Here is a 72,089-nt window from a genome sequence, read left to right as displayed (position 1 = left end):
TATGGAAGGAGCCCAAGTGTCTGTCCATTGACGGATGAATGGAAAAAGATGTGGTATACATATACAATGGAATACTACTCAGCCATAAAAAACAAGGAAATCTTGTCATTTGCCATGGCATAGATGGGGCTAGACTATAATATTAAGCAAAATAAGTCAGAGAAAGACAAATATCATATGATTTCACTCATATGTAGAATTTAAGAAGCAAAATGAACAAACGTAGTTGGGAAGAAAAGGAGAGGCAAACCCAGAAACACTCTTAACTCTAGAGAACTGATGGTTACCGAAGGGAGTTGGGTGGGGGGATGGGTGAATGAGGTGATGAATAGGTGATGGGGGTTAAGGGGTACACATGTCGTGATGAGCACCGGGTGTTGTATGAAAGTGTTGAATCACTAAATTGTACACCTGAAACTAATATTACACTGCACATTCACTAACTGGAATTTGAATAAAAAATTTTAAAAAGAGGACACCTGGGTGGCTCAGTCAAGTGTCTTGATTTCGGTTCAGGTCACAACCTCACGGTTTGTGGGATCAAGCCCTTGTATTGAGGTTGCTTGGGATTCTCTCTTTTCCTCTCTCTCCCTCTCTCTCTGCCCCTCCTATGCTTGCATGGGTGTGCTCTCTCTCTCTCTCTCTCTCTAAATAAATAAACTTAAAAAATTAAAGTTAAAAACTACCTACCTAAGTGATGATAGGTTCGAATACATTAATTTCATACTTTTGAGTAAATTTTGCATAGTTTATTTGTAGGTCTTAATGGTCTCGTTTTTCTGAATGTCATTACCTTTTTACCCTGTCTAGTTTAAAAGGATTATTTACCATTATCTCCTCGTTATTTAAAACGTATATAAATGTGTATTTATTTTAGATAATTTTAAAAATTCAAGTCAAGGGCTAAAGAAGCCCTAAATAAAAAGAGTAGGAAGGTGAGTCCCCTAAACTGAGTCAACTTGGTGACAGCTTAGCTCTGAGCCACATACTCCTTTAACATACATAAAATCCATTTTGATTTGGCAACATAACTATACAGATGACGTCTTTTATATTGTATATGTTAATTCTACCACTTACATTGGTGTGGGTGTATGGTAATAATTTTTTTTAATAAAATGACTTTACTTTCACATTTTAGGAGTAGTACGTTGTTTCTTTTTATAAGTAAAAATTACTAGGTTGAAAAGAAGGTCTACAAATATCCTGTAATATCATAGTTCAAAACAATGACCAATAAATAACATTTTGGCTTATATCATTTTAGCATTAATCATGAAATATATGTATATGCATATATAGTCACAAGAATTTGAAACCAGAATGAATTGCTTTAAATCCCAATTCTGCCATATCATCTCTCTGTAACATTGAATAATTTATGAGTTGCTTAACCTCTTTGAAACTAAGTGTCCTCATCCAAGAAAGGGGAAAGAAGCAGTACCTACATCAAATGTTTATGAGAATGAAAGAAGTTAATATATGTAAATATCTTAGAAATGTGCTTGCCACATTGTGAATACCTAATAATATTAGCCATCATCATCATCATATTTTTCATAAAATTTCATGTTTTTATATTTATCAGTAATTTTCCTTCAGGTTACAAACCCTTAAATGTCTTTTACACATTAAAATAATAGTTCAGAGGGCCTGGGTGGCTCAGTCTGTTAAGCGTCCAACTTCATCTCAGGTCATGATCTCAAGGCTTGTGAGTTTGAGCCCCACGTCAGGCTCTGTGCTGACAGCTCAGAGCTTGGAGCCTGTTCAGATTCTCTCTCTCTCTGTCTCTCTCTCTCTCTCTGCCCCACCCCCACTCATGCTCTGTCTCTCTCTCAAAAATAAATAAGCATGAAAAAATTTTTTTTAAATAAAGTAATAGTTCAATTATATAACAATCGAGCTGATAGATTATTTTCCCCATGTTTGAAGTCATTTGTTTGAGAGCAAATATTAGAACTGTTTACAAATAGTTGGACTTTATATATTACAACTTTTATTTTTATTTTGTTTTACCATTTACTGGTAGCATTTGTATCTGATTGATTTTTGTGACCAACATGAATCCTTTTCAATAAGTTCCACTATTGTTGGTTCATTTGTTTTTTAATTTATTTATACATGAGTTTTCTTTGTGCAAAATTTGAACTCATAAAGCTCTGTCGAGGGCTACTATCTGCTGTCAGGGTACTCAGATTAGTCTCTCAGCCCTTCTGACTTCCACCCTGACCCTTTATGAATTTTCCCTCTTTTCGACAGCTGCTGGATGAGCAAAACCCCTGCATAAATGTCCAGGGATTGGTCTAGTGTGGTTCTGCTGGACTGAAATGACATCGTCCTTCACTGACACCTGACTTGTCGGTTGACAGTGGAGAGAAGGTGTTGGGAATGAAAACCCACAGTTCCCAGGTTGCTAGGACATCAGGACTCTGCCCATCTTCTCCCATTCGAGTGCTCTGGCTTGGAGAGTGGAGCTTTCCAGCTACCCCACAGCAGCCACAGCTCAACAGAGGACCCACAGCTCTTTTCCTCACAGACCTTGCAGTGCTATGAACCGCAGCAGGGAGCATGGAGGATTGGAGGTTGCTCTGTGAGTGGGCAGGCCTGTGAGTGAGGCTCTAACTCCAGATTCATTAATGTGATGGTTGATACGAAATCCTCACAGATTCCGGCAATGCACGAACTGTCAATCTCAGTCTTTAGAAATAGAATGTGTCTTCCTCAGTGTTCATAGACGTTATTTCGGAAATTTCTCACGAGATTTCAGTTTAATCTAGGCACAACTGGCTTTCTTACTCAAATCCTAAGGTATTGTAGTCTTAGGAAAAACGTTTCTAAGAATTCTTCAATGCTCTTAATCTTTTGTGAGTTTGATACTTCTTTTGATACCTTAGAGACCATTCTATGTTTTATTTTATTCTTTTGTACCTTGAAGGGCATTTTAATTGGAAATTGCGAAATCACAAATCAGATGTCAGTTTATTCCAAACCTCGATTCAGTGTCTAGTAAGGACCCATGCAGTAAGAGATTAAACCTGGTAGTTTTAATCCCAGTACGCTCCAGCTGCTTTCCAGGTGAAGATCATGAAGTGACACTTTTAATTTTTTATTAGCGCTTCAGAAACTCCTTCACGTGCATTATCTTATTTGCTCCTTGCAGCCACCATGTAAGATAGGCAGGGCAGGACATATAATTCCCACTGACACATGAGGAAATTGGGGATCAGGGAGGTTAAGTGTCTCATCACCGGCATGTTACTTCTTTGGTGAAAGGCATCAGTTTTGTAGAAAGCAGCATGGAATGGGAGAAAAGACACCAGCTTAGGAAACAGTGTCTTAGAATCCTGTCTTTTCCCATCTTCTGCACTGTCTTGATTGTGCCATTTAAATTCCCTGAAGTCTGTGTCTTGAAATGAGACATCTAAAATGGAACACACTCAATAACAATAACACCCTACATACAAACCCAGAGGAATAATTTGAAGTTTAAAATAATGACTATGATGAACAGAGAGTAGGGAACATAGGCAGGGGTTGGAGCAGGCCAACAGGCAGGGAAAAGCGACAAGATGGGAGAAAGATGCTAAAGAGGGAGTGGAAAGGTGACTTTCAGTATTATTATTTGTATTTATTTTCTTTGTTAGAACTCTTCTTTGGCTGGAGAAATCATCACAGAGCTACAGCATTCTTACTGGCGAGGAATGTGCAGACATCATTGTCCTTGGACACTATTACAATAGAATTCCCATACCACCTGCCGCTTCTTGAAAACAATAGCATGGACAGGTGCCATTTGGGGAGACACACTTTAGAAACAGCCTGAGATGTGTGGCCCCTAGGCTTGAGTCATGTGTCTGTGGATTGTTGTGTACAAGGGTGTGATGAATAAGGCTTTGGCTGGACTAGAAGGTATCTGGGAAGAATCACTGAGGGACGAGAGTGAGGTGGAAGGGTGAATCCAGATCTCAGAGACCCCTGACTGCCTGCTTATGTAATTTAGACTCTACCGACAAATGAGAGACATTGAAAAGTTTTAAGGAAAGTCATGCTGTCCATTCATTGGATGCATTCACTGGTTTCCAACTGGATTTAACAAATTAAGTGACTTTTTGTAATTCCAAATTATTTATACTATATGGTTTGTATATAATTATAATTATGCACGTATTCCTTAATTTATTAGATGCTTTTTCAATAAACATGTAGACATTACACCATGTATAGATAGGCTAATGCCTTGTAGCAATAGCTCATGAAGCTATTCAGTCTCTACATTTTCTACATGTTATGGAGAATAGCACTGGACCTGGAATGAATAGTAGCGTATCAGTACCTATTTCAGAGTCTAATTTTGCTGATAATTTAGTTCTGGCATCAGTAATGTTATCTCTTCAAGTTCTCATACTGTCGATATAATTAGTATGTAGCTTATAAAGTTTTTTTTATTGAATTTCTTTCTATAATGCTTTAAGATGGGTCCCCCAGGGCCAATCTTTATCGCTGTCCAATGCCAAGAGTATATTCTTATCTTTGCAAACTTATTTCCCAATGCCCAAACACCCATTCTTTTCAAATTTATGAGTCCCTTTTTCTCATCCTCTTACTCCCTGAAAGAGTAAGGAAAATAAGGATGATCAAATTAATGTATAACAGAAAGATGTGTCACTCTCACGTAAAAGCACACTTGATGTCTTTACAGTTAGTTGTCATTTTAGAAACTTGTGAAAATTGCTTTCATTCTCTACCCTCAAATCACAGATAATAAAATGCAAGGATGCGTCACAACAAACATTTAAATGATGTGCCAATCCTGACCATTCCGACCATGCTGGGAATAGGTATGTGCTCGTGCTGAGGAATATGAGAAAATATGCTGTCGCTGCCAATTTAAAAATGAAACAAGGCTCTCATGAAAAAGAATAAGGCACTCCTGTATTAGTGTACAAACTATTTTAGACACATCCGCCTCATCCATAACTGTCATTAAAACAATACTTACACAAAATTGATGCTTTAAGAAAAACCTGCATAAGGTAGAGGTGGAAATGAGCTCAGCGCATCTAACATTTTCTGTATACTTTCAGAAATTTGAAACCCAAGTCGAATACAGAAGAGTTTGACAATCTTTATGATTCCCCAAAGAGCTCCTTCAGGGTTAGACAAAGAACTCAGGCATTTGCATAAAGAACCCAATCAATGCTTCTTCATCCTTTTCTTTCTTGGCTTTCTTTTCTTCCTCCTTTCTTCTCTCTTTATTTACATGCAAGCATTGCATTTTTACTCCAGGTAAGAGTCTACACTACTGTTAGGAATGCAAAGATACAATCCATGTACCACTAGTATCTACCCAAAGACCTATGATTCACATTTTCAAGCCTTTGAATTTGAGATGCAGGTGAAATGAAATCTCACAGCCAAAGAATTCCTAACTATGCATGATGTAGAAATACACACGATGTTGTGCTTTAGGGGCTCATTGCTTATAGAATAGTTTTCTTTGCATGATTGTCATCATAAAAATTTTAGTAGTTTAAGGTTTTAATGTATTATGCATCTTGGTATGTGAAGATTTAATTGTTGTTTGGCTTAATTTTTAATTGAAGATACTGACCGTTTGACGTAGTTAGTAACAATGGCATGTGGTTTCAAAGACTTACAAATAATCTTAGAGTGATTGTTACAGTCCTTCCAAAATCTTTGACCTCGGTCAAGCTGAGTCAGTTTGTAGTTGGAGCATCTTGATTTTTGTTTTTTGAAAGACAGTAAACTGTGTTGACATATTTTAAAACATCTCAGTCACCTTTTTTAAATGAACAGATTTTATTTTTTAGAAAAGTTTTGGGTTTTCAGGAAACTGAGCAGATGGTACAGAGAGCTAAGATATACTTTCTCATGCCCCCATTTAGTTTTCCCTATTATTCACATGTCTCAGTAGTGTAATATTTGTAACAATTGGTGAACTCCTATCAATACATTATTATTAACTAATGCCTATAGTGTACATTACCAACTACTCTTTGTGTTCTACAGTTTTATGTGTTTTGACAAATGCACAATGTCATTTAACCACCATTACCCAATATGTTTCATATCATACACAATAGTTTCCCTGCACTAAGATTCCCAGGCACTCCCCCATCCATCTCTCATGGGAACCACTGACCTTTTACTTTCTCCATTGTTTTGTCTTTCCAGGACATCATTTATTTGGAATCACATGGTATGTAGCTTTTTCTTTCACTTAGCAATATACATGTAAAGTTCCTTTACACCTTCCATGGCTTGATTACTAATTTCTTTCCATTGCTGAGTTATATTCCATTGCACAGATGGACCACAGTTATTTATCCATTCACTTTTTGAAGGATACCTTGGTCACATCCAGTTTTTGGTGATTATGGATAAATGTGCACATTTATGTACTTATTTTCGAGTGGAAGATTTTTCAACTCACTTGGGTAAATACTTGGGGGGGTAATTGCTGAATCATACAGTAACACTATGTTTAGCTATGGAAGAAACGGTCAAACTGTCTTCCAAAAGGGCTGTACAAGTTTGAATTCCCACCAGCAACGAATGAGGGTATCTGTTACTCCACATTCTCACTGGCATCAGTGGTGTCAATGTTTTGAATTTTAGCTATTCTGATAGGTGGGTAGCGGTATTTTATTGTTTCAGCTTGGAATTCATCTTTTCATATACTTAGTAACCATTAGTATTTTTTTCACTGGTGATGTGCCTGCTCAGATCACTTGCCCATATTTAAAATGATATGTTTTCATTCTTATGAAAATTCAAGAGTTCTTTGTATGTTTTGGACACAACTTCTTTGTCAGATATGCATTTTACAAATGTTTTCTGTTCTGTTCTCTGGCTTGTATTTATATTCTTTTGTAACTATCGTTCACAGAACAGTTTTTAATTTTCGTAAACTTTAAGTTTTCAATTTTTTCTTTCATGGAGTATGTTTCTGGTGTTGTATCTAAAATTCTTCACCAAATATATGGTTATCTAGGTGGTTTTCTACTTTTTTTTTTCTTCTGGGAGTTTCATAGTCTTGTGTTTTACATTTAGGTCTTATATATAGATGCATTAAAAACATTTTTTTTCAATGTTTATTTTTGAGAGACAGAGACAGAGTGTGAGTGGGGGAGGGCAGAGAGAGAGGGAGACACAGAATCTGAAGCAGGCTCCAGGTTCTGAATCATCAGCACAGAGCCTGACATGGGGTTCAAACTCACAGACAGTGAGATCATGACCAGAGCCGAAGTCAGACACTTAAATGACTGAGCCACCCAGACACCCCTGTAGATACATTTTGAGTAAATTTTTGGGAAAGGTATAAGATTAGCACCTATGTTCTTTTTTTTTTCTTTTTTTTTAATTTTTTTAACATTTATTTATTTATTTATTTATTTAAATTTTTAAAAAAATGTTTATTTATTTTTGAGACAGAGGGAGACAGAGCACAAGTGGGGGAGGAGCAGAGAGAGACACAGAATCCAAAGCAGGCTTCAGGCTCTGAGCTGTCAGCACAGAGCTCGATGTGGTGCTCCAGCCCATGAACGGTGAGATCATGACCTGAGCCAAAGTCAGACGCTTTAACTGACTGAGCCACTTAGTGCCCCTCCCAATTACGCTTTTATTTTATTTTTATTTTTTTGTTATTATTTTAAATTTTTTAACGTTTATTTATTTTTGAGAGAGAGAGAGAGAGAGCGCGCGCACAAGCAGGGAAGGGGCAGAGAGAGGAGACACAGAATCCGAAGCAGGCTCCAGGCTCCGAGATGTCAGCACAGAGCCCGATGTGGAGCTCGAACTCATGGACCGCAAGATCATGACCTGAGCTGAAGTCAGCCGCTCAACTGAGCCACCCAGGCACCCCTATGTTCTTTTTTTTTTCTAAGTTGGTACCCAGTTGTTCCAGTACCATTTATTGAATAGACTATCTTTTCTTCATTGAATAGCCTTGTGAAAAATCATTGACCATATTTGTGTGGGTCTATTCCTGGGCTCTCAATTCTGCTCCATTGATCTATTTGTCTGTTTTGCCAATACCACACTGTCTTGATTATTGTAGCTTTATAAGTCTTGACGTTAGGCAGGGTCCATCCTACAACTTTGTTCTTCTTCGGTATTGTGTTGACTTGAAGCATCCTTCTCATCACTGTGTTGTGCTTCCCTCTGTGTTGATTAACTACTGTATAAAAATGAGCCTCACAGTAATGACACAGAAATGGAGATCTGGGCTATTCTATAGTGACCTTGTTATCAAAAGTAACAATGGAAGGAAATACTTATTTTTCGCCTACTATGTGCCAGGACCTGGGCAAATTACTTTGGAACTCTAAGAACAGGTTGAAGGGGACTGTCTATGAAGTGTTCATTGTCAGACAGGGGCTTAATAGTTTGGCAGTTTGGATATGTATAGGTTCTTGCACACTTTGGGAACTGTCATGAGTTCAGACTTTAAGCTAAGAGCAGTTTTTCTGAACAAAAGATTTCAAATTTCTATTTGTTCCAGCAAAAAAAATGACAGAGGGTAGTGATATTTGAACTATGGTTGAGCAGATAATTCAAGTGAGACAAGAAATATCTTCACAACAAATTTAATAGTAAGGTTAAAAAAAAAGTCCTAAAAGCTTCTGGGGAAAAATCAGCTGACCAACCCCAAAATAAAATTCACTCTGGCTTCAGACATTTTCTCCCTAACACTAAATTCCAGCGATAACCTGGGAAATATATATGTGTATAGGGTATTGAGTTAATGGAAAGAGTATCTAATGTCTATATTCTTTCCATGTTTATATTTTCAAATATATTTGCATAGCTTTATAAAAAATTCTCTTATTTCAATTTCCTCTATATCACTTATTATATATTATTATATATTATATATATAGTATATACTCTTCTAATAGCTGTGTCTGTAGCCAACTTTCCAGCTGGAGGGTTAATGTCTTCATATTTATGATGTTCTTAACTATTAAGGATATAAGTTACTTATCTGTTTCTTTTTTTGCCTGTTCAAGATGTTACCGTTCAAAATTGTCTTTCTTATAGAAATTTTATATTTCTCCATATTTTATTTGCTAATTTCCTTTATAATTGCTTATTTCTAATGTTTTCTGCTTAGAAGTTTTTCATGAATTTTTTCATCTGTCTTTTTTTTTTCATTTAATTGTCTAATCCACCTAGAATATTCATGAATCCATGGTGAACACTGACTATGCAACCACTTATTCATCAAATCGTAATTATTGACTAAATAATTCCACTTTCCCAGTTGCTTGTTCATATCATCTTTATCATGCATTTTTTTATATACACTTGAGTATTTCTAGAACATTCATCGTGTTCTATTTATCTTCCTGTCCATTTTTTGGCCCAAACTACATTATTTTAATTATTGTACTTTCATTAGCTGGGAGGTTAACTCTTTATTCATTACTTTTAATTTTTTTCCCCCCTGGCTATCTTCCATCATTTCATTTTCAAGATCAAACTTAAAACAATTTGGCAAAATTCCAAAACAAAACAACATCTAGCTAGGATGTGTTTAGAAGTGTGTGGCTTCGGGAAGGATTGTCATCTTCATAAAGACTTTTTCTGTAATATGGTATGGTTTCCCACGATTAATTTTGTGCCCTCAATATTTTTGTTTTTTTCTTCATTTAGGTCTGACATCTTTCTTCACATTGCTATTCTTATTTAATTTGTGTGTTTGTTGCCAATGTGAATGCATTTATTTTTTCATTATGGTTTTCTGGGTGGCATGTAGAAAATGCTGTTTTGTATTTTAATATCTGTCTTTTGTCATTTTATAGTCAATTACTTGGCTTAAAATATGCCAGTTTGCCCTCTTGTGCTTTTAGGTAGATAATTATTCGCCTCCAAATTATGATGAGTCTAGTCTTCTTTTCAGTATTTGTTTCTTATTTTTGCATCTTACACTGGCTAGATGATCAAATCACTATTACCAAATCACAAATATCAAACAATGGTAACAGGGATCCTGGTTATGTTACTTAGCTTAATGAACATGTTTATAGTATTTAAATTCTAATAGTATGTTCTGCTGTTAGCTTAAGATAGATTCTGTTCATTTTACTGAGAAAGTATCTCTCAAATCCAAGTTTGCAAAGAGGTTTTGAAAAGAATTTTGAACTTTATGAACTATCAATTTTCATCTATAGGGGTGATCATTTCTTAGCTGTATTACAATCTTATGGTATGCTATGTCATCTTATATTAATACATTTCTCTGGGCTCACTGACTGGGGCTTCCCCACATCAAGGCTGCTTAGTGCCGCCACACTGCTGAGCATCCATCTTGCTTATAGTAAAAACCAGTGCCAAGCCGCTGGCATCATTGCCAGGAAGACCTGGTAGGTAGGAGGTTGATTACATTGGATTCTTTCCATCGTGGAGGGAATGATCATTTGTTATATCAGGAACATATAAGAATTCTGTACATGAATTTCTGTCTCCTAGGTAATGCTTTTGCCAGTGCTATCATCCCAACATTACCTCTGATCAAGGAATTATTCTACAGCAGAAATACACCAAAGGATGCATGTGCACAGAATCCACTGGTGTTACCCCATACCCCACCACCCAGTAGCAGCCGGCCGGAGAAAACAGAGACATGGCCCACTGAGACTCTGTTATGCCCCAGTTGGTATCAACATCCGGAAAGAGCATATATGATTTGAATCAGCATCTGATATGTGGTGCTGATTTTCCCAAGGCCAGCATGTAAGGGTCCAGAAAACAAGGCTGGAAGCGAGAGTGGCTCCTTATTTTGCTCTTTTGGAGATTTTGGTTCTCAAAGGACGTAGGCCTCCACCAGTATACCTGGGGGCTTCATTGAATTGGCAGTTGAGATTGCTACTCGCCATTCTGAGCTTTTTATCCCACTGAACCTACTATAGATAATCAGACGGGTACTTTATAGTCTTTTGTAATTTTCAGTGTCTTGTCTTTTGTTTGGTCTTCACATTTTATTTTCTTCCACTTTGTTCCCTACCAACCAGAATTTTGTCTATTTTATTGTTTATTCAAACAACTTTTCCTTATAGCTGCTCTTTAAGGTTTTTCTATTATATCATTTGTTATTTTTATATTTATCCTTATTATTTCTTCTTATCCTCTGGTTCATTTAAAGGACAATTTTTACCTTCTTGGGTTGAGAATGTAATTTATCCCGTTTTTTTCTTGTTTCGTAATAAAACATTTAAGAACATTCATTTTCCTCAAATTCAGATGTATGTTTATAAAACGTTGATCATGTTGTTCCTGCTTTCTTTTATTTTTAGTGAGATTGAATATTTTCATATATATTGGCTATTTATATTTCTTTTCTTGAAAAACATTGATTATTTACCCCCTGCTTTTTAAAGCTGAGATGCTTTTCTTTTGCTTTCTGATTTACATAAGTTTGAAAAATAGGGAAGGATATTTTAGGCATATCATAATATTGAAGCACTTTTCCCTTAGTTCTTCTTTTGAGTTTGAATTTTTGCCTAAATGAAGTTTAAGTTTTATATTGCCATTTAATTTACTCTTTCCTAACTTTATTTTGCTTGATTTTTTTCCCAAATAGTTAATCAATTATCTCACAATTGCTGACAGAATCATTTTTTCCCAGTGATTTAGAATGCTGTCTTTATCATATGCTATCTAATATACACATTAAATGTGTACAAATAGGTGTATATACAATTTTGATTGTCAAGGATGCTGTTGAATATTTCAAATTTTGTATAGCCTCTAGATATCTTTTAAAAAGGGTTGCAAACTCATCCGTAAGTTGAATGTAAACATTTTCCTTTATGGAGAACTAATTCTTCGTGACACTATAACGTGGGTTGATTGAGGATTGACGTTTATGGTGGGAATATGGAAACTGACAGTGTGGCATTTTTACGCAATTACTCGTACTTTTAGGATGTTCTCAGACACTTTCTTCTACATGATGGTGGACCGTTGTGGTGTGCTGGACTTCAGAGATAACACTAAGTTCCAGAAGGTTGCATAATTTCCTGGTATCTCATCTTTAATCTCTCCCAGGGGGCAGTGGTAAATGGTTTATTAAAAGCAAAGGAATAAACTACCATAGAAGGCATGGCTTTCCTACAAAAATCAAGTGATGTTCATAGTGATTCTTCTGGCAAGATTTTTAGTAGACCCCATATATATTAACAAGATACTTTGAGCACAATTGGATGTGTAGAGCTGTAAGTATCAATGGGCAGAGCTATTTGCTTCATGGCCTGGACCATATAAGAAGCCTTCTTTTCCTCTGGTTTGCACTCAAACCTGGCAAACTTTCAGGTCACTCAATAAGTCGGAATAACACAGCAGACACACATAGTGTGTGTGTATCCAAACTCCAAACAGGCCCATGAAATATGGGACTCCTTTTAGTATTAGGAAGGATAAGATGTGACATATTTCTTCATTGTAGAAGAAATTTTCTGACATGCTTCAGACACCGGTTCAATTTTACTTATTTCTGCATTTAGTGTAAACAGAAATCTTACCATAAGTATATCTTATGTCTTTAATCAATCAGGTATCCATTACAGATTTAAAATTCATCCGTAATGTTGTAAATAGCCCTAATTAAAGTATTTCCTTTGTTGTCCAGTATATTATTTTGTGAACATAGTATATATACATATATGTTACTATTAATGATTATTGGTGTTCTTTCCAACTATGGATCATTAAAATGCTTCTGAAAACATACTTCTATAATAAATATATATGGGATAGTGGGTTTTATTGTCTTGCTCCTCAATTTTGAGTATAAAGGAAAAATATCCAATGTGCCATAACGCAGTATGGTATTTGCTGCAACAATTTTGAAAATACCCATTACCAGGGTAAGGAAGGACTTTTCAAGTTTTTAATCATGAACGGATGTTGATTTTCATCAGATGCCTTTCTTTCATCTCCTGGGATATGTGCATACTTTTTTATTTTGTCAATGTTGTCACAGGAACTGTTGTGGTCCCTATGGAATGAGGCTCAGCGCTTCCATATGTTCAAGCAAATTCCTTACCTGCCAATATCTACAGTTCTTTTCTTAAAGACTGTCTTGGAAACTGCAAAAGGCTATTCTGCTCATGCCCAAGGCAGGCTTGTAGCGGCTGGAAAATTGAGCATCTCATTGTTGGTGTATCCAACTGGGCATTCCTGAAATAAACCATGTTTATTCTATGTGATATATTATACATTGATGATAAGGCGTCTTGGTAGCTCAGTTAAATGACTGACTTTGGCTCAGGTCATGATCTCACTGTTCTTGAGTTTAAGCCCCGTATCGGGCTCTGTGCTGACAGCTCAGAGCCTGGAGCCTGCTTCAGATTCTGTGTCTCCCTCTCTCTCTCTGTCCCTCCCCTGCACTCTGTGTCTCTCAAAAATAAATAAATATTAAAACAAACAAACTAAATATATATATATATATATATATATATATATGGATTTGTTTTGTTATTCTGTGGTTGATTTTTGTGCCTATATTCATGAGTTAGATTACCTGTAATTTTCCTTTTTTCCACCGTTACTGTGAGGTTTTTTAGCAAGGTAATGCTAGTCTCATAAGGGGAACCAGAGAACAAGCTACACTTTTCTATTCACTTGAGGTTTTTTGTGAAAAACTGGAATCATACTTCCTTGGATGTTTAAAGGCATACTTGAAGCTACCACAACCCTATGTTTCTTAGAGTTTATCTTTCATCCTGTAGACTGTACATATATTATTAAGGTCTCCATGGCATTATTTTTTCCTGATCTCCAGATCTTATCAACATGATGCCATCAACATGATAGATCGATAGGATTTCTGAGGGGCTGGTGAGGAGGAAAACTAAATTGTGGCTCAGACCTGGAGAGTCCATGTAATTTTGAGGCAAGATGGCAAAGGGGTACTTTCATCTCTGCTAGGTGATGAAAGTATCCTTTTATTTATTTTAGTTGCGCTAAAGCAGAAAATTACCAAATTATTAACTGCAGAACAGGTGCTAAGAGTTCTGCTGCTTTGCTCCAGTAAGTACCCATGTTTGAACCAGCAGCTACAATGCACTCATCACCTAAATATGCTTGTGATAGCCTCGACTCAAGACTCAGCTGTCTTGTGTACTACCAAAGAAAGAGGTAAATGGTTTATCCATGACTTTAATAGTGTCACTTTTTTTTTCTGTTATTGTTTCTTATCGACTATTTTGGTGAAGAGGAGAAATTCCAGGGTCCTTCAAAAACATGTCTATTAGCTAACTGGGCAGGGAAGTGATGTGGAGTTTTTCTTCTATTGCTCTGATTAGACATTTCAACTGTGTTTTTTGGAGCTGGGGAAGTGACTGCAGGTGCGTAGAGTGGTCTCTGTAGCCAATAAGAGATAAGGATAAATATTCTGTGAACTGCCTGCCACCCTCATTTTCCACTAGACATGTCAGGGATCCCAGGATACAGTATTAGTCCGGAGTCATTGTCCAGTAACACCCCACGTCTGAATATTTCTCTTTCTTCAATGCACACTTACTCTCCAAACGTCTCAGGTCCTTTAGGGGATGCTGAAAATAATGTTCTCAGAATTCACATGAAGTATTATCGTTGAGACCCGTGATCCATTTCACGAATCTGACTCTGGCAATGAGTTTGAATGAGGAGTGAGACTTTAGTACGGTGGCTCAAAACTCTGTTTCCAAGAAAAGGTGATCACACAAGTCAAGTGCGTCTTTAAGACGGCCGCTTTTCTATTTCCTTCTTTCAAAACATTCTGATTACCTCTCTGGGTTTGCTGCTTATTACCTGACTTTCTTCTTGTGGTTAAATGCCATATTCTAATGTCTTCCACCATTTCTTGGGTATCTGAGGACAGCCATGGAAGTAGACCTCAAACATGCTGGCATGCTATCTCTCCAACGTAGCTCTCAAAGCTTTGAAGAGGGAAATGTCCTCTGGAGGACCTTAGCAATTATAACTAGGGGTTAGGGATGTCTCAAACACAGGAAGGGGTTCAGATGATAATAAGCAGGAAAAAGAGCAAGACACAAACCCAAAAGAGAACAAAAAGACCAGAGACATGCACAATAACCCTATTAATCCCTTACCCCCTCATATGAGTCATGTCACTTTAGTACAGGAGAGACAGTGCATTTTTTCCCTTGGGTCATTGCTGACTTCCTAGTTTTTAAAGACATAGGAGTTTAGAACTCAGTTAGATTACTGCTCTTTATATTATATACTGCCACTTAGATATGCTTGTCCTTTGTATTACATTTTGGATTAAAATGTGATTTCTTTCAGATTTTGGGTTGTAAAATCAATCTAATGTTGTGTGACAAGTGTTAACAAAAAAGAAAGAAGAAAATAGAAAATGTTAGAGTGCGTTTCTCTTCAGGCACCCAATAAGGGTAAATACTATTTTGTGAAACTTTTGTTTCTTTTCATATACAGTAAAATACAACAAAATATTCAATGACTCTTTAGATTGAACACAGTTTCAAAGCTCATATGGTAGACAGTTTATCTTATGCCTATTTATTTTTAACATCATATTTGATTCTTTTCTTGGAGCATATAGGAGGTAAGTAAGCCTAGCTTTAACAAGAGTAGATACATGTGATTTTTCTGAGTCATGCCTACCTCAGAATGATTTTTGTTTATTTCTTTAATAACGGAAATATAACAGCTAAGTATAAAATTATTTTGTCACTATTTCCCCCACGTTCCTCTGTAATCCAGTTTCTTCTGGGATTTGTATTGTGGAGGACTCTATGATCTTATTTTTTTATTTTTTGATCATTTTTTTTTTTTCTGTGCACTTGCAGAATTTTCCCCTCCCTCTACCTTTTTAATTACTATGTTACAGCAAGTGTCTAGGAGTCTCTTTTATTTCAACCTGTCTGTACTTTGAGTTCATATAATTCATGTTTTTACTTCAAATCACATTTGTAATTATTATAACCAGTTCAGTGCTACACCAGAAGCAGTCCTGATTATTTCCCCAATTTTTTCTTTCCCTCCTCAAAGTTATCAAATTGTAAATTAGCATTAAAATGTAGTTACCTTCCTTTATGCCTACTCTATCCCGGAGCCCCCAGACAAAAGTGTAACTTGACTATTTGAGAGATCCAATTTTGTTCCCAAAGGAGTCTTGTTTACAAGCTAAAGTATATACAGTAAGTCCAGACGTAGCCTGTGTCTGGATCTCAGAATAATAGCTCACCTTGGAATTTTCACAAACTGTTCTATTCCTCTGTCCTTGCTTAGTTCCTCTGGCTCTCCCTTGCCTGATCTTATCTCCTGCCAACCTCCCCTCACTAACTACACCCTTGTGTGTTTCTAGTGCAAGAGCCAGCCTAGATCGATTTCCCCTGAGGGAAGTTTCCTTCCCAGATCCTTGCCTGAGGGACTTCTTGTCTTTCAAGCTTAAATATTGCCTCCTCTGAGCAGCCTGCCCTGGTCACTTCCATTCACACTCCTTTATATCATCCTACTGGGTTTTCTTCTTAGAATTTATCACTAGCTTATATTCCCTTGTTTCTGGTTGTTTCCTGTCTGTCTCTCCCTAGATACAGGAAAGGCCTTTACCCATTCCATAGGTGAAACCATAAGGTCTGTAACACTTCCTAAATGATAGACTGTACCCTAATTAATGGGCAGTTCTAAAATTAAAATGATTTGGGCTTCATATTTGAAAGTATGTGCAAGTCTATTTTGTAGCTGTGTAGTCTTAACTGCAAGATGAAATTATCAGTTTATAAATGACCTCAGATTACATTCACCTTTAGCAATTACTTTTTCTTATAGGAACTACTACTAAGTTATATTTAATATTTTGTTTTTTATATAAGATCAAAACCAAGACTGTTTATTTGAATAGTATTTGTGTATATCTTGTAAAATTGTATTTTAAGTTGTTAGCTTTGGCTCTAAAAAAAAAAAAACACACATCATCTTATATCTGTTATTCCATGCAGTATATGATAAATTTAAAGGAAAATTTTTTTCTGGATTTAAAAATAAATGTTTTCTTATATACATATGTATATCTGTATACAAATACACACACACACACACACACACACACACACACCCCTACTATTTCCCTAAACATGTCTTGCTTCCAAGGACTTGAAGGCAAATTAGTTTAAAATAATAATCAGGTCCTTTTAGGTGCTCAGAAATGTCTAAGCATTCTTCTGTGGGACCGGCAAACCATAATCAAATCACTTTCAGAAACAGTGAATGCAAGGGACCTTAGCCATAAAACAAATACACATATATCACTTCACGCCTGTCAGAATGGCTAAAATCTACAACACAAGAAACAACAGGTGTTGGTGAGGATTCAGAAAAAGGGGAACCCTCTTACACTGTTGGTGGGAATGCAAACTGGTGCAGCCACTGTGGAAAACGGTATGGGGCTTCCTCGATACAGTAAAAATAGAACTACCCACAGACTCAGCAACTGAATTACCAGGTATTTACTCAAAGAATACAAAAACACTAATTCAAAGGGATACATGCACCCTGATTTTATAGGAACATTATCTATAATAGCCAAACTATGGAAAGATCCCAAATGTCCATTGGCTGATGAATGGATAAAGAAGAAATGGTGTATATATATATACATATACACACACATACACACACACACACACACAATGGAACTTACTCAGCCATCAAAAAGAATGAAATCTTGCCATTTGCAACGACATGGATGGAGTTAGAGTGTATCATGCTACGTAAATAAGTCTGTCAGAGAAGGACAAATACCATATGATTTCACTCATATGTGGAATTTAAGAAACAAAACCAATGAGCAAAGGGAGAAAGAGAGAGAGAGAGAGAGAGGGAGGGAGAGAGGCAAACTAAGAATCAACTCTTAACTATGGAGAACACGCTGATGGGTACCAGAGGGGAGGTGTGGAGGGATGGGGGAGATAGGTGATGGGGATTAACGAGTGCACTTGTTGTGATGAGCACCGGGTGACTTATGGAAGTGTTGAATCACTAAATTCTATACCTGAAACTAATATTTCACTGTATGTTAACTAACTGGAATTTTAAAGAAAGCTTCAAAGAAAACCAAATACACATATGCAAAAATATGCATAAAATTTTAGTGGATCCATAGACTCTACCCAGTTAGCTTGTATACTAACTCAGAATAAGATCTCCTGCTTTAGATGATTTTTGTTACCTTATTTTATCCTCAAGTGTTGGCATTTGTATTGTTTCATTTGTAAGCAATGTGTAAGTCTTTAAGAAAGAACGAAAGAATCTGATTTGAATTCAGGTAAGCAATTTCAAATTTTTATGACTTTCTCTTCTGAAGAACGTTGCATAACCTTAGAAGTCAAGGTTGAGAAAGTCATATAACTTATTTTTCAGTCTTTATTTCTAGAATCATGGTTACCTATGAGGAATAGTCCCAGAGCAATACAAGGTGAAAACCACTAGAGATACTCTTTAATTTTTAAAGGCTTCTGTTCCAATATTTAAGGTTACACATTAACTTTTCGAGTTTGGAGATATAGTGTATCATGTTCTTTCTCACAGACACCGGTGAGCCAGACTCTTGGTAATGCACTGACAGAGAAGACTTGATTATTTTGGACACTGACACAATGAATCTAGTGAGAATTCTTCCCAAGCCAGCATATATCCTTTATTACGAGCGAGCATGGTAAACATCATTGATAACAGATACACATCTGTCTTGCTTTAGAGTTGACCAATCTCATGACCTGAACTTTGGGTAAAAAAATTACATGGTGGATTTTCCCAGCCTGACTGAATTAGAATCAGTATGCTAAATTACGCTTGAATGTATGTGATCTTTAGAGGCCAGATAGACTCAATTAATATTTACCTTACCATTAATTTATGCATTTGAAGTATTAAATTTTGAAAGAAAATAAATTTCTAGGTTAATAAAATAGCGCAATCAAATCCTTTATTTTTCTCATTAGACTGAAATAATAAACCAAATGGACAAGAAAAATGTCAATAGAAGTTTTAGCCTGAAACATTATTTCTCAAAGATAATGTTAAGATAATATGAAAATATGCACATTGCTTGTAATTGAAGTGCAGGAAAATCAATGCATTTACCTTTGAAAAGCAGAGGTATTCATTGCCTTCAAGCTTCAGTTTAGGACCTCAGCCTGCCAGCTACTGGTCCTACAGAGATGATCTTCTGGTTTTGTTATGAAAGGGAATGGAAGAATCTCTCTGGAAGGAAAACTTAGGTCATTTCTATCTCAACCTGTACGTATTCCATAGTGTATATGGAGCACATTAGTAGTTTTGCCTCTCATTCTTTGCCAGGGTAGAAAACAGTTTCCAAATGAAATAATCTGAATTATCATAAAGCCAAAAAATAAGAAAGAAATATTTAAAATTGTAATTCACTTAACCAGTGAAAACTTGAACACATTATCTTCTTTAGTTGGAGACTCGCAGTCATCTTTTGCATATTATATTTAGCCAACAACCAAATTTTAATTTTTAATTAGGAGGCATTAAAATATAATTAGCAGCAAATAACAGAATGACAAATCTACAAAAATTCATAAAGGTCAAAGGAAGCAGCATTTTTAGCCACAGCAAGAAGTGTTCTTCCATGAATTTAGGGAATCATGGTGACCACTTCACCTTCTCCACATTCACCTCCAAGGCAAATCTTCTAGAAGCAACATTGCTTTTTGAAAACAATAATGATGATAATCATGTGGGGATAGCTGTCAAAACCAGAAAGTGTACATTCTTCAGAGTCAAGAGACCCTCAAACCTCAATAAACACCATATATAAAGGAACATAGCAAATTTCAACACAGCATACACACAACAAAAGTAATTCATTTATCAGAGACCAATACAATTTTGAATATGCATTTTCCAGAAGGAAGCAGAGGGCAACAGAGACCACCTGCAGCTGTCAGACCTGTGGAAGTGAAACAACGCATTACAAAATTCACACCAATATATGAATTATAAGTGAAAAACAAATGTGTTATCTAAAAAAAGTTGGTTGGTGACCCAACATATAGATCTCTATATGTATATATTTATATATATGATGATAAAAATCAGCTTGCATGAGGGTCATAGTCTACCTACTTTGAAGTTATATCACACATACTAGAAGCAATTTACAGAATTTGTCAAGTTTGCATATACAGGGATTGCAAAATGAATTAAAATACATTGAAATATAGAACACTCAAAATGTATTTATATAAACCTCCCAGGATTGACAGGGATTGGCCGTAATCAGCACTTGCCACCATTGAACAAAAACTATAATCAAGAAGAAGGAGAAAAAAAATCCAAGGGAAAAAAAAAGAAAATAAAAAAAAATCCTTCTTTTATCATGTCTTATTTAAAATAACGTTCTCCTTGTTGACACGCAGTGTTGATGATTTTGTTGTTGCCCCAAGATGGGGATTTCGTTTGATGATAGCTTATGTTCTGTAGCTTTTTGATTTCTGTTTCCTTCCTGCAGATAATGTGTCTTTTAGTAGGAAATCAGTGGTATCCGTAGGAAATATTTACTATATCGATGACGTTCGGGCCAACCCCTGAGCAGTCAGCGAGATGATGCTTTAAGCAGCCGAAAGAAGAGAAAAAACGAAAACAAAAAATAGATCTTGCTATTAGAAAATGTCCTATCACTCCACACTAATTTTCTTGAAATAAAAGATCAGTGATTTGCCCAAGAAAATGTTATGAACAAAGCGTGTGATAGCCTCTTCGTTTATGCTTCCGGAAGCAGGCGCTCCTTGGGTAGGTAATTAGAGAACAGTGGGTGCAGAATGGTGCTTGGAGTTTAGGGTCAACTTTGCTGTCCGCTCCGTAGATTTTACAGGCGATTTGCTCTTTGCTTTAAGAAGAGAAAGTGATATTGGAAAAAAGTCAGCACTTTAGATTAAAGCAAAGCACCCTTCACAAAGCCACAAACAAGAAGCAGGACAGAAAGTCCATGGCTTGTAGCTATCATCCTTGCACCTGCGGAAGAAGTTATAAGATATTCGCTCATCTTGAAGATTTCCAATGCTCCTTATTAGGCTGTTTTAAACACATACATATATATATTTAATTAGCTCGCCAGCTTGGCTCTGGTGCTCATGAATGTCTTGGCATGCACTGCAAATAACAACACATACAAAGTATTTCAGTCCCGGGAAGTTGGTCTTGTTTGTTTTGTCTGTTTTCAAACAATGCCATCCCATGGTTGGGAACACTGAGAGGAACAAATCCAAATACTCTTCCCTCAAGGAATTCTTTACGGATCATTCCCTATAGTCATTCCGTTATTCCTCTATTGGTACCGAAAACACACGTAACCTGTTTTACTACCGCATAAGCACAAAACCACAGGAGTATACCCAACACTGAGAGCAACAGGCGTCTCATGGGTGGGGAGAATTGTGTTCTGGGATGGGTGCGTTAGGGGCATTTTGTTCTAGAGAAAGATCTTTCTTAATTGTTTATCTTGGAGATCTGAGGAAAAGTTAGTGCTATCAAGAGTTGGAAATTTTTGAAAGAGCTTGGGGAAAATGTAAGAGGGAGAACTACATTGCATTTTTGCATTTTATTCTTCATGCATTTTATACAGTAAGCTTCTAGCTAATTATGTATGAAATACCTTTACTTGTAAGAAGACAAAATGTGATGAGGCTCAAAGTATTTTCTTTCGTTATTTTTTTTGTTTTTTTGGTTTTTTTTTGGTTTTTGTTTTTTTCTGTCTTTTTTTTTCTTTTTTCTTTCTTTCTTTCTTTTTTTTTTTTTTTTAATTGGAGAAAGGTTGAAACCGTTCGAAAGGATAAGGGTAGGGAAATTCACTCTTTGGAACATTTCTGCTAACGCGTGTTCAGGTCCACATTGGCAATGATAAACATTAAGGCAAAAACACATGCTCACATTTAGTAGGCCAAAATTACCATTTTTTGGTTAGGTCACTGCCATTGATCGTCTTGTTTGGTAAGTGAGCCATATATTTAACACAGTATCTCCACACAGAAACCTAGTGCCTGAAGACCCCGAGGTTAATGGTGAGTCTCCAGAGAGTGCCTTCACTCAGGCTGGGTAAGAAGGTTCAAAAATGCAAAAGTGATAGCGTAGGTCATGTGCAGCTCTAACCACAAAGATCATGCAAGGGAAATATAGTCAATCTATGTAGAACCGTTAGCATCAGAGCTTTCCAAAATTAAATATATATTCTTGTTAGCTTTTGAAGAGAAATTCTTTGACATGGACTCATTTAATCAAAAAAAAAAAAAGGAAAGAAAAAAAGAAAGAAAAGAAATGATTACATGACTCCTTTAGTAATAGCTAACTGCTTTTGACGTGACACAAAGTATGTCGGGTATTGAATAAAGGTTTAAAAAATGCTAAGAGCAGTAAAACCAAGTAAAACAACTCACTCTTCAGAGAAGGTACTGTGTGAAGTAATAGTTTCCTTTTCAGCATGGTCACTGCAAATTGGTTCACACTTGCTCAACCTGTGTGTGTACCATGGTGCCCCTTTCTCAAATAATCAACCCTTCAGAGGAGACGTCTAAGCCCACCATTCCCCAAAAGATACGAAGGGAACAGCTACTGCATTTTGACCCAACACTTCCAACCATACTCTGTCCAGCATGTGCAAGTTAAAACAAGATTGACACAAGTAGTATAATTAGAAAGAAACTCAACTGCAGACTGTAGAGTATTTTAAGGCTACTAAATTTCTGAACTGCCCTCACATAGGCAATGTGCCATTGTAACATGGTACTGTTTTTGCATTTGTTTGTTTTTCAGCTCGTAATCATTCATCTGCTCTAGGTACATGCATTTCCTAGCATATTTCTATTAAATGAAATGTATTGCTGTCAGGCCAATTGTAAAACATCCCTCCTTCCCCCTGTACGTTAGATTCTACAGCAATTTTATCATCAAATCACTGATCGTTTTTCTCTTCTTTCTGTTTTACGTCTTGAATGAAGAGATATGTGCTCCTTTATCTTTGTAATCCCAAAGATTTAGTAAAATACAAGACTCTTAAATGCTGTCATTTGTCCTGTGTAGTTTTAACAAATAATCGTCATAGTCCTTTCTATTCAGATGTACACTATTCTGAGTACTACATTATTACCAAACATGTTATGCTCTTCTCTAGAGTGTTAATTTTATTATTATTATTAATATTATTATTATTATTTTGCAAAAAGCAAACTTCGGCCGCTCATCATGCTTTATTCTTATCTTCACCGATAGAAACATCTCACTTTTGTGAAGTAATGAGAGCCTGGACTGGCGTTGGGAGCCCTGAGTTCTAATTTCCTCTGCTCCCCCTCGTTTCTAAGATCCCAAACAAGATATGTATTTGTTCTACGTTTTCAAAATTGAGCCTAGCGACCATTTGTGTATTATTATTATTATTTATATTAGTATGACATTGTGCTGGACTGCCTATTTTGCTTTCTTTGGTTTCTTCTGCCTTATGCCCAGAAGCAGGTTAACTTGCTATTTCCTCATAGGACCACGAATTTAAGCCACTCTTCCCCTCAAAAACCCTGCATCCACTTTGTGTATCCGCACCAGCTAGCTGTTATCTCCCGCCCTCTGAACTTCACAGTGTATTGGCTTTGCCTCTCCAATGGCCTTAATATGGCTTACATTGACCCCTGAAAGAAGAATTCATTATATTCATATCTTATCTCACGGATTACATTGCAAGCTCATTAAAGGCAAGGGGCAAAACTTCAGCAATTTTTTACGACTCTCAATGTCGAAAACAATGCCTGGAGAATTTTAAAACTTTTGCGCCCAACACAAAATACGCTGTAAAGAAGAGAGATACCATTATCTCAATTGTGTGAAGAAAATGCACAAGAGAACATGCCCGGATGAAGAGCAGGCTAATAGAACTTAAAGATTTCTCTATGACTCAGAATGCCATTTCGTAATGTCCTTTCACTTCTATTTAATAATGACGACTTCCGTTTGGTTTTATGCTTAAGGATTTCCGTGGTGCTCTCTCAGGTGTAATTCCCCACGCCTTTGTAAGACAGGCAAGACATTTTCTCCATTTTTGCAAATGGAAAAGTCTAAGAAATCTTCTTAGACGTCTAAAGAGTGCAGGGACCTAGCTTCTAATTCTCAGCTCTTTTTAGACCTCATGCAATACCCATTGTCGCATCACCATCACTGAGATGTGGACAAGCAGGCATTTCTCAAGAGGCTGACTGTGACAAACGAGTCTGGCTGAGGAGAAATAGGAAAAAAGAGAAAAAAAAAAAGAAAAGGCTTCAAATATTTTATCTTAACCGTAATTATTATTTCAGAGAAGAACAAAAAATTCCCTCCATTGCTTTTAAAAAAACAAAACGACCTGAAAAACTACCGATCAGGGCACGGCAGTGAGACCTTGGCATTGTCTGCAGTCCGTTGCAGATGGTGCCCAGTTCTCCCGCGTGGTGGGAACCACTGTCAGGTTCAGCTCAGTCCTGCATCTTCCTGCCTCATTTCACTCACTACAACTTTCCAGACGGCAAAGTGTGCCCTGCCCCTCTGAGGTGTCTGCCAGATGGAAGAACTTAGCTCCCTGTTAGCACCTTCCTTTTTAAACTAGTCCATCTGTACTGCCATCTCTTTCCGGCACCCACGGTCAGGAGGCTGGAAGGCACTGGGCATATTTAACAACGCGGCATCACTCTTCTCGATTCACATCAATTCCCAAAATGACTACCGTGCATCGGGGCCTCGACGATGTGTCAGGGAATTTGCATACATTGTCTTAGTTCGCCCTCTAGACAGTTCTGTATAGTAGACAAACAGGTCAAGAACATGCAACTCAGCGACCTGGAATAACTCACCCTAAGTTACATGGATGAGAGGTGGTAAAGTACAGAAATGAAGGAACAGCGAGGCAAGTCAGATCAGCTTAGAAGGACACAAGTCAGTGGGTTAAGCGTCCTGCCCAGAAGCAGGTCTGACTCTGGATTTTGGGTCAGGTGGTCTGTGGGATCAAGCCCCAAGTGAGTCTCTGTGGTGACAGCGCGGAGCCTGCATGGGATTCTTTCTCTGTCCCTCCCCTGTGCACACGCATGCACGCGTTCTCTTTCTGTCTCTCTCTCTAAATATATAAATGTTAAAACCAACCAACCAACAAACAAAAGGATTGGGCACCTGGGTGGCTCAATCAACTTCAGCTCAGGTCATGATCTCACGGTTCATGGGTTCGAGCCCTGCATCGGGCTCTGTGCTGACAGCTCGGAGCCTGGAGCCTGCCTCGGATTCTGTGTCTCCCTTGCTCCCTGCCCCTCCCCCACTCATGCTCGCTCGCGCTTTCTCTCTCTCTCTCTCTCTAAGATAAAATAAAACATTAAAAAATTTTTAAAAAGGACATCCCTTTTTTCTGAAACTCCCTAAGGCAAACAACCTTGCTCCATGGTCTCCACATCTGTTACATCAAGATGTGAAGCTATTATTTGTATATACACTAATCTTTTCAGAGAAAATGCACTGGCCGTAACATACTTCAGAGCAAAAAAAAAAAAAAAAAAAGTTTGATCTAAAGTTTCTTTCCCAACTCTAAATTGATAAATATTGGATATTAAAAAATCATCAGACTTTTAGTTTTCCCAAATATTAATAACAAGTAAAGTTTGTTTTGCTCTGTATAGTGTACCAACTGTCCTATGACATAATATTTTAACCTTTTGGTTTCATAGACTTTTACAGCTTAAAGGTTCATCCAGATTAACTTAAACATTTGAGTAAAAGGTGACTCCACCATCATTCTTCCATGCCTTCCTCTTTCTAAGAACTTCTTTTTTCTAGGAGTGTCTCTGTGGCTCAGTTAGTTAAGTGTTCAACTTTGGCTCAGGTCATGATCTCGCAGTGTGTGAGTTCGAGCCCCGCATCAGGCTCTGTGCTCACAGCTCAGAACCTGGAGCTTGTTTCAGATTCTATGTCTCCCTCTCTCTCTTCCCCTCCCCACCGCTCGCACTCTGTCTCTCTCTCTCAAAAATAAGCATTTAAAAAAATTTAACGAACTTCTTTTTTCCAAGTTTTTTAATTCAGATTGATAGCCTAGGGCCAAAAAAGTTAACTTGTCTACCAGGAAAAAGCATTAGAAGAGGCTATGGGTATTGAATTCAAAGAACCAGGTGGAGCGTTTAGACAACTGTCTAGACACTTTATCCCATCGCAATTCTACCAGCTCTTCAAATATCCACTTTTCCTTGGCCGTGAATATTTTCTGATGGATTAATTTCCTATGTGAGTACAACTTTTCATTGGTTTAGATACGAAGAACAATCGCAATTCAGGGCATCTGTCTACAAATTTGGGCATAATTCTCTCCTTTCTCTTGTTTGAGTATCTACAGGAATTAAAAGGAACAAGAAAAGAGAAAGAAAACAATTTGTCTCCAGTTGTGTGGCTCCACGGTCTTACTCCAGTCTTTATTTTGTGAAAGTGAATATTAGCAAGGTTTATCATCTGAACAAACCTAAAAATGAAAATGCTCCAATAAAAAAAGGAAGCAACTGTCAAATACCTTTTTTTTTTTTTTTTTTTTTGTCTGTAAGGAGGCCAAATTTATAAAGAATGAGTGTCCATTACAGCTCTGGGAACAGACATACCCTTTGACATACTTCTCTTTTATTACAGATTCCAGTTTTAAGAAATGAAAATAGCTGTGTGAGAAAATTTGGGCTAGCTTTTAATGCAATTTTTATTCAGGTTTGCACATACTAAATCACTATTTAAGGGGAAAGGTCAAATAATAGAATGATTTTATCCTATAATTTTTTGAAAAGAATATCTTTTTATTAGAATTCTTACAGATCCAGTGCCAATTTCTTCCAGAAATCCATTTTTTAAAAGAAGTGTGCTTCATTTTGACCTAATACATAAATTGCCTATTTTACTGTGCCCCAGCATGTTGGCAGGTTAGCTGTTTAAATTTCCTTTCCTGCGTTCCTTTCGTCAGCAAATTTACACCTCTATTCTAGCTATGAGGCCTCTTATTGGAGCTGGGGGGGTGGGGGGTGGTGGGAAGTGCAGTTGCCCAAGTACTCAAGATCTGACTGACGAGATGATACGCCATTCACCACAGAATTTTCGAGAATGTAGCCTTGGCAGGATTTCAGGATTTCTACCTACCTTGTACGCTGACTTGAGAAGGAACATATAAAGCGATGGTGCCTCCCACCTGCTAAGGCCATAGTGCATCTCACAACCCACTTTCATTGTAACTCATTCATCCGGGTAAGACTGTTTTGGGTGCAGACCGGATGATGATTACAATGGCAGCAGCTAATATTTCTTGAACATTTGTTATTTCTTGACCTCTGCTTGTGATCCCATGAAGTTACGATAATCATTTTGCTACTTAAGGACCTGACTCTCTGTGCTCGAGTTTACCCAGCCAGTGGGTGGTGCCGCAGACATTCAAAACCAGTTCTGTTTCACTCCAAAAGGTAATTTGCATCATAATTTCCTCCCGTGATTCTTCATGCCTGAAAACTCTAGACTCTCTCCATTCTGCCTATTAGAAATATTTGGAAATATGAGCTGTTTTGACAAAATGGAATGGAGAACAATATAAATTAGTGGAAAACAAAATGTTCTCAGAGTGAGGTTTTTAATACTACATGCATTTAATAACTCCTTTGATGCATGAATAAGAATGATTTATTATTAGCGTCACATCCACCAGTATATAAATAAATGCTGCGGAGAGGCTGGCAACTCTTTACCCACGGAGTTTAACTATCCTTCCTGCATGTATGTTTTCATTATTAACTAGCATATTCTTTATTCATAACGCAAAGGTAGATATTAATCCACATCTTGTTGGTATGATCACAAACCCCCTGTTAGGGACTGCACACACACGTGGTTTTGTTGCAGTTCGACAGTGTTGTTGAACAACGCCACCTTTCCCAAAGAGCTTAAATAAGCACATTCAACTTGGGGAATGTAAGAGAGGAAATTATGAAGACAACTGGGATCAATGTGGAATGACCTTGCGTCAGGGTAGGGCTATGACTGTCTGCCCTGAGTGAGGAAGCTGATACAAAGAGCACCACAGGGGCTCCTGGGAGGCTCGGTCAGTTAAACATCCAACTCTTGATTTTGGCTCAGGTCACGATCTCATGGTTCCTAAGATCCAGCCCCATGCTGGGCTGCATGCTGACACAGCAGAGCCTGCTGGGGATCTTCTCCCTCCCTGTCTCTCTGCCCCTTTCACCATCTCTCTCCCTCTCCCTCCCCCCCACTCCGCCTCTCTCTGCCCTGCCCTACTCTCTCTCCCTCTCTCTCTGTCCCTCCCCAGCTCTCATGCTCTCTTTCTCTCTCTCTCTCTCTCTAAATAAATAAATAAACATTAAAAAATAAGAGTACACCACAGCTAGAATTATTGACTACTAAGTGAAGAGGTAAGAAAGCTGTATTTTCAGATTTGAGCCATCATTCACTAATTGGTGAAATAAAGAATCTGTTGTTATAGATCACCCTTCCCCTAACATCACCAGAGAAGAATTTCTCGTCAAAGAAACACATCTCATATTTTTAGAGAAATGGCAACTGCGGCACTCAGAGTGAAGAAACAGAAGTCGAGGAAAGACAAGGAAAGAAAAATAGCTGCGGAAATGTGATTTCACTTTTCACTTATCCTCTTACATAAATTGAAAAGTAAAGATTTCAACAAAATTTACACAGTAATTTGCCTACATTTAAACATCACCTTTGGGGTGCCTGGGTGGCTCAGTTGGTTAAGCGTCCAATTCTTGGTTTAGGCTCAGGTCATGATCTCATGGTTTGTGAGTTTGAGCCCCACATCTGGCTCTGTGCCATTGGCACAGAGCCTGCTTGGGATTCTGTCTCCTTCTCTCTCTGTCCCTCCCCTCCTTGCTCTCTACCTCTCTCTCTTTCTCTCAAAAGTAAATAAACATTTGGGAAAAAAATCTTAAAAAAATCCATTTTAATTGTACAGCAATGTTTGCTTTTGAGGAAAAAATTATTTGAGTACCTACTGCCAATAGGATGTAGAAAAACCTTGGGGCACCTGAGTGGCTCAGTCGGTTAAGCGTCCAGCTTCGGCTCAGGTCATGATCTCAGGGTTTATGAGTTTGAGTCCCATGCCGGGCTCTGTGCTGACAGTTCGGAGCCTGGAGCCTGCTTCAGATTCTGTGTCTCCCTCTCTCTCTGACCCTCCCCTGCTCACACTGTCTCTCAAAAATGAATAAACGTTAAGATTTTTTTTAGAAAAACATCAATTATATAGCTTCAGAAAACACACCTATTTTAACATAAGAAACATGTTTTGAGACTTTACCCATATATTTTCTAAATTTGAGCCCATGGTTTTATCCTTTTCCTTAATCCAGCCATTTCAAAATTATCTAAATTATAATGTTTTACAAATTATCCTCAGAACAGAAATGACCTTAGCCATCAGAATTATGTAATTAACAGACATAGTTGAAGCATTAAAAATCCCCTTTATCAAGGCATGTGCATACAAGAAAAATATGTAGTTGCCAGGACTGCTTACCAAATGTCCTAAACATAATTTGTTATTAAATACAATTTTAAATACATGAATATTGTTGTCATGGTATGTAATGAAGGATGGTGCAATTGTAATTTCTAATCCTCTCTCTCCATTAATACATAAGGGGCCTGGGGTTCTTTTCTTATAGATTGACTGAATTACATAAAAAATCATGTAACTTGGGCGCCTGGGTGGCTCAGTGGGTTAAATGTCAGACTTTGGCTCAGGTCATGATCTCTCAGTCTGTGAGTTCGAGCCCCACGTCGGGCTTTGTGCTGACAGCTCAGAGTCTGGATCCTGCTTCGGATTCTGTGTCTCCCTCTCCCCCTCCCCTGCTCACACCCTGCCTCTCTCTCTCTCTCTCCCTCTTTCTCTCTCTAATTACATGCTAAATACAATAGTTAGACACTGCATTAACACCAAAAATATCTAGACATAGTTCATATTTATAAAATACTTATATTTTCAGATTGTTTGAAACTGAGTTTTTACATTCTAAAGGGTTTTTCTTTCTATTTAGTACTTGGCGATCTTATTATTTGCTCCCTACATGTAGGGTTTTTCAAATTAAGCCTTTACATTGCTAAGAGAAGTGAGAAAAATTAATAAACTTATTTAATCAGAAAAATTAAAGCTCAAATGTGTTCCAGGGCTGAAGAAGATGTTGCTGAGATTGTGTCTATAACACAAAACATAAATAAAACAAGAAAAAAAGCAGTCCCATAATAGACCCCCTCATTGCGCAATGCCTAAGACCTGTCTACTTTAAAATATAGAGTGACTGCATTAATCTTTATTAAAGTATTTTTGTCTGTGAAGCTAATAAAATTTCTTCATGTAATTTCTTGCAGTTTACTTTTCAACAGCTCTATAGTCATCAGCTTCACGGAATAGGGAATCCTAACGCCTAGTTTTACCATTGGCTTTAGTTCAAACACCAAGAGTTTAACCTGTCTTGGGTTTGTTTTATACATATAGGGTTCTAAATTCACGCAAAAATGCTCTCTCAGGCTTTTTAAAAGACATATTAAATAAAACATAATTATCACTTATAAATCCTCCGGGGTACTAATTTTCCTTGATAGCCCCAATGACTGCACCATTATTCATCACTCTGAAATCCCTCTGAATTGGGGGCCGAATGAGTCATGCTATTGAGAGGAAAATGATTGCATGATATGTAATTTATGGACTTTATATGAGTTTGATTAGTTTCATCAAAATAAATTTATCAAGATCACACTCGTTATGTTCAGAAAAATAAAAAAAAAAAATAATTTGACCGTCAGATTATCCATCCAGCTCACAGGAAATAAGATGCAGTGTTCTTAACTTCAATGCTACTAGAATTTCTGAGAATTCCTACTTCCATGCTAGGACTTCTAACGTATGTGTGCACACACGTGTGCACGTGTGTATAAATATGTGCATGTACACATACATGTATGTGTGTATATGTTTTTAATTTGTCATGACCTCCACAATCATACACCATTATTTTACCTTGCCTTTTTGTTTTTATTTGTTTAATATATTTTATTTGTTTGTTAGTTTGTTTTCTCTGTCATGAGTTGCCTGTCACTGGACTATCTTTAAATCTGGGAAATTTTAAATGATGTGTTTTTTCCCCCCAATATAACAAAAGTAATAAATTATCATCATATAAATGTTAATGATACACACAAAATAATTAAGCAATTAAAAATCATAACATCTTGGGGTGCCTGGGTGGCTCAGTCGGTTAAGTGTCCTACTTTGGCTCAGGTCATGATTTTGCAGTTTGTGGGTTTGAGCCCTGCGTTGGGCTCCGTGCTAAAAGCTCAGAGCCTAGAGCCTGCTTCAGATTCTGTGTCTCCCTCTTCCTCTCTGCCTCTCTCCTGCTCTCTCTCTCTCTCAAAAATAAATAAACATTAAAAATAATCATTACATCTTGACTTCGGACATACATTTTCATATATTTCTTGTCATTTTTCTATGCAAGTATCTCAGATTGATTTAAAGTTTTATATCCTATATTTTTGACTTTAATGTTTTGTCCTGTATCTTTCACATTATATTATGTGTTGAATCTTACCTAGTTTCATTAAAACTTGATTTTAGAAGCTGTGTAACAGTCACTGTATGGTTTTAACATTTTAACACATTCATTAGGTAACTTCCTTGCTGTTGGTCATTTTTGAGTATTTCCAATTTAGGGATGACCTCTGTAATTAGCATGGGTCTGGGCCTACTTCCCACTGATCTTTCTGGAATCTCCTCCCAGGAATATTACTTCAAGCACAAGTGGGCCACATAATCTAAAGCCCTGTGACTGATCTTTCCAGATACATTTTTCTCCAGAAGGAAAGTACCAATTCACCATGTAAGTAATCATATACCAAAATGCTTGAGTCCCTGTAACCTTGATGATACATATTGATTCTAAAAATCTTTGCCAAGATTATATGTGTCAAGTTTGAAAAAAAGACTAAGGTTTTGACTGAGACTGCATCAAGTCTATAACTGCTTTTGAAAAACTTGACATTTTTTAAATTGAGATCGTCCATCCAAAGACACAGCATATTTATTCATTTATTCAAACCTGAACTCTCTGAACCAAGTGTTCCAATGGTCTTCATATTTAGAATGCTTGTTATTGTCTTTAAAAAGAAAACTAGATACTGTATATCTTTCGTTTTTGTTGGTACTGTTGAGAATTATTATTATGCCCCAAATATTTTCTATTTGGGTATTGCTGTCCATACCCAAATAGGCTTAAGTGTATTTTGCTATCTCTAAGTCATTTAGAATGGAGTACATAATCATAGTATATGTAAAATTGATATTATTTTATTTTTTTCCTAAGTATTAGATGTACATATTTCCTTGTCTGCAGCATCGTGTTTTACTTACATTTGACTTAATCAAAAAATTTTAATTTCTTACAGTAAAATGTTATTTTCACTTGTATATTTTGTAACTTTAAATCTTGAGAGCCTCAGGCACCTGATTTTATGCTAATCTTTCTAAACCTGATTTTTCTTTTCTGCTCTGCTCTTTAATTAATTTGAGTTCATCTGGATATATATCCTAAATTATGACAATGTTTCCTTTTGTCACTTATTAATTAAATCAATCCTTTCTTAATTCTTGTATTTTTTAGTTCATCAGTATGATATTATTTTATGTAATTTTAGAGCTTCCCAGGCTTCTTATTTTCTTTCATCCTTATTCATATTTGTGTTCTTTTGCTACCTTTTTAATCATAGTTACTTAATAATATGCTTCAATATCTGGTAGGTACAGAAAAAGGAACCAATCACTGCCAGGTTTACCCTGATAGATAGTTAAAATACATCATGTCACTTACTGCTGGAAATGACCCTTAGGGCATATGTGTTAATATTTCAGTGTCATAAATAATGACTCCTGAGGTTCAGAGATATTTTGTACACAGCTCACTCAACAAACAAGCTGAGGGTTATTGGTTTATCTAAATCCATTTTATTTTTTTTCTCTTTTTAAAGCTTTTAACTAGTCTCATTTGTTTATGTTTTCAGATATATGTTTAATTATTTTACAATTTTAAAAATTCTGAGGGTCATTTTTGGAAAGCTTGAAATTAATTAAGAGAGCAGCCGAGGTGTATAATTGTGGTTTCCAAATACATGTTGCTTATTCCGGCCACACAGTTCAAATTCCTAACAATCCTTTGGAGTTTTATTATGCTTTACAATAAGGATCTAGTTACAACCTTGGGCAAGACAGCTGGTGGCCAATATATTTAGTATGGTTATCTAGGGGGAAATTTATCATCAACTAATGGCATTGTGACAGAGTAAAAAAGGAAGTTCTGAAATTATGCACAACAAAACGTGGGCCAGGAATGAAGACTCAGTCTTCCTTCTTTAATTCATCACCTACACACACTCAATACACACACTCCGCCACAGTGGAGCCAGGTGGTGTAGACCATGTACTCTCAGGACTTCACGGTTCCTAATAATCATCATCATAATAACAAAACACATGCAACAACAGTCCTATTAATACAACAAGTAGTTATCATTTATTGAGGGCTTGATCAATGCCGTGCTCTCCCTGTATCTAATTTCATTGAATCCTCAAAACTCGGTGAGGATTATACCATAATTTCCATTTAATAAATGAGGATATGGAGACATGACCAGCTATGAGTGATGGACATGAGATGGGGACGGACGTCCTTCTTAAGTGCTGTGCCTACTGCCCCTGCTGGTGAAGGCCAGGGCAAGAGGCAGAAGGTCTAAGGAACACCTTCCTGTTTATTTCTACCCCTTGAAGCTGATATGAATGCACCTGTGGTAACTATAGGTGGCAGCAGCGATCCTTGGGAGAAGGAACCCTGCATTTTCTCTTTTAAGATGTGTGTTACTTTGGCCAACCGAACTAAGTCTTTCCAGCAACTTCTCAAACCTTTGGTCATCTATCCAGATAGCTGCTTCTCTGGCAGCTTTCTGAAATCTCAAGGATCATGCAATCATTAGAGACAAGAGCTTAGAACCCTGACAATTCTGCTTTATGGCTCCGTAATTACAGAGCTCCTGGAAATCACAGGTAAACCTTAATGTGTCCAGTCGTGCATTGAAAAGCCCTCCCAACATATAGCTGGCCCTTGGTTTTATAGACCCAGATAGGTACTGAATTTCAATGAGTGAAGTATGGTTTGCGAGAGAATTTAGCCAGTATAGACTTTTAATCTACATAATTCCGGTTCAAACATGCCTCGAGCAGATTCCTTGGCCGGTATTATCTAAAGCACTGCCTCAAATCTATTTTTCATCTTATTCATAGACACTTGATTTACATAGCAGCCATTTAACTGATAGAATTACGATGATCAAATTAATTTAACCTGTGTAAGCAGCCAAGTTGGATCATTTAAACCAAAATCAACATTGAGGTCTAAATCATATCATGGGCTTTCTACCTGGATGCAACGCACCATTTCCTCATATTTTAAGTGAGGAAAACAATCTCCTGCAAGCCCCTCAGCCCCTCAGCTGCCCCCTCCCATACCCCCACCCCCACCCCTACCCCCACCCCCACCGGCAGCTTTGAATCCTGTTTCAGGATCATTCTTACTAGATCTGGCCACTTTTGGAAAGCAGCCATGTTTATCGGCAGCAGGGGAGCTCCAGGAGCTCTTGGCATCTAGCAGCTGTAGCAAGGCAGCTGCCTCTCAGTGTTCAGGTTCACCTCCTGGTGAAAACACAATCATCATGTTTCGGAGTTCAGAGAATCAGCGTCCCTGCTGAGTGACTAGAGACTCCACACGCGGAAACAGAACTACCCCTTAACCAATGGCCAGATTTCCTGTAAGTGCCAGCTGCAGATCACGGGAGTGAAGAGAACAGCTTTGCACAAGTCTATCTCTACACTGGAAAATAAACGATGGCCAAAGGCCAGTTTCAAAAAAAAGGATTTTGTAGCATCGAACACATGCATGCCTATCTCCTAGGAAACGATACAAAATTCTTTTCTCGCCTATAAGAACTTTGTAGAGCTAACGATTTTCGTAATTTGCTGCACATAAAAATGCTTCTTTCTGGTTCTCGATTCAGACTTTCATTCAGTAGGTCCTGGGTGGAGTCTTTGAATATGAATTTTTAACCAGCTCCCTTGGTGAGTCTGGCTTAGGTCGTCTGCACTACACTTCGAGAAACACTGTTTTAGAGTCTCGTTCAGTTTTGGAATAGTGGCAGTATTATGTACTTATGCAAATATAATTATAAGGAAAAAAACAACAAAAACAAAGATTTACTGTCCCTCTCTGTTTCCCTTTCCTCCAGCAAACATGAACTCCACTTGTTCCAGGCACCTGGTGGATTGCAAATGCAAATTGTAATATTTGGAGCCTACGAGTTATAGTTGGGTGACCGACTATCCCCTGAGCCTGAGGCTTCCCAGTAGGGCAGAATCCAGCCAGGAAATGAGGAAAGCCCCAGGAAAAATTCCTACACTACACTACAAGGCACAATGGCTTCAAAGTTAAGTGTAAACAAGTTGCTTTGAGCCCTGAAAGAGGAAACAACCAATTCTAAGACGAAGGAGGAAGCTTTATAAAAGAATTTGCATTTGAGTAGGAACTCAGCAAAGAGGGAAGGGCCCACGCAGGGAAAACACAGTTGCAAAGTCACAGAGGTAAAACAGTATCTGAAAATGTTGCAGAAATACCAATTAAGAAGATTATGGGCGTGAGGATTGGGAAAGTGGGAGCAACAAGGCTGGAAATTACACCACGCAAGTTTGCGATGGTGCTTTGGAAATAGTAATTATATCATACTTGCTCTGTTGTGATCTTTTCAATGCATTAGAATTTAAACAGGCAAAGTATTAGGAGCTGTTGCAAGGGATGCGGAAAGTGAACAGGCTCCATCTTGAGAACAAAGTCTCTATTGGTGGAACAGGAAAAAAAACGCAGTTGTTCAAGGTTATCTTAAAGAGACCATTTGGAAGACTGAATAACTGATTCATTGTGGCAACCGGAAGAAGAGGAAATAAGAACATTTTCAAGATTTCCACAAGACCTGTGGATGGTGATCATGTTGTTAAAAGGATTGGGGAACCCCGGAGGAAGAACATTTCTTTTTGGTGAGGAAGCTAAGACAATAAACTCAGTTTTGAGTTGTTTGCGTTTGGGGGCCTAACCTAGATATCACTGTGAAACAAACCATCCTACAACTCTTTATTATTTCTCAGGAGTTAATGTCAGCTGGGCTCAGCTGTAAGGTGCTGGTTGAAATAGCAGCGAGGGCTGAAGGTAAAGGTTGGCCCGCTTGGGCTTCTGTCAACTCAGTAAGGCGGTCTCAAGGTAGCTGTCCTTTTATGACACCTGGCTTCTAAGAGGCCAACAGCAGAAGCTAGAAAGCCAACAATAGAAAGGCTAGGTCTCTCGACCGGGCATTGCAGTGCTTGCATAACATTACCTTACACCTTCCTGTCTAAGTGTCTCATGCCAGCAGGGCTGGGGGGGGGGGGGGGGAGCAGGGAGGAAAGGCCCCACGTGTCAATGGGTACAGTCAACAAAGGTGCAGCCCTCTCTACCCTGCCACAGTGCTTGTAGAAGGCACATGTGGAGATGCACTGGTGGACCAGAGTGAACCGCAGTCTGGCTCTCCAGAAAGAAATCAGAACTGGAAACGGGTGGAGGAGTTTTCTGAGGGAAAGTTAGCAGTGGAAATCCTAACAGTGGATGAGAAGTTCAGGGAGTTGAGAATGGAAGAGGTCTACATTCAAGAGAGGCGTTTTGGGGAGAAGCCAACAAACGTGAAACTCTACCAGCCTATCAAGAGGACACGGGAAGACTGATGTTCCTAGCAACTGCGCAGGACAAGACAGGGGAGGTGAGGGGACCGGGCTGGGGACTGACTGCAGGGCTGGCAGGGAAGGAGGTGCTAGGAAGGCGGAGTGGGCGCCGGCGCCCCCTGCCGGATGGTGGTTCGCGGCTAGTGCCTTCAGTCCAATTTGCCAGTTTTCCAGGCGTGGGGAGGGGTCCAGCTGCCGGGAGAGAAGAGAGGGACAAAGGGAGGACTGGACGGTGGCCTGTGGGGGGCACCTTTGGCTCCTGGAAGGGGGATGAGACGGGAAGAAGCAAGTAGACAAGGGTGTGTAGAGGGAGGTGTTTGGGGAGGCGCGAGCGCTCCAGTACGTCTGGGTGTTCTCTGTGAAGATGGAAGTAGAATCAGGAATTTCTTCCTCCTCAGAACATCTACAGGACATTTTTTCAATGTCAGTTATGGGTGCACAAAACTGAAGTTCAAAAGAACTGGCAATGAGAAAACAAGGGGTTGCAAAAGCCAGGTTTTGTCTATCCGTTTGCTTTATCATTTTCCCTCATTATTTTGGTTTTAATTGTGCATTAATCAAGTGAATTGAAAAGGCGATGTCATAAAGATAAACAGTTTAAAGCCGGAGGGTCCAGTCACATGCTCACTAACTTTTGGAAAAACGGGACTAGCTATATTAAATGATAGTTAAATGTATCTTTATCTTGTGATACGTAGATGGTAATAGGCTCTTCTTCCATCTTTTTTTTTTCATGTAAATTTCTGTTTTTAGGAAAACTGGTTAATTGTATGACAATTTGAACATTATATCTAGGTATATATACAGAGTTACTTTCAGTTAGTGCTTGTCCTACAGAGAGACAAAAATCCTTTGACAGAAAAATACTATGAATTAAGAGTTGAGTAATTCAGCCTAAATAATTTACTCAACCAAGTCAAAGACTATCGTGAAGAGAAAAGGCCAGATAAACCAGCCTTTTGTAACCCAGGTTAATATTGCAGTGTCTTATGTACCATGGATGAAGCATGCCTCCTGGTAGCGAAAATAGACAAAAGGTTACTATCTTGGCCTGTAAAAGCAAGATTTTAATTTCTGTGTCTTCATTATGTCTTGCCTTTAATAGAACAAGGGGGAAAAAAAAAGATGCATGATGAATGGAATTTACAAATATCGTGTTTGCTCACAAAGAGAGGAAGTATGTCTCCCATTTTTGTGTCATTGTGCCTGGCGTAGAAGCTCTTGGAAGGATGGAGAGTGAATAAATGAAGCATGGGTATTGAAATCAGCTTTATTTGGACATAACCTGGAAAATTATAAAGCAAAATTATAAATCAGGATGTAGGTGTTACAGTGAATCTACTATATAAATATCCATCCCAGATACTGTATTGTATACAATAATTGTGCAAGCTCAAAAACTTACACACATATAGAATGGGTGGCTGGGCAACCCCAGCTTCTGAAGTAGTTAAAAAATGTTACTAAATGTATCAAAAATATTTTCTAGTATTTCTACTGGTAGAAAAACATAGACATGAAAGATTTGGATATATTTCATATTAATCTTTGCTATAAGCAGATGGCTTTGGATGCATATCTGGATGCTTATGCATGAAGTCTACATCCTTTCTTCCATATGCATATATCCATGCATATCTGGATGCATATCCATGGATGCATATCCATGAAGTCAGCATCCCTTCTCCCACTTTGCTTTAGAGAAAACAAGTCAAGCTGGTGGTGTGGTGGAAAATAAGCGGTGATTCCTACTTGAAAACTGTTAGAAGATATCTAGAGTTCTACCATTTAGCTCCAATCACAATACTGAGAAAAATATATTAAGATAAGTTAGCTATTTTGAGAGTAGGTTACTTAATCCAAAAGTAAATAATTTAGAAATAGAACATTTCATTCCATGCTTAAAATCCTCCATTGGAATAGGTAACCCATTTGATTTTATTCAGTGGAACAGATTTATGATCTCTAGTTTGGAGTAGTCTATGTAGGCTAATAATTTCACTTCCATGATTTGGAGTTCTCCCTAATAAGGTTGTAAACTGTCTGCTGAGGCTACTCTAATTTTGCATATAGTGTCTAGCTTCTGTTTTTATCTTTGCATGAAGGGGAGGGGGACAATGTCTCCAAAGACGTTGAATCTCTCTTAAATAATGGACACAAAAATTCTAACCACTAGGGGTGTGTGCGTGCGTGTGTGTGTGTGTTTCCGTGTGTTACATATGCATATGTGTATATACATATGTATACATATACATATATATGTACATATATATTCTAGCTGTGGTCTTGTTTTTTAACTTGGGAAACAAAAGAGATGATAAGGAGGAAAATGAGACAAAGCCACACAAACTGAGCCTTAGAGAGGCTAAGGGGCTAAGCTATTTATTCATCAGACTGGCAGAAACTGCCAGGACCAAGGCAAACTCACCCATGTTTAAAGGCGATGCAAACCCCCAGGGACCCTGAGTCAAGCTCTCCACACATCATATCCATTAGCACGTGATGAATAAGAAGGAAGCCTAGGTTGGCACACATTATCTTAAAAGTGCTGTTCACCAGCAAATATGTAATATATATGTACACATGTATCTGAAACTATCCTAATGAATGCCCAGGTTTTTGTATTTGACGGCTAAAGTGACCTTGAATGTTAGCAGTGTCATTTGCTACTACCAATAGTAGTATCAATACTTCTTCAATGATAAACGGTGAAGGGAAAAACTTAAAGAACGATAAATTAAGTATTTTTATGCCGCCTGCATCCTGTAATATTACGTCAAGTGTTTGAACAAAATACAGAACAGTCACGGGGTCGTGCAGGGGACTGCTCATTCCAAGAACCCTTTATCCCCCATCAAGGTTAAAACTTCAATGAGTTTCCATTGGCTGAGTGATTGCATAAATTAATGCTATTCAGAACAGCTTTAACTTGCACAGCTGACTTGGGAAATGTGTGACTAAGCTCCTAAATTGGCATCGAAGGCACATTTGCGGGGAGTTGCCGAAACCCTGCACTACTTACTGCCTTTCATCCCCCCTCACTTCCTCCCATTATCATTATCACTTTCATCACAGGCAGCTGAAGTTTCTCCTTCAGAATCAAAAGCCCTTGGAGAACAATCCTGCCTTCAAGCTAGGGGCCGCTGAAAATGTGTTGTCTCTTTCATTTACATTTTGATTAAGTGAAAGTCTCTTAATTTGGGCCATTATCGATACATAAATCTGTAGAGAAAATGAACATGCATTTATAATGCGACCAACATGACATGATTTACTGTTCTTCTAAGGTGTAAATACAGAAGGAAAAAAAAAAAAAAGTCCAGCTCTTAGGTCCCCTGGACGTGTACACGGCCAGAGACTAACGGGGCGACTCACGTCCTCTGGGAAGGCCCCGCGTGCTTCATCTCGTCATCATTCCAACTGCACTACGTCTCCAATTTTAAAACCATCATACACAAACCTGTCTACTCTACTTGACCGATCTTCCTGTGGGAAGGTTTGTGAGTGGTAAAATGAAAGGCTCAAAATGGGTTTCCATACCTGATTGTGGACTTTGTTTGGGGATTTTGGCTACCGCTTGAGGGCTGGAGGTGGAGTGCATTCGCTGGTTGCCAGAGCTGTGGATGCTGCTGGGAATGGCCACTGAGACATTCTTGCGAGGCTTCATATCCTGCAGCCACATGGGCGAGGCTTCGAAGGCCTGCATCCTCCTAGCATGGCTGTTGGCATTGACTTTCAAGTAGGCCTGGGCTTTGTGTTCCTGCAGCTCTCCGTAATTAGCGTCCGTCACCCTGCATTCATACAAGCCTTCATCCTTTTTCCTCACTTTGGAAATCTGAAGCTTGTGAGAGATGTCATTGCCTTGGACTTTCACTGTCTGAAAAATTGCAGGTGGAAAAAAAAAAAAAGTGCTACATCAAATGATTTTGTTCCCATACGTGCTCCTAAGCTTGCTAATGTTGGAAAATGAAAGGGTCTTAACAGCCTCGTAGCCACAGTCAGAGAGCTATTTATTTTCTCAACAGTCAAATACGAAGGTTGTATTTATCCCATTGCACTAACAACTGGCTTCACAAAATCATGGGGTAATTAGTTCAATCCGGCCAGCGCCAGAGTCTCTCAGCCCCGTGGTCCCCAGATCCTAGGTTCCAGGTCTGCCATTTTCCAACCATGGGATTGACCTCCGCCTGGTTGGCTCCGTTGAACGAAATACGGACATAATAAGGTAAAGGATATAGTTTGTACCGCCTCTTGTCATCGCTTCAGGCTACAACTCTGAGAGATCACAAAACTATGTTGTTGGGGACACCAGGGTTTAAGTGAGAATGTGTTTTTATCCCCACATTGGGGATGCCTTACTAAAGGTAGTGACACAAGGCTTGAATATTAAGTATTCTTCTCAAGTGTTTGGTGCAGGCTTACCAACAGTCATGGGGTGGCATGACTTGGGGTGCAGATTAATATCACCTGGTCTTATGGGCAGCGTACATACTTCCGGCAATGATAGGGTTTTTATGCTACTGGAACTGGAGAGGCCATCAATCAGACGCTGGTTTGATTTTCAAGAGTGAAACCGGCTTTCTTATTTCTTCTAATAATTTTGATGCCAGATTAACAGCAAAATTATATATAATTGTAATATGTAAGATTATATATAATTTTATATTATGTCAAATATACATATACACATAGATATCCATAAGTGTCTTTATCAGAACAGCTAGATTTTATATACATCATATATTATCCATGATTGACAGGATGATGGATTTCATAAGACACCCAGGATTTAAGGCCTTGGATGATTTTGAAAGGCAGGGAAAGAAGTGAAGAAGGCATACACTTTCAAATGCCCCAAGTAATTAAGAAAACTTGGGGAGCGCTCATCTGTTTTTACCTACAGAGTTGTATACAGTTTCCAACAGTTGAACCATAACCATAGTATGTATTTATTTGTATGCAAAATTACTTATAAATATACTAATACTATAAAAATAATGGGGACTAATCATTTCAAATATAGTCAGTTGAGTCTCCTAATAAAGTTTGAAATAGTTGGAGTACTTATATGATTATTTTTTTACGGTAAACTGAGATTTGGGGGTTTGGATCCGTGATTCTCAGCACTGATTGCACATTAGAATCCTCTAGGGAGCTGTTAGAAAATGCTCTCACTTGGATTAATGTGGAAACATTAAGTCTGCATCTCCAAGAGGTGAAGCTATCACAATGTTTCATAAAAGAATACCTGAGAATTCTAAGTTAACAACCGCTGGTTTAAGACACATGACATGGCCAAGGTCACCTTGTAGGTAAACTGGGAACAAACTACTTTCTACCTCAGTTTATAACGAGAATTTTTTGCTGATTCACTAGATTTTATTAACCTTTGGCATAGATAATACTGTTAGTCGCAGTATGTAGTAGCTGTGTGCATGACCGTGTTTCTTAACCGCATGCTTCCTTAGTTCAGGATGTGGGAAGCTATTTTCCTTACCACTTTTTGGAAGATATAGGCGTGGGTGAAGGGTGAAACCTGACTAGTCAGTGAACAATCCAGCCACATATATATGTATATAAAATGAAATACTTAAGAAAAGTATTGTCAATAATTAATTTTACCCGTGAGCCTTTCTAGTATCGTGTGAAAACAATAATTGTGTGATAGCATAATAATTGAATTAAAATATTCTAAAGTCGATAAGTTTATCAAGGTAAATTGTAGTTTTGGGTTTATGTCTTATTTTTGTTTGATATTTGCTTCCATGTTTAGATTATACATTTACATTTATTTTATAAAATATTAGTTTCATATTATAAAAATTATAGAATATACAAAATATTATGTATTTTTATAAAATACATGTATTTTATAATTTACATATATCAGTATTTTATAAAAGAATTCCTAAACATATATATACGCTAAGGAGACCTTGTACTTCCTGATTGTACAACTATTTCATTTCTAGTAATGGAATCTTCTTTATTATTTATGAATGAGCTAGGCAGTTCTATCAATATAAAGTGATTGTAGGAGGTTTCAGTTGTGGTGTAGTAAAAAGATACAATTTTCTTTTTATTTCTAATTTCACATAGAGTTATTAAAAGTAATAATCAGGACAGTCGAAATACATCTCGATATTTTCGATAGGTCAACCTCCTCCACTATGTTTTATATTTATATTGGCTTTGGCTTTATATGATTTTGAGCACTGGCATTAGAAATACATGGCATGCATTATGAATCACATTGAAAATTGAGTGTTTTCAATACAATTTCAACATCCCGTTGGATGCTTTAATTTTTTCCTGCCTAGGAAGATTTTCATAAGTTAGTGTTTTACTTCCTATGAAAGGATAATTCTTTCTATGATTTTGAATGAAGATTAGCCTTGCAGCGCTACAGGCTTACAACTATTTATTTAACTGTTAAAAAAGAGTGAGAAAAAAAGCGTCACACTCTTTGGCCGGCAAAATGAGTCTTTAGTAATTGTTTAAATACTTAGGATATTAAAGTAAATAATTTTATTGTGTCATCTTTAAATCGGCTTCAATTTTTTTGGGACCCAGTGAAATAAGAAAGGAAAGACTGGTTCTCGTCCTGCGTTCGTGACATTGCCGTTCTCGGGGACAACTAGTTAAAAGGCTTTTTAAAAAACCTAAAATTCACTAATTTTCACCTGGGGCCTGCCTGGCAGCTGACAAAGGCACGCGCCCCCTGTCGCCTGTCGCTGTGATACTCACGCTGATCTTAGTCCCGTCGTTGTCCGGGTCTCGGTCGGGCACCAGCTCCACCTGCGGGAGAAGGAGACGACGCTCAGACTCGGGACCCCCACGGTCCCCATTCCGTCCCGGGGGCGGCCGCGTGGAGCCTGCCCGACGAGCCCCGAGCGGGGGCGGTAGGACCGTCTCCGGTGGGGTGATTCAGAAAAGAGACCGACGAGGGCGAGCGCGGCCCAGGCCACCGCGGCGCTGGGAGCGGACCGCGCGGGGGCGCTGCCGAGTCGCGCGCGCGGGGAGGTGGGTCCCGGACGCGCCGGGCCCGCGAGGGGGCGCGGGCGCGGGTGGAAGTTTGCGGGGACGGGATTCTGCGTCTTAGCCCAGCCTGTGACCCCTCCCTGGGGTCTCTGCCAGATTTTCCTTTTTATTTCCGCTCCGATAAGGCTGCCGTCTCTTTTGCTGAACTGTTCAATCTCTGCTCGGACCCTCTTTTCCTCTCTCACCGCTTCTTCCCTTTTCCTCTTCTCCTTTTCCCAGCCCTGCTCCGTTTCTCCACACCTTCCTTTCCCTTCTCACTCCACCCCTCCGCCCACCTCTCCGGGGTGTTGAGGAGTCACCTCCGGGCCCCTCCATCGTTCACTCCCCATCCCCTCTCCCTTCCGTCTTTCCTTCTCTCCCCGCCTCTTTCCACCGCCCCCGCCTCTCTTCCCCCACTCCGTCGCTCCCTTGCCCGCCTCCACTTACCCCTCCTCTTTTCCCTTCTCTCTCCCCCTCCCCCAATCTCTTTTCTGACAACCTCAGTCGTGAGAACTGACGCTGTGTGTGTGTGTGTGTGTGTGTGTGTGTGTGTGTGTGTGATGGAGGCACAGAACAATCCCTCTCCACCCCACCGTCCCGGAAAGGGGAGGAGAGTGTCCTGGGATGTGTCAACACAGCAGTCCCGGAAGGACAGCTCCACCATCGCCGGTACTAAAAGGAGGAAGTCATTCCCAGTTTTAACTGGGGAAGACTCCACAACAGGACGTCCTCCTTGGTTTTAACGTGATATCAGCAGGACACATTCCTTCTCACTGCCTGGTATTGCTGGCATCAGTCGCGCTAACAGAACCACGCGGGCCCCCGGGGGCGCCCCCTAAACTGGACACCTAGAGGACTAAGGGGGTGAGTGGGACACACTCAGGGGGGCGTTGCGGAAGACGCGACTCCGCTACCTGCGCACCAGCCACCTCGGCCCCGGGCTCCAGGTCCTCGGGCCCCCGCAGAAACCACCACTGGATCTCCAGGTACACCGAGGCAGAGCCACTCTGGAAAGCGCAGGACATCTCCACATTCTGCCCCTCGGTCGCTGTCACGTTCCGCGGAAACTCGGTGAATTTTGCTGCAAAACAGAAATGCATCTTGTTGGAATGTACACACCACTCTCGTCAGCTTCTCTTTCCTTGAGAGCTCGCTACATTTTTCTTGGACTTAAAAATCAGGGCAACAAAACCCCTCCGTGACATCTCGGACTTTGCCTGGCTCCCCAACCCCCCTTCCTTTGCCTCGTTCCTGTCTCATTTTTGGGATCATGCCTAAATAACTTTGTTGTTGATGAAGTCCAGATAATGGAAAGGCTAACAAGCTTGCCAAATAACTCCCCTCTGTTAGCCAAGATGCCCACATACCTTTTGTCAGACTGCAGCATTACCCAAAACTTACAGAGGGATTCAGTGAGCTACATTTTTGACAAATCTGTCAAGCTGATCTATGAGGAGAGCCTCTTGCGCTAAGTTTCTAAACAATCTATGACTAACTGGATGTTCATATAACAGAGAATGGATCGTGATTACCTGTCAAAATGCACCTTCCTGATATATCAAAACAATGGTTAGCAATTGCGATGTTAAGACCACAGCAGTGAAACAAGTTGCACACGTTCTAAGCTGCGAATATTTCTTTCTTTCCAGATTCACCTTTGTATTTGTTCTCATCAAGCCATCACGCTGCCAATTGCTGTACATCATGGCATGTAAGAATCACACCCCTCATTTGAGTTCAGATTAAAGACTATTTTGAAGCCACCAGAGATATATATTTTTTTCAGTGTTTTCACTATCGATCTTGACACTGCTACTCTGCAAAATTCAGAGTTAAGAAGAAACTCACGAAAATGAAATGTTCCCTTTTCCCCAAAGGCATTTCTTCAACATAGAATGCTTTGGGTGTTTGTTCTTATCTTGTCTAAGGGACACTTTGCAAAGAACTGATGTTTCCCTGAAAGTAGTCTTAGGGAGATTTGTGGGTGATGGAGGTGCACAACTACAACGCACACTCATGGACAGGACTGGGGGGCTGTAGCACTGATTTTGGGTGGGTGCACCTTCCCCCCACTTTTTAAAGAGAGGCACCGTCAGTGTCTCTTTTCAAAATTTTGTGAAATACCAAGACGATCTCTACCGAAGTGGAACCGTATTTATACTTAAAGGAAGTAGCGGATGTTAAAGAAGACATTCGGCTCTGAAAAGGACTTTTCTGTTTCAGCTCCCAGGAGGAAGATAGCATTTCTGCTTGCAGAAGTGATGCAGTCTTCTGGCAGCAGAGATGTGATCTGTTCGTGGTGCTGAAATGATCACTGCAGCCTGCGAAGTCCTGAACAACTGGATTCAGCAGGCTGCTGCTGTTTGTGATGCAAGTCGTGCCTTTTTATGGGTCCTCAGAGGAGTCTGTCCTTTGATAAACACACATGCAAACGAAGTCGCAAGGACCCAGAAAAAGGAAACTCTAAACCAATTCTGCCTACACTGAGGACTGGCAATGGAGAGCCCCCCATCCCCAGCTCTGTTTGTTTGCGATGATTATGTATGCATGAGTGGTTACCCAGTGCATGCACACAGATACAAGGCGCACATACACACACGCACACACACACACACACACACACACCCACCCCTGTGTTTGCGCTTGCACAGGAACCCACTTCATTGTCAGGCACCAACTAGGCTTGCTCTCAAATCTAGCTTGCCTACTATTTAATAAACTTTAAAGAAAAATGCCAAACAGAACACTATTCCACCGTTACTTGCTAAGAATCTCACTACATCTGCTTGGCCGTTCTTTGAATGTAGAGAACACACACACACACACACACACACACATTCCACAAGCAAATGTATATTTGCCAATGAGCACACACTTACCTTGAGAAGAGAGCCCTTGTTGTACATATAAAACGGAAAAGAAAACAAATCCAACATACGCCAAAAAGATCCCCATCATTCCAAAAAGGGGAGGGGGGGTCACATCAGTGTAGCCGACAGCCAAAAAGCCCTAAAAGAAAGGAATGCAAATGTATCAGAGGCTCGGTCTCAGAGCCCTGGGCGCGACACTGCAAACATCCTGCTGCTGGTTCAGCGAGCACTGGCTTTGGGGAGAGGGGAGCGCAATTCGCAAAGGTTAAAACCAGCTGGCTCGGATTCGGAGAGGCTTCGAGTCCACACTCGGGCTTGCAACGCGGGGAAGTGCCTCAGCTGCTTCGCTGCCTGCTCTCAGCTACCTGGCAGCTCGTCCAACGTCAGCCCGCTGCTCCGGCTTGCGTGATCACTGCCCTCCCTAAACGCCGAGCCAGCTCGGGAAGTGGGGAGTGGGCAAGGGGGGCGGGCTGGAGGACTTCACCGGGCTCGCCGCGCCGCAACTTTTCCCTCTAATGGCTGCGATGATGCCTTTAACTCTCTGCGCGCCGGACAGCTCCCCTGCTGCCGGGAACTCGGGCCGGGCAGCCCGCGGCAGGCTCGGGGCTTGGAGGCTCCGTCTACGTTTTCCTTCTGGGGAGCAGGAGCATTTATTTTTTTCCAGTTTGCTTTTTTCCTCCATGGATTGACTCCTTCTTGCCTCGGCAGACCGGATCGCTCGGTGCTTAGGAGGACAATACAGTTGTAGGATTGTGGTGTAGGATTGCGGGGGGCTAGGAGCTGGAGATTTGGGGAGGAAGTTGGGGCATTGTTGAAGAGGAAGGGAGGACTGGGATGGGGTGAAGGAGACTGCTTTAGGGCGAGGAAAACAGTCGTTTGAGGGAAATGTCGCTTAACCAGTTATTAACTGCTTTAACTAGAATGATCACATGCTATTATTCCTCACGAATTTAGTGCCGAACAGCCTCCAGCGGAGGAGAAAGCTCATGCAGGCACCATACCACTCTAGCTGGCAAACGGAGAAGACAAAAAGTACGAAAAGTCACGTATTGAGAGAATTTTCCAGAAAGAAAAACCCACCACACGACGATTACTTTTATTGTATTATTTTTTAAAAAATTCATATGCCCCTCTGCCTTCCCTGCGTCTGTCTCACACGTATTTTGGAATGGGGGAGGGGTTTTAAATACCATTAAGGTCTCCATTGCACGGGTTTTCTTTTTGTTTCTTTGCTTTTCTTTTGCATAACAATAATTATCTAATGCTCCCTAGGATTATATGAATAAGGAATATTCTCCTAGGGAAAAAAAGCACAATAAGTTTTGGAATTTGAAACAAATCCACTTATTTGCCCTGGAGAAGGTTTGAGATAGAGATGTTCTATTTCTTATTAAGAACCTAAAAACAGTGTATTAAAGACTCCATTTGTCCTTATGAAGTCCAACCATTAGCCACTGAATTTAAATCTTTTTAACAAAATTAAAATCATTTCCTATTTAAGCAGAATACCAGATATTTTATTCCCATTATTATTTCTATGCAACTATACCACAAATTTTCAATATTATTTGGAAATATGACTCAGCCTTAACAATGCTGTCAGGAAACCAATGCAGTATATGTATTTTCATTTTACTGGTAAAAAATCTGTAGTTGGCTAATTCCTTCACTAACCAGACCAAAAAAAAAATAACCATAACATATCTGTTGAGTTTTTAAACCACTTATGCTTCTGCTGCTGAATGCAGCAACAACTTAAATGATCAGAAAACCAATACACAATAACTTCATAAGAATATTATTTATTTTCTGAAGATATATTTATTTTTCACTCTGAATATAAGATTTATAAGATTCGAAGAAAGTCATGGGGAATGTTTTACATTGGTTTGTGTTTAGGCCAACAAGACTCCATATCCTTGTATTGAGCAAAGGATTCTGAAGTATGTCATTTCAAGAAAATAAGCCTCTTTATGCCCAAATACTTCCTCACGGAGAATGTATTTAGAGTACGGAAACAATCCAAGTTAATATACTTGCCCCGTACTTAACATTATTTGGAAAATAAACAGAACTTTGCAGGTATTAGATCCTCAGAGGTTAACTTTCAAGTTATCCTTAACAAGATATGTTCAATGTTTATCTCCTGGTTTTAGCTTTAGTTGAATATATAACATAACCATGAGATTAATATGTCATGAAAATGACCTGACTTCAAGGTTATCTGCTGTTCGAACAGTTTCCAGTATAAAGAAAAGGGCATCCATTTTAAGCAAGGGAAGTTCTGAATTAATTTAGCAAAGCACTTCAATTTCTTTTAAGGGGAACTTGATCATTGTAACTATAGAAGTACAATAAAAGTAAGTTGAAAAGTGTTAAAGTATGAGAAAAGCTTTTATAGGACAGATAAACTATCAAACTACTTTATAAGCATTTAAGCAACAAAAGAAAGAAAAAAAAGAAAAGAAAAAGAAATCAAGAAGCAAGAAAGACAAAATTGGAAAAAGATTTATGTTCTTTTTCTTATGAAAAATGCCCAATAGGTATATTATTTTCACTTTTGCCAAGATAGACCAATAATTTCATCATAAATATCTGCTGTATCATTTCAAGGACAGTATATAGTGCTGGCAAACAAACTTGCATTATTTCCTTTAGAACATTTGCTTTATTAAAGACAAAATATCTCTATATTAGCAGTTTGAAATGATAAGAAAGTTTAATTAAAAAAGTAAATATACCCAATATATCAAATGTCACAGTTCTGAGGCAAAGTCCCACTATTTTTTATTAAGTTCCTGTAAAATACCACATTCTCCTATAAAATTGGTGGTGACTTACCAGCACAGATAACTTGTTTGCATCCAGAAATGGGAGAGACATTTTCTTCTCATTTCTCCTTTCCCAGAATGATTGTTGGTCCCTCACCCTATAAAAATGACTGCAAATCTCTTCTTAAAACAAACAAGCAAACAAAAACCTATCTATGAACTAACGCTCCAAAAATAAAATCTTACAATCTCATTTTTAAAATTGTTTTCTTGCCTTCTAAACTAACTTTTGTTAATTTTTTTTGCTGTTTTGAAATTTAAATATTTGTATCACCAGAGCTATTTTTCCTCTGAACTGTGTAATAGGAATGCTTATTTGAATATGTTCCTTCCTTGGGTATAATTCAGTCTGGTTGAGTTCATTCCATTGCCTTCCTTTGATATCTTATTTAGATTGCATCATACTCTTTTCTTGTGTATAAAAACTTGTTTAACTTTATCTTTCAAAAACTGCTGCCTTATGATGTCCACAGTCTCACATACACTTTCAGAGCCTTTGATCCACTAAGAATTAACTAAGCAGGAGAAGGGCTCTTCAAGATCTGTGATTGTAAACTAGATTGGCCCTTTCTCCTAAGAGGGCTTTGGGGCATCTGTGCACCTTGAACTTGACGGGGATCACCATTTGTCACTTCCAAAGGCTCAAGATGAAATTACTTTCCATATTCCATTTGCATAATCTGTCCTAAATTGAGACGTAGTGCCCAATGTAAACTTTTAAAATTTTCTCAACAATTGGAAGATCCAAGATTATGTATTTTATTTATAAATAACCTTTAAAATAAAACTAAGAAATTGGAAGATCATCCTCATGGGTCTAGAAACATAAGCTTCATTTCTTTACCTCTCTGACAAGCAAGGTTAGTTGAGCAGCTCAGATTTTTCATCCATGCACCTAGAGGTACATTCTACTGTGTTCTCAAACATGGTCTTTGGAGAAGCTCAAAACTGTATAGGAGAGAACATTTCAAGATATTGAGGCATATTTTCACCTGTAACCTCATGCCTGGTTTATTTTTTCTCACTTGGGGAAATAAAAGGAAATATTACAGAGTCTTTAGATACGGAAGCAATATATAAAAAACCCACAGAGAAACTCTTTCAATGGAAGAAATTAGAAGTCTAGGAGAAATTCACTAATTCATATTAAGCAAAGATGACCTTTTAAAATTTGTTTTGGTAGTGCTGGGTTTATTGGTCTCCTCCACATGTCACATTCTCAAAGATATGAGAAAGTCAAGGACAAGATAATCACAACAGAAACAATATAAATAACATCTCTTGCTGTATATGTATATAGCATGTCTCCTTAAAATCAATGAATTTCAGAAATGGAATGGAGCTATCAACCAACCTGCTCACTCACAGATGATAGGCCAGGGGCTGCCAGTGATGGTCACTCCTTTGGGTCATAAAACTAAATCAAGACTTTCTTTCATCAAGATCCTAAGATCTAAAATGCTTAAAACAAAGGATTAAGGATTGCATATTTTAAGGCAAGCAAACAAAACATGTTCATGCTCTTGGTTCTACAGGTTTTACTGGAAAAGTGACCGCTGGAAAGAAATCACTTGCACCCAAACTCTCTCCTAGATGCTGGTAAATGAGTCACTTGAAATTCCAGTCTTTGAACTCCTCCACATACATTCTGATTGTCTCATATCTTGCATCTGATAAAGTAAACAATTCAGGGAGGGAGAATAACGGGTGGTCATTGGAAGTGATCAGTATTTTAAATAGCCAGGTGGTCTATATTGCCTAATTACCCCTTGTATGGCTACTGTTCATTTTAATCTTCCACACGTAATTTTCCCCTTTATTTTTTTCCTTTAATGCATGACCAAAATAGAAATTACTTAGATCTAGCTTATATTCTGTGAATCTCAATGTAACTTTGTAGCTGAAGTTCACAAAGTCAGACCTCTAATTATTCATGAGGTCATGTTATGTCATTTTTAAACTGTAATATCTGGTCTAGATGTGACCGCTGGAAACAGCAGAGGGAAGCTTCACATTTTCTGTAACAGTTAATATCATGATCTGCTTAGATGTCCTCCACAAAACTCACGGATCCTTCCATTCACCTTTTGTCTCGTGAGAGATTAAAATGGGCTCATGATCAAACATAAATTGTATCTGGTAATTTCTTCATTAGTAAAAAAGCTAACATGAATATTGGGTGCCCACCCTTAGTGAAAAAGATAAAGAGTCTATAGCTGGAAGCTGTGAAGTTAAAAAAAAAAAACAAACAAAAAACAGACAAACAAAAAACCCCCTAAGGATCGCGTAGCTGCGTCTACTATCTCTGGAATATTTCTTCTGGCTTCAAAATTATGCTGCAGTTGAAACTCAGGGTTTGTGATATTTATTAATTTCAATATATGCTTTTTTTTTCCATTAAAAATCCTGTGGGTTTGATTAGACATGAATAACTATATTCTACATCTATTTTTGTGCAACAGATAATTTTTTGGGGCGAAATAAACCCAAAATACAAGAAAAGCAACAATTTTGGTAGAGTTTATAGTTTCTATGCTTGTCCATGTTTCTTTGCCTATATTTATAATATGAATGAAAGTAAATAATAACTTATATAATAAGTTATAATAATGCTTTTGAACATCTTTCAAGAAACAAAGCGATTTACAAACATTTAACTAGCTTTACATGCTTAAGTATATATATTTCCTAATTCAGAACATTTTTAAGTATACATGTTTTCTAATTATTGAATATTAAAGATTGAGTTCAACCTTCCCTTTAGCATTTATTATCTGTATGCTTTTAAGCAAGTGACTTTTCTTTCCTAAATGTCACCCAGTTGCCCTGTAAATGACAGCTCCTGTTTTATACTTTGTGAGGAAATGCCAGGTATACAGTAAGTGTTCAATAAAAGCTAACTATTTTTTTTAATTTTCACTTATTCCTATTTTTCACTCATAAGCCCAAGATTTTAAGATATTCAGGATGAATAAAAAGGGAAGTCTTATTACCCTTATAGTGATCTTTTAGAAGAAATGTATGGGGGTATTCTGGGCTTCCCCACAGGCAAATGGTGGCAAATTATAATCATTTGTGTTGGAGGAATAAAGAACTCATATCTGAGAGGAAAAGTGGAGTTAATTCAAAACAACAAGACTAAATTTGAAAAATACAATAGGACCGTGAAACTTCATTCATGAGATGTTGTAAGAAGGGGGCCAAGGCAACAGTCAAAGTTCTAGGACTGATTTAGCAGTGTTCTAGCACTTAGTTATTTTGAGAAAAGGGCTTTGATGTGACTCCAGTATGTATGGAGGTCCCGCTCACCTCCATTAAGCTAAGCCAGGTATATTAACAAATGGGTATAAGTAATTCTATATGGTACCAAACTTAACTGGAGTTAGTCTGACTGTAGTCCGAAGGGCTGAATGACTTAAATAATCAACCCCTGTCATCATAAGAACTTGGTGCATTCCCCTATTCAGAATCTTGAGCCTTTTAAGGGAGCATCATACAAGTCCTAGGTTGATTAAAAATATAGTGATCACATCAGAATGGTCTTGGTTCATGTCACTGTCTCACTATAGTTGTTAATATCACATACTTCTGCTTTCAAAAGCATCCCTTTCTGGATGATAAATTATATGACCACCGTAGTTTAAGAGGAATATAGAGCCCTTATTCCGGTGTCAAGTTGACGATCATGACTGTGTAACTTGCGAGGTATAAGAGAATATTTAAGAGTCCTGTAAATGGCCAGGATTTAGTTGTGAAGGTATTTGAGGTTGGATGAAAGAAAATTTTGATCCCAAGTCAAAATGTTCTAAATACAGAGAGTGGGAGTCAGCTCACATTCTCTTTGGAAGACCAGAGGCCCTGTGGGAGTAGCCCCTGATAGCTGGGCTGAATCATCAATTAGTCTTGGTAATTGCTAAGAGGAAGCAAAAAAGCTTTACATTTAAAGAAACATAAGTACAGGAAACTATACTTTGAGAAAATGCTTTGCAATTTAAGAAAGAGGGAACAAAAAAGTAAAGGAGGTCTTTAGAATTTCCTGGGATTTGTTTTATATTTGGAAGGTTTGATTCACAATTATGGAAGGTGTGTTCACCAGTCCATTTTCAGAGGAGAGAGGTGTATGTGTGCGTGTGCTGCAGCAGTGACATTCAGGGATGGGATGGGACAGGAGAAAGGGGAGTAAATACATACAGGGCTAAAGGGAAAACTGTAGCTGGCCCTTCATTCTCTTGTAATGTTTTGGCCACTTTTGTTGACTTTACTAGACCACATGTGTATCCAGCATGCTTTACCTCTCTGTTCCCCACAGAGGATGTGTTCCAGGCTTCTCTACTCCATGGAGCCCTTATGCCCATGCTCTAGCCAACATTCTTCTCTGGTTCTCTCTACTGTGTCTTCTGAGATTAGGAAACTTTCTTACATCTTCACCCTCTTCCCCATTTTTGTCTTTTGTACACATTCAGCGTGCAACCAACCAAAAGCCTGGTTCTCTTCAACTGATACAACACCCCAGGAAACCTTCACCTTCACCTAGGCCATTTGTACTCTAACATTTCAAGTTACTGAAGAGCAGAACTTCCTAACCTGATATTTCCTCCTTGAATTTAACTGTGTCCCTTTGGAGCTCATGTTATTCAACTTAGAACATGTTTCCCTTTTTGTTTATAGACTTTCTTAATTTATCAGCTCTTCCCTGCTCTTAGTTACTTCAAAAACTACTAAAGGATACTTCCCTTTTCCTTAGTTATTTCAATATTCAGTTAGAGGATGCTTTTAAAATATTGATTTCTCGGTTTTTAATTTTATATCAAATAAAAATATTGCTCACCCTACTTTCAGTCGCATACCTCCTTTGTCTCATTGTGGACTTTGCCATTTCCTAGATCTGTTGTAACTTAGAAATAGTAAATTTACATCGCCTGTCACTTAACAAAACCTTGCATCCTTGATCCGCAATTCCCACACCATTAGTTGGTCAACCATTTAAAAAATTCATACCAGTTTCTCTTTGGACATTTCCCCATAAATCATTTCATTCCTTCTTGACTTCCTCCTCTCAAAGGCTGGTTCAGTGTGCTATCACTTTAACCACTATTAGCCTCCCTTGTTTTGGCCAACAAGTCATATAAGGATTCTGCAAACTGCTCAGCATATCTTCCCTAACACCATTCAAAACAAGGGAGAAAACCACAAGTTTGGCCCACACACTCATCAGATTCAAGATTCTGTGTATGACCTGATTTCCATTAGCCTTTAATATGGTGAACTATGGTAGCGTATTAGGTCCCCAGGCATTGATTGATGTATCAGGAGACTTCTTCAGGGGACCCAGAGACTTTTGCATTCAAGAGATTTTTTTTTTTTTTGTGGTGATTTATGATCCAGAAGAAAAAAGAACTAATATTTAAGAGAAAAACTAGTATTAGTTCAAAACAAAAAGACTATGTAAAAAATATACTGAGCCTGTGTTAATGAAATGTACATGTGAAGGGGGCCAATATAACAGTCTAGAGTTCTATAGTTGATTTAGCCATGTTCTATCTAGCATGGAGTTGTCAGAGAAGAAACTTTGGTATGACTCCCCATTTGTGATCTAACTTGTGTCTGAGCACTTGGTGAGAAGATCTTTTTGTTTTGTTTTGTTTTGTTTTGTTTTTGCTATTAACTTGTTTCTGTTCAGACATAAAGTTCTACCCCCCTGCCTCCAATTATATAGATTGAATACTACTTTGAAAGATAGTCATCTATTTAAGTTTTAAGTACATCATGATCAATTGGCCAATCCCTGAAGGTCAAGGCCCTCTGATTGCCATGGCCTTCCTTTGGCTTATTATTATAACTTTGTAGTTAATTGCAGCCACAAAATGATCATTCCCATAAAGAGCTCATTATAGTGGTGCCCTACAGAAGACTGACCTCACCAAACTAATTATATGGAAGCTGGTGATGCTTGACTGAGGTATTTGTCAATATCTTAGTGAATGAGGTGTCTTCTGAGTCCCCTCAGGGGATAGATAGTGAGTAGGTTAATGTGTTTCACATAATAAATACATACAACATTCCTATATTTCTAAAGCTTTGGATATCTTCCTCCACATTATGGAAGTTCATTATTTTGACCTCATTTAATGTAGGCCATTTTTAAATTCAAGTTTTAATCACCTAGCCAAATAAATTCTTAAAGTCACTTTCAATTTTGGATGCTAGCTTCTTAAAGTATGAATCTCTTTTAGTGAACCATTTTGATAATTCAATAAAAATGTGATAAAATTTAATATCCATTAATGATTAGTGTCCCTTATTATGCAGGAAACAGAACTTCCTAAACCTTATAAAAGACATCTACTAAATGCTAATATTAAATATCATATTTAATAGCAAAATGTGTGCCTCTGAGTTTGGGACGTAGACAAAGATGCCCACAGTCTTCAGTACCATACAACATCGTATTGGAGGTACTAGCTAATGTATGAAGACAAGAAAAAGAAATAAAACATGTAAGGATAAGAAAATATTGAAATTAAACTGTCAATACTTGTGGTTGATAAGATTATATATGTAGAAAACACAAAATATAAATATAAATTATTAGAATTTATAAGTAAATTTTGAAAAAAATTGTTGGATGTGAGGTCAATATATCAGGTCAATTGTATTTCCACACCGTAGTAACACAGATTAGAATATTAAAATTATTTAAAGGGACGCCTGGGTGGCTCAGTCAGTTAAGCATCTGACTTTAGCTCAGGTCATGATGAACCCCAGGTCGGGCTCTCTGCTGTCAGAACAGAGTCCACTTTGGATTTTCTGTATCCTCTGTCTCTGTCCCTCCCCTGCTTGTGCTTTTTCTCTCTCTCTCAAAAATAAATAAACGCTAGGGTGCGTGGTTGGCATAGTTGGAAGAGCATGAGACTCTTGATCTTGGGGTCATGAGTTTGAGCCCCACACTGGGTGTAGAGATTACCTAAATAAATAAAATAAAATAAAATAAAATAAATAAATTAAAAAATAAATAAACACTTAAAAATACAGATATGGAATTTACAGGAGAATAAAATTATCAAATATCCATGAATAAATCTAATGGAAAATTTGCAGAATCTCTGTAAAGAGGTTGGGAAAAATAAAAGAAGATCTAAATAAAAAGAGAATATTCCTATCTTTGTTGATTAGAAGACAAATTAACATATGTATCTATGCAGTTTTACTCAAAATGTCAATAGGTTATCTGTGGTAATTGACAAGTTAATTCGACATTTCTTTTGGTAATTTTTGAATCGAAAGTAGCAAAGATTAAGAAAAGAGAAAGAGAAATGAAGATGATTTGGTAGATATATCAAGACAGTATAAATAATTTATAAGACATTATCATATTGGCATGATTACAGATGGAAAAAGTGAAATTAAAAAAATCTAGGAGCGCCTGGGTGGCTCAGTTGGTTAAGCGTCTGACTTTGGCTTAGGTCATGATCTCATGGTTCGTGAGTTCAAACCCCACATTGGGCTCTGTACTGACAGCTCAGAGCCTGGAGCCTGCTTAGGATTCTGTGTCTCCCTCTCTCTGCCCTTCCCCTGCTCATACTCTGTGTGTGTGTGTGTGTGTGTGTGTGTGTGTGTGTGTGTCTATCAAAAATAAATAAACATTAAAAAAATATAGAAATCTTCCTGCGTGTATTTGGACTTTTATATGCAACAAGGGTGAGATTTTAGCTACATGGTCAAAGGAAAATCTTTTCTATTAATGATTCTTGGCAAATTGGCTATCTACATAAAGGAAAATATAGTCCCTGATTTATGGCACACAGAAAAAAAAAATCCAGGTTGATTATGACCTAATTGTGAACACTGAAATATTTAAGTTTCTGGAAGATGATATAGGAGAAAATCCTCTTGATTTTGGCCTACAGAAAGATTCCTTAAATAGGTTACAAAACCAACAGCTACTAAGATTGATACATAGGAGTTCATTAAAATTTAGAAGTTCTGTTCATCAAATGACATTGTTAGCTGAGTAAGAATTAAAAACATAGAGATGAATAGTTGGAATATACATAAGCAACAAAACACACATATCCAGAATATATAAAGATTTCCATGGATCAATAAGAAAAGCATACTATTTTTCTTATTTATTTGTTTATTTATTTATTTATTTATTTATTTATATTTTTAAGTTTCTTTTAAAATTTTTTTAACGTTTATTTATTATTGAGAGACAGAGAGATACAGAATGTGAGCAGGGGAGGGGTAGAGAGAGGGGGAGTCACAGAATCCGAAATAGGCTCCATGCTCTGAGCTGTCAGCACAGAGCCCAACGCGGGGCTCAGACTCACAAACTGTGAGATCATGACCCGAGCCAAAGTCAGTCGCCCAACCAACTGAGCCACCCAGGCGCCCCATATATTTTTTAAGTTTTTATTTAAATTTCATTTGATTAACATACAGTTTAATATTAATTTCAGGTATACAATTTAGTGATTCAATACTTACATGTAACACAAGCACCCTCCTTAATCTCCATCACCAGTTAGTTAACCCATCTCCCCATCCACCTCCCCTATGGTACCTACCAGATTGTTCTCTACAGTTAAGAATCTGTTTCTTGGTTTGCTTCTCTTTCTCTTTTTTCCCCATGCTCATTTGTTTGTTTCTTAAATTCCACATAGGATTGAAATCATACGATATTTGCCTTTCTCTGACTTATTTCACTTACCATTATAGTCTCTAGCTCCATCCATGTCATTGCAAATGGCAAGATTTCATTTTTTTATATGACTGAGTAATCTTCATATATGTATGTATATATATATATATAGCTTCATCAGTTGATGAACATTTGGATTGTTTCCATAATTTGGCTATTGTAGATAAAAGAACACTATTTTTAAAAATGGGCAATAGACTTTATACTGACTTCACAAAAGAGAATAAAGATCAATAAAAATATGAAAAGATGTTTAATCTCTTTAATAGTAATGTAAATTCCGATGAAAGATGCAATGACATATCCCATTAGGATAGCTAAAATAAAAAAAAATGGTATTCTCAATTACTGGTCTGCATGTGAAGCAAAATAGGGAAGCTCCTTCATTTAGGTGGGGGTAGTACCCAATTGTGCTATTGGTTTGAAACATAGTTTGACATATCTGTTAATTCTAAGGTGTACTTACACTGTGAAATATAACTCTACTCTTATGTACAAATGCAACAAGAATATATGTATATGTACTCCAAGAAATTTGTGTAGGAATATTCACCGTAGCATTACTTTTAACAGCCCAAAAGTAAAATCAGATGTTTACCTACACTAGAATAGGTAAATTATGGTATGTTCATCTAACAAACATCAAAGAAGATGAACAAAATAACCATAAACAACAAAACTGATACATCTTATAAACATATTGAGCACCAAAAGTCAGACATGAAGAATATGTACTATAGCATACAATTCAATACAATTAAAAAAAACCCCACAGGTATAACTAACTATATTACAGTGCTGAAGTCAATATCGGGAAAGGAAAATGGGTGTTGTGTTAAAAGACTCAACTGGGGGCTACTCATATTCTATTTCTTGACCTGGAGACTGGTTACATGGGTATTCTCTGGGTGATAATTTATTGATTTGTAAATTTATGTTTTCTGCAGTTTTCTTTAATAAAAAGTTAAGTAACAAGAAATTCAAAACCATTTCCACTAAACTGACATCTGACCACTAAACATTTATTATCCCCAGTCTCAAATGGGCCCTTGATGATGTCTGTAACTATATTATTTTCATTGTAATAGTAACAAATCTATTATTTTCCTAGTTGGCTCACTCCACATTATCCTCAGTTACTATTTTAAATTTTGCCAGCTTCCTAAAACCTTCAGCCACAAGAGTTTCCTTTTTATGATGTGCAAATTCTCTCTATTCTCACTCTAAATATTAAATAGAAGTAATCAGGGTGCCTGGGTGGCTCAGTCGGTTGAGCGACCGACTGACTTCGGCTCAGGTCATGATCTCACAGTTTGTGAGTTTGAGCCCCGCGTCAGGCTCTGTGCTGACAGCTCAGAGCCTGTAGCCTGCTTCTGACTCTGTGTCTCCCTCTCTCTCTGCCCCTCCCCCACTCATGCTCTGCCTCTGTCTCAGAAATAAATAAACATTAAAAAAAAAAAAAGAAGCAATCAGAAAAAAAGCTCATCTAACTTCCTGTCACCAAACACACAGACTTAACTGAAGAATTCAAACTAATAATTTAGAGAGGATATATATATTTTTAATTTAAATCTGAGTTTGCTAACATATAATGTTAATGTGTAATAATGATTTCAGGAATAAAATTTAGTGATTTATCACTTACATATAACACCCAGTGCTCATCACAAGTGCCCTTCTTAATGCCTATCATTGGTTCCCCCACCGAACACCCCTCCAGCAACCCTCCGTTTTTTTTCTGTATGTAAGAGTCTCTTATGGTTTGTCGCCCTCTCTGCTTTTATGTTACTTTTGGTTCCATTCCCCTATATTCATCTGTTTTGTTTCTTAAATTCTACATGAGTGAAATCATACGATATTTATCTTTTGTCTGACTGACTTATTTCACTGAGCATAATACACTCTAGTTCCAGACACAGTGTTATAAATGGCAAGATTTAATTCTTTTTGATCACTAAATAATATTCCAGTGTGTGTGTGTGTGTGTGTGTGTGTGTGTGTGTGTGTACCACATCTTCTTTATCCATTCATCAGTCAATGGACATTTGGCTTCTTAACGTACTTTGGCTATTGTCGATAGTGCTGCTATAAACATTGGGATGCGTATGCCCCTTCGAAACAGCACACCTATATCCTTTGGATACCTAGTAGTGCAATTGCTAGGTTGTAGGGTAGTTCTATTTATGATTTTTTGAGGAACCTCCATACTGTTTTCCAGAGTGGCTGCACTAGTTTGCATTCCCACCAACAATGCAAAAGAGATCCTCTTTCTCCTCATCCTCACCAACGTCTGTTGTTGCCTGAGTTGTAAGCGTTGGTCATTCTGACAGGTGTGAGGTGGTATCTCATTGTGGTTTTGATTTGTATTTCCCTGATGATGAGTGATGTTGAGTTCTTTTCATGTGTCTGTTCATCAGCTGGAAGTCTTCTTTGGAAAAGTGTCTCTTCATGTCTTCTGCCCCATTTCTTAACCGGGTTATTTGTTTTTTGTGTGTTGAGTTTGATAAGTTCTTTATAGATTTTGGATACCAATCCTTAATCTGATATGTCATTTGCAAATATCTTCTCCCATTTGGTTGTCTTTAGTTAGCTTATTGTTTGCTTTGGTGTGCAGAAGATTTTTGTCTTGATGAAGTCCCAATGGTTCATTTTTGCTTTTGTTTCCCTTGCCTCTGGAGACGTGTCAAGTAAGAAGTTGCTGTGGCCATGGTCGAAGCAGTTGTTGCCTGTTTTCTCCTCTAGGATTTTAATGGCTTCCTGTTTTGCGTTTAGGTCTTTCATCCATTTTGAATTTATTTTTGTGTATGGTGTAAGAAAGTAACCCAGATTCATTCTTCTGCATGTCACTGTCTAGTTTTCCCAGCAACATTTGAAGAGACTGTTTTTTTTCCATTGGATATTCTTTCCTGCTTTGTCAAAGATTAGTTGGCCGTACATTTGTGGGTCCATTTCTAGGTTCTGTATTCTGTTCCATTGATTTGAGTGTCTGTTCTTGGTGCCAGTACCATACTGTCTTGATGACAACTTTGTAGTACAGCTTGGAAGTCTGGGATTGTGATGCCTCCTGCTTTGGTTTTCTTTTTCAAGATTGCTTTGGCTCTTCAGGGTCTTTTCTGTTTCCATACAAATATTAGGATTGTTTGTTCAAGCTCTGTGAAGAATGCTGGTGTTATTTTGACAGGGATTGCATTGAATATGTAGACTGCTTTGGGTAATATCAACATTTTAACAATATTTGTTCCTCTAATCTGTGAGAATGGAATATTTTTCCATTTTTTTGGTGTCCTCTTCAATTTGTTTCATAAGTTTTCTATAGTTTTCAGTGTATATGTTTTTCACCTCTTTGGTTAGGTTTATTCTTAGGTATTTTATGGTTTTTGGTGCAATTATAAATGGGATCAATTCCTTTATTTCTCTTTCTGTTGCTTTGTTATTGGTGTATAGAAATGCAACCAATTTCTGTACATTGATTTTATATCAAATATAAAACTTTGCTAAATTCACGTATCAGAACTGGTGGAGTCTTTTTGCGTTTTCCATATGGAGTATCATGTCATTCATGAAGAGTGAAAGTTTGATTTCCTCCTTGCTGATTTGGATGTCTTTTATTTCTTTGTGTTGCCTGATTGCTGAGGCTAGGATTTCCAACACTATGTTGAATAACAGTGGAGAGAACGGACATCCTTGTATTCCTGACCTTAGGGGGAAAGCTCTCAGTTTTTCTCCACTGAGGATATTAGCTGTGGGTCTTTTGTAAGTGGACTTTATAATCCTGAGGTATGATCCTCTATCCCTATTTTCTTGAGGGATTTTATCAAGAAAGCGTTCTGTATTTTGTCAAATGTTACCTGCATTTTTGAGAGGGTCATGTGGTTCTTGTACTTTCTTTTATTAGTGTGTTGTATCACACTGATTGGCTTGTGGATATTGAACTAACCCTGCAGCCCAGGAATAAATCTCACTTAATCGTGGTGAATAATTCTTTAATGCACTGTTAGATCTGGTCTGCTAGTATCTTTTTGAGAAGTTTTGCATTCATGTTAGGGAAAGTGGTCTATAGGTATCCTTTTTAGTGGGGTGTTTGGTTTTGGAATCAAGGTTATGCTGGCCTCGTAGAATGAGTTTGAAAGTTTTCCTTCCATTTCTATTTTTTGGAACAGTGTCAAAAGAATAAGTGTTACCTTCTTTAAGTGTTTGGTAGAATTCCCCTGGAAAGCCATCCAGCCCCGGACTTGTTTCTTGGGAGATTTTTGATTACTGATTCAATTTCTTTACTGGTTATAGGTCTGTTCAAATGTTCTATTTCTTCCTTTTTCAGGTTTGGTAGTTTATATGTTTTTAGGAATTTGTCCATTTCTTCCAGATTTCCCAATTTGTTGGCATAATTGCTCATAATATTCTCTTACTATTGCTTGTATTTCTGTGGTGTTGGTTGTGATCTCTCCTTTTTCATTCATGATTTTATTTATTTGGGTCCTTTTTTTCTTTTTGATAAGTTTGGCTAAGCATTTATCAATTTTGTTAATTCTTTCAATGAACCAGCTCTTGGTTTTATTGATCTGTTCTACTGTGCGTTTTTTGTTTTTGTTTTTGATATCATTGATTTCTGTTTTAGTCTTTATTATTTCCCTTCTTCTGCTGGTTTTGGGTTTTATTTGCTGTTTTTTTTTTTCCTGCTCTTTTAGGTGTAAGGATAGGTATCAAGATATTTGAGACCTTTCTTCCTTATTGGGAAGGCCTGGATTGCTATATACTTTCCTCTTATGACTATCTTTCCTGCATTCCAGAGGTTTTGGACTGTTGTGTTTCATTTTCATTGGCTTCCATGTACTTCTTAATTTCCTCTTTAATTTCTTGGCTAACCCATTCATTCTTTAGTAGGATGTTCTTTAATCTCCAATATTCATGGTCTTTCCAAATTTTTTCTTGTGGCAAATTTCATAGCATTATGGTCTGAAAATATACAAGGTATGTCTCAATCTTTTGTACTTGTTGAGAGAAGATTTGTGGTCCAGTATGTGATCTATTCTGGAGAATGTTCCTTGTGCACTTGAGAAGAATGTATTCTGCCTCTTTTAGGATAAAATGTTCTGAATACATCTGTTAAGTCCATCCGGTCCAGTGTGTCATTGAAAACCATTGTTTCCTTGTTGGTTTTCTGCTTAGATGATCTGCCCATTGCTGTAACTGGGATGTTGAAGTCCCCTACTATCATGGTACTATTATTATCAATGAGTTTCTTTATGTTTGTGATTAATTGATTTATATATTTGGATGTTCTACATTGGGGGAATAAATATTTGCAATTGTTTGATCTTGATGGATAGACCCCTTAATTATGATATAATGCCCTTCTTCATCTGTTGTTACAGTCTTTATTTTAAAATCTAGTTTGTGTGATATAAAAATGGCTATAAAAATGGCTTTCTTTTGATGACCATTAACATGATAGATGGCTCTCCATTCTCTTACTTTTGATCTGCAGGTGGCTTTAGGTCCAAAATAAGTCTCCTGTAAGCAGCATAGAGATGGGTCTTATTTTCTTATCCATTCTGATTCCCTGTGCCTTTGATTGGAACATTTAATCCATTTACATTTAGAGTGAGTACTGAAAGATATGAATTTAGTGCCATTGTATTGCCTGTAGAATTGGTGTTTCTGGTGATGTTCTCTGGTCCTTTCTAGTCTTTGTTGCTTTTGGTCTTTTTTATTTTTTTCTGTCTTTTCTCCATTCAAAGAGTCCCCCTTAAAATTTCTTGCAGGGCTAGTTTAGTGGTCATGAACTCCTTTAGTTTTTGTTTGTCTGGGAAACTCTTTATCTTTTCTATTTTGAATGACAGCCTTTTTGGATAAAGAATTCTTGGCTGCATATTTTTCCAATTCAGCATGTTGAATATTTCCTGACACTCTTTTCTGGCCTGCCAAGTTTCTGTGGATAGGTATGCTACAAACCTGATCTGTCTTCTCATAGATTAAGGCCTTTTTTTTTTCCTTGCTGTTTTCATTTCTTTCCCTATCTCTATATTTTGTGAATTTGACTATGATATGCTTGGTGATGGTTGGTTTTTGTTGAATCTAATCAGAGTTCTCTGTGCTTCTTGGATTTTGATGCCTGTATCTTTCCCCAGATTAGGAAAGTTTTCCATTATAATTTGCTTATATAAACCTTCTACTCCTTTTTCTCTCTCTTCATCTTCTGGGACTTCTATGATTCAGATATTATTTCTTTTTAAAAAGTCACTGAGTTATCTAAGTCTTGTGTCATGATTTTTTTGCCTTCGTTTCCCTCTTTTTTTCTGTTACATTATTCTCCATAATTTTATCTTCTCTATCGCTGATTTGCCGCTCTGCTTTGTCCATCCTTGCCATCATGGTCTTCATACAAGATTTCATCTCTGTTATAGCATTTTAAATTTTAGCATGCCTAGATTTTATTTCTTTTATCTCCACAGAATGGAATTTTCTGGTGTCTTCTATACTTTTTTCAACCCTAGCAAATATTCTTATTATTGTGTTTTTAAATTCTAGTTCTGACATCTTACTTCTGTGTTGATTATGTCTCTTGTTGTCATGTCTTCCTGTTCTTTCTTTTGGAATGAATTCTTTTATTTTATCATTTTGGAGGAAGAAAAAAATTAATAAAATAGAGAGTTAAAATAAAAAAATAAAAACAAAATAAAAACTGAAAAAAAAGGAAGCTGGATACAGTTCTGTTTCAGTCTGCTTGTTGAAAGAAGTTTGATAGAATGGAGAAAAAAAGAAAAGGAAAGAGAAAAAAATGGTAATAAAAATAGAAAAATTAAAAAATATATATATAAAAAAATAAAATAAAGAAAATGAAATAAAATTAAAAATTTAAAACAATATAAAATAAAGTAAAAAATAATAAATTTTTCTCTTTCTGTGTCCAAGAAAGAGAAAGGAAGAAAGAAAGAAAGAAAGAAAGAAAACAATTTATGCAAAAACAGAAGCAAAGAAAACAAACAAATAAGCAAACCAGAAAACAGAATGAAACCCAAAGAAATGGGTTTCCAGTTTCCCCTAGAAATGAAACTATGAAGGCTTCTATAGGCAATACACTAAGCAGGTAGAGTGACTTGTATTGTCTTCTGGGGGATGTGATTGGAGGACATAGTTGGGCAGGCCTTGGTGTAATGGCTTTGTTCTCCACTTCTCCACTAGGTGGTGCTGCTTAGCTTACTGGGGTGGATCAGTGTGCATGGGTGCATGCATGTACATGGGAGAGGTGAAAAAGGCTTTACCCAGCTCCCTAATCTCTGGCACAGGAACTTTGTGCTCTCACCAACCTGCCATCAAGTATCTCCTTTGTCTCAGACCTCCATCCACTCTCCACCTCTACCCTGTCCCTGTCCAAGCTCTCCACCTGCCAGGTGCACCTCCCTCCAGAATGTTCTCTCAGATGGGGTTGTATCTCAAAATCTCACACTTCAGAGATCCCCCACGACTTGGACTTAGAGAGGATAGGTTTATCTGTGAGAATTAAATTTTGCTTAGAATGATAAAATCCCCCAAATAACAATACCTTAAACTACATCTGCCTGTCACATAAACAATAGAAACAGAAAGAGAATATTAGGTAAAAACTAAGTAAATCTGAATAAAATATCAACTTTAATAATAATTTATCGACATTTGTTTATTAATTGTAAGAATTATACCATAAAAACGTAATATATTAATAACCGGGAAAACTGAATGTGGCATGTATAGGAATTCTCTGCACTATTTTTCAATTTTTCTGTAACTCTAAATCTGTTCTGAAATAAAAAGTTTAAATATACATAAAAATATGTTACTTTAAACAATTACATATTTATTGTAGTAATTGAGGGAATCATTGACAAATGCAAAAAGTGAATATGACCACTAGTGAATCTTGAATTTGATGAGCCATTCTATCCTACATTGTCATTTCTCTTCAACTCAAAAGTTTTTTTAAATTTACTTTTGATTATTAATTCAGATCCACGTAATTTCTTCCATTAATATAGTTTATTACTGTTCTCTGTCTTCCATAACTATTATCTCTTCTTTCATTATCTTCTATTCTGATTTTTTTTTTTTTTTTTGCTGAATTTCCTAATAGCTTCTTAAGAGTTCCACTTACAATTACTAATTCAGTTCTGCAAAATGCCCACTATGGTGTTTTTAATTTCTAGTGAAAATTCAATTCTGCTTTGATATTACTATGTTATTGTTTATCACAGCTTGCTCTCCCTTTCCTCTCAGGCTAGTAGTGTCTTACGTAGGCATACTTCATTTTATTATCCTTCATTTTATTGCACGTTGCAGATACTGCTTCTCCTTCTTCTTTTTTATTTACAAATTGAAGTTTCAAGATTCAATATGGGAAGTTACTGTAGATGTAGTAGAAATAGCAAGAGAACTAGAATTAGAAGTGGAGCCTGAAGAGGGGACTAAATTGCTTCAATCTTATGATGAAACTTTAGTGGATGAGGAGTTGCTTGTTATGGGTGAGAAAAGATAGTGGTTTCTTGAGATGGAATCCACTCCTGGTGAAGATGATGTGGCATGACAGTGGAGGACTTTGTTGAAATGAAACAAAGCATTCAGATATTACATAAACTTCGTTGATAAAGCAGCAGTAAGGTTTGAGAGGATTGATTTTAATTTTGAAAGAAGTTCTACTGTGGGTGAAATTCTATCAAATGCATCACATGCTACAGAGAAATTGTTTGTGAAAGAAAGTCAATTAAGGCAGCAAACTTTTTTGTATTTTTGTAAATTTTTTAAATGTTTTTGTTTATTTTTGAGACAGAGAGAGACAGAGCATGAGCTGGGGAGGGGCAGAGAGAGAGGGAGACACAGAGTCTGAAGCAGGCTCCAGGCTCTGAGCTGTCAGCACAGAGCCTGACACAGGGCTCAAACTCACGGACTGTAAGATCATGACCTGAGCCGAAGTCAGACGCTTAACCGACTGAGCCACCCAGGTGCCCCACTTTTTTGTATTATTTTAAGGAATCTTGTAGTCACCCCAATCTTCAATATGAAGGGAAAACCCTCTACCAACAAAAAGATTTTGACTCACTGGAAGCTCAGATGATGGTTAGCATTTTTGACAATAAAACATTTTTAATTTAAGTTATGTACTTTTATTAGACATAATTCCATTGCACTCTTTAAAAAAGTAATCTCGTGGCAATGAGAGAAAATGAAATATGGCCTTTTGTAGCAACGTGGATGGAACTGGAGAGTGTTATGTTAAGTGAAATAAGTCATACAGAGAAAGACAGATACCATATGTTTTCACTCTGATGTGGATCCTGAGAAACTTAACAGAAGACCATGGTGGGGGTCGGGGGGGGGGAGAAGGAAGAAATAAAAAAAAAAAAAGGTTAGAGAGGCAGTGAGCCAAAACATGAGACTGTTAAAAACTGAGAACAAACTGAGGGTTGATGGGGTGTGGGAGGGATGGGAGGGTGGGTGATGGGTATTGAGGAGGGCATCTTTTGGGATGAGCACTGGGTGTTGTATGGAAACCAATTTGACAATAAATTTCATATTAAAAAAAAAAGTAATCTCTGATTCCATTGTGGGGCTTCAACTCATGACCCTGAGATCAAGAGTGGCATGCTACATCACCTGAGCCAGCCAGGTACAGGTACCACAATTCACAATTCTATTGTAGTTTTAAAAGACTACTGTATTATATAAACAGAACTTTTATGTGCGCTGGGAAACCAAAAAGTCATTGACTTGCTTTATTGTGATATTCACTTTATTTCAGTGGTCTGGAACCAAACCCACAATATCTCTGAGGCATTCCTATAACCTGGTTTTTTGTATGTTTCACATTTTTTAAATTTGTAATTTAATATGAGTGTACAGACTATAACTATCTAAAGTTTTTTTTTTTTTTTTTTTTTTTTTTTCCTATTGGGTATCTCTTAAACTATATATTCTTCTAGGAGCTGGAATTTTTGTATTATCACCATAGTTTTTTCCAAGTTTCTCTACAGATGTCCCTCTTTTCTTTCTTTCTTTCTTTTTTTTTTTTTTTTGGGCTACTTTTCTGTTTATTTAATTTTTCATCAGAGAAATCTATCCAGACATATTTATCCCACAATTATGTGATGTTTTTCTTGCAGAGACCCACCTCTGGCCAATTTATGTAAGTGACTTATCAATCTGAGACCACAGCTCAGACCTTTTGGTATAATCACTCTGTGCCTCGTGCATTATTAGAGTATATCACAATTCTACATACATAATTATTTAGTTGGTCCAATGGTTTTCTTTCATACTGGACTCTTAAGACCCAGGAGGATATTGACCATATCTACCTTATTCACCTCTGTATTAACAACACCTAACTCAATGGCTACAGCAGACTTTTGATATTATTTATTGACTAAATGGATATGAGGAATGGATGGGCAGGTAAGGCCAAGAGAAATCCCAGAATAGACTCACGATTTTGGTAAAACCAGTGCACACATAAAAAATACACTATTTTAGGTATCTCTTGGTAGGAAATACTTAAAATGTTTATTCTTTTAGTTTATACAAATGAAATATTGACAATGTTGTATCACTGATGAATTTATAAAATAAATTGGCATATAATTCACTTTGACTCTTTCTCAACTTTTAGATTTATTTTCCTTTCATTGGGTTCAAAGTAAATCACATAAAATTTGGTTATTTTTGTGTGAAACAAAGTTGGTAATGTTTGCCTCTTATTTTTATGGTAGGGAGACAGTGCCACAAAATTCAATATTGTGACAACATTAACAGTTGTAGGATGATTTAGATATGTAAATAATTTAGACACCTTAAAAGAAGTATTTCAATGGTCTTTATAGAGAATTGGCAACAAACTGGAAGACACTACATAATTTTTGTCATGTCCTTTCTTAGTTTTAATTGGAAAAACTTCTGTGATCTTGCCAATGGCAATCCAAAAATCATTGGGGAGGAGAAATTTTTCTTTCTACCTTTCTAGATTCTTTGTCTGATTTAATCATCAAATCAACAGAAGACAGATTGACAGGAGAAAAACAAATTTAATTACATAAGTATTGGGCCCCATAAGACTATGAGACCCAAGGACAAATGAGACAATTGAGGCTTATGTGCCATCATGAGCTAAAGAATGAGATTGAGGCCTGGGGCTTCAAAGGGGATGAAGGTGATTTACAAGATGATATGAACAGCAGATGTTTGACAATTAAATGCTTGTCCTGCCTTACAGAGAAGGTCATTAAGATAAAAAGTTATCTCTTAGTAATAGTTCTCTTTTTGGGCCATAGTTCTTATCTAAATTCTTTTAGGTAGTTTAAAGGAAAGGTAGAAACTGTTCTTGAGTCAACTGGGTCTTGATTGCTTTCTGTTCAAAATAACCCGTGTGCACATTTTGGGAAGGTTCATTCCAAACCCTTCGGCTTGGTATCTTGCCCCATTTCATTGAACCTCAGTCCTGAAAACAGGTCACTTCTGTTAAACAGCTGTGTCTCATTTCAGATGGTGATGCAGGTGGGCTCCCAAACTTAGGCCTGTGGTGCAAATTGCTATGGAAATAAAAGGAAAACTAAGGTTAATAATTGGAGCAGATTATAATCTCAGTTTCTAAGTTTTGAAGGCAGCCACTTGAGAAGATTTTTAGATGTCTGGCTTGGAGGGTGTTTAGACGAAGTGAGTGCAGGCAGTGACAATCCGATAGGTTTTTCTGGTTTGCAGTTTCAATATCTCTGGCAATCTTTCTAAGTGCCTCACACAACAACATACGTGAAGATTGTTTATATGTGAGCCGTTGCGGTAGTTTATCTGAAGTTTATATTAGGTTGTCTAGCTTTGGTTTACATGGCTTTGGGAGAAGAGTTGTTTTAGTTTTGTAAGGGTTCCAAGTCAGAAGGGAGGGAGAAGTTTGTAAATGTTAGTTCAGAGAGTTGTAGCCAAATATTGGAAGAAACCAGAAGAATGCAGAATCTAGTATACTTTGCAAGTAGAAAACAAAATCTCAAAGACAATTAACAGCACTAAAATTTGATATCCACAAAAGTATATTACTGAAGCCTATTTTTCTCTCTATAATCACCCGTCTTTAGCGAAGATAACCACAAGACTAATTCACCTGCAAACCAAGCCTGTTTTCAATACACTTGGTCTAATTATTTATAAAGGTACTGCAAGAGTAGTGATTGACTCTGTAAGTTCTTTTTTTAAAATGTTATTTATTTATTTTGAGAGAGAGAGAGTACAAGCAGGGAAGGGGCAGAGAGAGGGAGAGACAGAATCCCAAGCAGGCTCCTTGCTGTCAGTGCAGAGCCAGATGTGGGGTTTGAACTCAGGAACCTTGAGATCATAACCTGAGGTGAGATCAAGCCTTGGAGGCTCAACTGACTGAGCCACCCAGGGACCCATATATAAGCCCTTTTAAATCTGCTTTGCTGGAACTTTTCATAAGGAATCTCAGATAGAACTTTTAAAAGATTTTCAAGGCAAAGAAGCCACACCCAGGGCTCGCCCTCAGACTTTGCTTGCAATACCTCTGGATTTGAGTGAATTCCTCTCTTCTCAAGGTCTCCAAATTATCCTGAGGTTCCTGTGCCTGCCAGGAAGTGACTTTCCTTACTCATCTAGTAAGGCTGACAAAAACTCCGTAAGCAAGACTGAATTTTTCAAGAAGCTTTATTAGCTCCCTGAAGTCAACCTTAGTTCCTTAAAGATGTCTGTTTGTATCTGAGTCTATTTATATCTTTCTCAAATATGACATTCAGTCACAACCTTTGTATTATAACCAGTGTTTTTAATTATGCCCTATTATAAGAAAGACATTCTTGTTGAATTTATATAAATAGCAATATTGTCATGCAAATAAGAATAATCACTAAGAATTTCCAAATTCTGGAACAATCGGGTAGGGGGAAAATAAATTTTCAATTTTCCTTACAAAAGTAAAATTTACTAAATTGCTATACGTCATGGTTAGTTTAAGAGGAAAGATTTTCTTATATCTGGAAAATGAAAGATTAAAGGACCAGTGATATTTTAAACAAAAAATCATGAAGAATTATAATCATCTTTTTCAGTTTGTAGCCCCACGTGATTAATACTTGTTTTCCTCAAATCCAGTTTTTTTCTTTTATGAGTTCTGAAAATTCTTACCCAGTTTAGTTTTATAATATTAAAGTTATCAGAAACTTGTTTTGTCAAAAGTCTTTCCGATGAATCTCTTTGAAGATGAGACACATTTGAAAACATCAGACTAACACAACTATTTATAGATGACAAAAGACTTAAAAATGCTTGTGTTTAAAGATCTGATGACAGTTTATTCTAATGTAATTGACAAGGAAATGTGTTGTTTTTAATGATACAACAACATATTAAGATAACTAGAATTATGACTGATAACATTATTCTAGGACATATCAGAATTTTAGGAATTTTATACAATTTCTAGAACATTTATATTAATAATTTTCACCAATATAGTATACCTAGGAAATTCATCATCACTTATTTGACAATGTTTCCCATGTAATTGAACATACCAATAAGCCCAATTAGTTCATTATCTTTTTTATAATAAAAGAGAATAAGTCTTTTTTTTTTAAGTTTATTTATTTACTTTGAGAGAGAGACAGAAAGCACATGAGCAGGGGAGAGGCAGAAAGAGAGAGTGAGAATTCCAAGCAGGCTCCACACTGTTAGCAAGACCCCAACACAGGGCTTGATCTCACAAATGATGAGATCATGACCTGAGCTGAAATCAAGAGTCA

The 72,089-nt window shown here is 37.6% G+C and overlaps 1 protein-coding gene across 2 annotated transcripts; it reads right to left on the bottom strand.

Moving 5' to 3' along the window:
* Window positions 1–20,750: 20,750 nt before the first annotated feature.
* Window positions 20,751–46,876, bottom strand: VSTM2A (V-set and transmembrane domain containing 2A). 2 transcript variants are annotated; one of them, XM_015543240.2, is made up of 5 exons: window positions 46,798–46,876; window positions 44,833–44,999; window positions 43,646–43,696; window positions 40,439–40,775; window positions 20,751–20,905 (listed from the first exon to the last, which is right to left on the bottom strand). In XM_015543240.2, the coding sequence occupies exons 1-5, from the start codon at window positions 46,874–46,876 to the stop codon at window positions 20,817–20,819; spliced, it is 723 nt and encodes a 240-aa protein (XP_015398726.1). In that variant the 3' UTR covers window positions 20,751–20,816. The 2 variants fall into 2 exon arrangements, with proteins under 2 accessions (XP_015398726.1, XP_007094835.1); XM_007094773.3 differs by lacking the exon at window positions 20,751–20,905 and adding an exon at window positions 20,951–21,030.
* Window positions 46,877–72,089: the final 25,213 nt, after the last annotated feature.

The sequence above is a fragment of the Panthera tigris genome, chromosome A2, assembly GCF_018350195.1.
Source record: "Panthera tigris isolate Pti1 chromosome A2, P.tigris_Pti1_mat1.1, whole genome shotgun sequence".
In the NCBI taxonomy this organism is placed as follows: Eukaryota; Metazoa; Chordata; class Mammalia; order Carnivora; family Felidae; genus Panthera; species Panthera tigris.
The sequence above is the reverse complement of the archived record's forward strand: the minus strand, read 5'-3'. Positions and strand labels throughout refer to the sequence as shown.

Bases quoted from the DNA above. Each gene is read 5' to 3' on its own strand.
- VSTM2A (XM_015543240.2), bottom strand. From the start codon at position 46,876: ATGATGGGGATCTTTTTGGCGTATGTTGGATTTGTTTTCTTTTCCGTT. The intron at 40,776-43,645 runs GTGAGTATCACA...GCAATTTTTCAG, and splicing joins ACGACGGGACTAAGATCAGC to ACAGTGAAAGTCCAAGGCAA. The intron at 20,906-40,438 runs GTATGGAAACCC...CTCTTCTTAAAG, and splicing joins CAAACAAAGTCCACAATCAG to CAAAGAGCAAATCGCCTGTA.